The sequence below is a fragment of the Rhododendron vialii genome, chromosome 6a, assembly GCF_030253575.1.
Source record: "Rhododendron vialii isolate Sample 1 chromosome 6a, ASM3025357v1".
Lineage (NCBI taxonomy): Eukaryota > Viridiplantae > Streptophyta > Magnoliopsida > Ericales > Ericaceae > Rhododendron > Rhododendron vialii.
The window spans coordinates 24,904,131-24,976,219 of record NC_080562.1 but is presented as its reverse complement, the minus strand read 5'-3'; the positions used below and the strand labels follow the sequence as shown (position 1 = coordinate 24,976,219).

At 36.8% G+C, this 72,089-nt stretch overlaps 5 protein-coding genes across 5 annotated transcripts; 2 read left to right on the top strand and 3 right to left on the bottom strand.

The window, feature by feature from the left end:
• The first annotated feature begins 27,826 nt into the window (after positions 1-27,826).
• Positions 27,827-41,542, top strand: LOC131329901 (protein MEI2-like 5). Its single transcript, XM_058363318.1, has 13 exons — positions 27,827-28,314; positions 30,627-30,668; positions 30,782-30,922; positions 31,748-32,211; positions 32,919-33,077; positions 33,182-33,298; positions 34,206-34,357; positions 36,733-36,824; positions 37,177-38,098; positions 38,255-38,339; positions 38,453-38,521; positions 39,526-39,705; positions 40,898-41,542. The coding sequence occupies exons 2-13, from the start codon at positions 30,638-30,640 to the stop codon at positions 41,009-41,011; spliced, it is 2,526 nt and encodes an 841-aa protein (XP_058219301.1). The 5' UTR covers positions 27,827-28,314; positions 30,627-30,637; the 3' UTR covers positions 41,012-41,542.
• A 691-nt stretch (positions 41,543-42,233) lies between these two features.
• On the bottom strand, positions 42,234-49,302 carry LOC131329900 (ribose-phosphate pyrophosphokinase 4). Its single transcript, XM_058363317.1, has 7 exons — positions 49,048-49,302; positions 45,845-46,160; positions 44,320-44,419; positions 44,121-44,185; positions 43,486-43,614; positions 42,772-42,871; positions 42,234-42,689 (listed from the first exon to the last, which is right to left on the bottom strand). The coding sequence occupies exons 1-7, from the start codon at positions 49,161-49,163 to the stop codon at positions 42,556-42,558; spliced, it is 960 nt and encodes a 319-aa protein (XP_058219300.1). The 5' UTR covers positions 49,164-49,302; the 3' UTR covers positions 42,234-42,555.
• Positions 49,303-59,483: 10,181 nt separating this feature from the next.
• LOC131328514 (uncharacterized) lies at positions 59,484-60,423 on the top strand. The gene is made up of 4 exons (XM_058361454.1): positions 59,484-59,692; positions 59,774-60,062; positions 60,166-60,216; positions 60,316-60,423. The coding sequence occupies exons 1-4, from the start codon at positions 59,484-59,486 to the stop codon at positions 60,421-60,423; spliced, it is 657 nt and encodes a 218-aa protein (XP_058217437.1).
• An 877-nt stretch (positions 60,424-61,300) lies between these two features.
• LOC131329899 (uncharacterized) lies at positions 61,301-62,060 on the bottom strand. The gene is made up of 2 exons (XM_058363316.1): positions 61,931-62,060; positions 61,301-61,829 (listed from the first exon to the last, which is right to left on the bottom strand). Exon 2 carries the CDS (start codon positions 61,788-61,790, stop codon positions 61,404-61,406), a length of 387 nt encoding a protein of 128 aa, XP_058219299.1. The 5' UTR covers positions 61,791-61,829; positions 61,931-62,060; the 3' UTR covers positions 61,301-61,403.
• A 24-nt stretch (positions 62,061-62,084) lies between these two features.
• LOC131329898 (uncharacterized) lies at positions 62,085-64,335 on the bottom strand. The gene has a single exon (XM_058363315.1). The coding sequence runs from the start codon at positions 63,548-63,550 to the stop codon at positions 62,708-62,710; it is 843 nt and encodes a 280-aa protein (XP_058219298.1). The 5' UTR covers positions 63,551-64,335; the 3' UTR covers positions 62,085-62,707.
• Positions 64,336-72,089: the final 7,754 nt, after the last annotated feature.

Genomic DNA, 72,089 nt, shown 5'->3' with positions numbered 1-72,089 from the left:
GCCTTGAGCTCCATAAAATTAAGGGCCGGTCCTGGACCGTTGCATTAATTTTGGAGAATAAATTATGTGTGATTTTTGTTTCTAACCAATATATAAGCGCATGCTACAATTTTCCACAAAATTATACAGCTCGATTCGTATGGTTATTGGATTGATTTACTCCGTCGTGTTTACGTATTAAATTGCACGGAATTAATCGCGCCTTCACATTAGAAGCATGCATGAGAGAGATGGGAACAGGGTTAATTATCTAATAATCAACCAACTTGGGTTAGCTCACTTGGCCAGGAGGCCCAGGACTTTTGCATCTCACTAGAAGGTCTGCGTGTGTGTGCTCTTTTCTTTGTATTTGTTGAGATTATTTATCCCCGCAATAGGGCTTGTAATTGAGTTGGGTTTATTTATGTTGTTGGTTCAGTTGCTGGGTTTGATAATCTCGTGGACTCTCGCACAATAGATATAGTGTCTTGTGAATTGTACTTTGTACTTCATACATGAGTATATAACCTACCCTCTGAATTGTGAGAATTAATGAAGGGGAAAAAAAGGTTGAAATTTTTTGCTAATATAAATCTAATAAAAATAGTGAAACTTGGTTAGAAATAAAAGTAAGCCAACAAAAATTCAACTTTTTTTTTTTCTCTTCTTTTCTCATCGTTTCTTCTATATTTAACAGTTTGGACCAAATTAAATTTTTTGGGAAGATGAATTAATTGGATTTTAAAATAGTTTAACATTAATTTGTGACAAAAGACCTATAAGTTCGAGTATTCCAACCTTTTCGTACAATCCAATAGATGTTTTGGTAACATGTGACTTTCACCGCACAAGATCAAAACATTACGTACGTAAATAAATTTCTTTTTCAATGGGCTTTTTGGTGGGAACATCTAAATTAGTACTATTATTTTAGTTAAGAGGTAGGAACTAGGAAAGAGTATTTTTACTAACCGACAAGTTGTGGACAACAAATTTTTTGTTTTGTTTTTATTTAATTTTTTTTGTGTTTGTTAATTTTGTGCCAAACTTTCATGTATTATTGGTTCGTTTCGACGAGAGGAATCGAAAAAGTAAAAAATTATGACTTTTACACAAGTATTTTTGAAAATATATTAAGAAAAAGTAAAAAAAATAGATATTTTCAAAAATATTTGTGTAAAAATCGTAATTTTTTACTTTTTCGATTTCTCTTATCGAGGCAAACCAATAATGCAGATTGCTTTTCCCACTCCCTCCCCCCCTAACGACATTCTGTTTTGATTTAATTTATTAATTCTTTTATTTAATTAATTAATTAATAATTCTATTTTTTATATCTTTTTTCTCTTTTATTTATTGAATATTTTTTTATATTTTTTTTCTTTTTTATTTATCCGAAAAGGCCTTGCACAAATAGGAGGGATTTTTTCTTATAAATGATGACTTGCCCCCTCCCGTCCGGACGGAGCCTGCTATCCTGCAGTACCGCCGGCCATCGGAAAGCGGGAGGTCACACGGCTAATCCAAAAATGTTGATTCGTATGCCAAAAATGTTATTTCTGGAGGCTATAAAAGGGGGACTTTGTGTTTCAAAAGGATTTAAGAGTTTTGTGTACACAAATTCCACTAAGAAGTCATGTATCCTCTTTCCCTTAGGCTTTCGTCATAAACTGCTGTAATAAAAAAAAAGTTTGGTTTTAGTGCCACGGAGAATCCCAAATTTTCTAGGAATGCAGCAGCGGAAAATTCGGGACGGAACAATGGATGACTATAACTTTTTAATTTCAAATAGTTGGTCATTTGAGAATGATATTCCTAGTGGGAACCAGCAGAACATATTGATCATAGTTTTGTCCTTATGTGAATTATTTTCCCGTTTGTTAGTTTTGCGCCAAATTTTTGTGACTTATTGATCCGTCTCGACGACGAGACGAATCAAAAAAGTAATTTTCTTTTATTTTTATCCAAATATTTTGAATAAAGACCACTTTTTGACCACTTTTAAGTATAAAAAAAAGTGGTCATTATTCAAAATATTTGGGTAAAAATATTTTTTTTAGTTTTCGGACTTGTCTTGACGAAATGAATCGAAAAACCAAAAAAAATTAGGCACAAAACTAAGAAAACGCAAAAAAAAAAATTCAAATAAAGACAAGCAAAAAGTGAAAAAAGTTGTTAGTGGAACGGGGTCTTTAATTAAAATAATGTAAAATTCTTAAATATAAATGCAAATTTAAACATAAAAAATATAATTTAGTTGAAAACATAATTTGAGTTAATCAAATTAAAATTAAATAAGTATTTCAATAAAATAAAGAAAGGAATTAAATAAATAAGATAAAAGCAATTAAATAAAGAAAAGAATTAAATTAAGAAAGGAATTAAAGAGTGGAGTGCGGTATTTCGGTCAAATGGACAAAAAGGTGGGAAGGGGTGTGTGTCAGGAGGGTGTCGAAAAGCAGCTCTCACCAATAATACATATAAGTTTGGCGGAAAACTAACAAACGTGAATTTTTTTGAATAAAGACAAAATCAAAAAATTGTGATTCACAACTTGGTAATCAATGGAAATACCCGAACTTGAATTGCTTATCCAGATGATATAAGCTAAGATCATGTTCAGCTTAACTTTTAGCACTTTCAACATTTTTTTTCCTTATTTAAATTTTTATTGTTGCGCTAAACTTATATGGATTATCGATTCGTCTCGGAAAAATAAAAAAATTACTTTACTCAAATATTTTGGGAAATAACTATTTTTTAGCAAAAAAAATAAAAGAAAGTTGAGTTTTTTTTCCCTTAAAAGTGGTTATTTCCCAAAATATTCGGGTAAAAGTAAAAAATTTTACTTTTTTGATTCTTCTTGTCGAGACAAATCAATAATTCACAAAAGTTTGGCGTAAAACTAATAGATGCGAAAAAATTCAAATAAGAGCAAAACTAACTTATTTTGTTAAAAGTTAAGTGGAACACAACCTAAGACTCCACCCCACCCCACCCATGGTTAACTTATCTGGATACCATAGAATTACTGGCGTGCCCTCCAAAACCCTCCAAAACCCTCCAATTCTTTTTTCTATTTTCATTTCAAGGATTTTATAAGGACGACTAAGTAATTTTTTCAAATTATTTTTTTATCGCTCTACTCTTATCCACCCAGCAACTATCATACAAACTCGATCGTTGTTAGACAATCCTCTTCTTAACTAATCCCCATTATACTATATATGCATCTCTTACCCCCTCCTTTTCCTTATTCACCTGATAAACGGGTCATTAATCTTAAATCCTACAATAATATGTGGCGGTGCAGCAACCTAGAAAAACAAATAAATTTTCCATCGCAACACGGATTTCATGTCATTTTCTGTCCATCATTCACTTGTTTTTCATAGAAAATAGATAGAAAATTAATAAAATTGTAATGATAGCGAGATGCCGGCCTCTATCTATACCATAATTCTGATCATTAATTTTGATTAAGATGACGTGTGCTTACGATTCCACCAACAATTTTAAAAATGACAGCCTATCACACCAGATGAAAATAATTCAATGAATGTCTTGAGGGAGACAGGTGGAGAGATAGAAAGAAAAACGTAAGTGAATAAATTTATTGAGAATCGTGAGGAGAGAAAAAGAGGGGGGTTGAGTTTTGATACCCTAAACAAACATAGTCATGCTACATTCAATTTATTTTTTATTTGGGTGTGTATTATATACGTTTTTATTGAAATACATCAAAATGTTATAAATTTATTGCCAAAAAATTACTCCATCCGTCCCTAAATAAGTGTCTGGCGCGCAAAACTAGACTTTACAAAACATGCATATTTTTTATTAAAAAATTTAAATTTCTTCACAATCTAATAGAACTCATTGCTGTCTATTGAATTGTGAAAAAAAATTAATTTTTTTAACGAAACAAATGCATCTTTTTGAAGGCCTAATTTTGCGCGCTAAACACTTATTTAAGGACGGAGAGAGTACGAATCATATTGATGAAAACTTAGGAATTTTTAATATAAAAGTTATGGTACGAAATAAAATGTTACGAATGACCAATCCTACAAGTAATTTTTTATAAGGTGACACAATATTAATCACACAATAAGTACATATAATACACACCTTAAATGAGTGTATATTGAAAATTTTCCCCTATAGAAAGGATGAAATTTTTGTTTTCTTTGCAACTTGCTTACGAAGAAAGTTGTCGGAATCATCATAACTTCAGATTTTTTGATGGAAAACACTTTCTTGAAAAAATAGATTCTTCAGAAAAAGAAGAAATAATTATAGATCTCACATAGGAAAACAAATATTTTCTTTCTTTTACTTTAATTTTCTTTACTTTGCTAGAAAATACAATTTTCCATGCAACATTCCTCACAACTGACATAGCCTTATGCATTCAAGTCATATTTCAGTGTGACATAGATTTATTATTAAATAATCACCACATGATTTAAACCGAATTTTCCATTAACCCACACTTACATTTGTATCACGCAATGAAGTGTGACATAAATTTCAAAACCCTCAGAGATGTTTGGATCATGTACTTATCGAGGAAAATGGAATTGCAGAGAAAAATACTCATCTCTTAAACCTATCATATACAGCAAAAAATCAGATTCTTCTCGTTTTTTCTCCCTTTATTTTTCTTTTTTCCAATCCACAAGATCAATATTGAGACACAATAATATTATAAAGTGGTTGACCCAGGTTTCAGATGGAGTCTTTAATTTCAGTGCGAAATGCTGAATCCGCAACTGTTCTGGAAAAGCGAGTAATGATTTTAGGTCAAAACTTAAAGTCATTAAACAATTGCTAATTGATTGTTCTTTATTTTATGCTTTTTCGTAAAACAAATCTTTGACCATTTATTACTATAATAGGCGGTAAGCGATCAGTTGCGTTCCTTGTTGTGTGCCTCTCGTTGTGCACGTAGCATTGTTGGCCCGGGAATATTCCATTACAAATTCATCGGAGATCAGAACTTTGCAAATGTTTCCGGATTGGCAAGTGGAGCGCAGTAATTGGTGCTTCCCTTATACTCCTCATGCACATCGACAGAGTTCGATTCCCGTAAGTACCAATTCTCTCCCCAAAGCGCCTAGAATAGAGTAGATTAAGTTTAACGAATGAGAAAAAAAATATTTCCAGATTGTCTTCTTAAAAATTAAAAAGTAAGCTAGAAAACTATTTTTTCGAAGAAAGACTGACAGTAAAGAAAAAGCAAAAATATGGATTCACCATTTGCCCATCAAACAAATTATACTAAGCTAAATGCTTCTAAAAAAACGTTTTATATCCTTCATATTAATATCCAATACCCACCGATGATTTGGAAAAAAAAATTCATTTGGACATTTATTGTGGCTCATATATACTATATAGCATTAAAAGGACATAGGTATTCTGTCTTAACGGGAGGCCATACCTTCAGCCAAACCCAAAAATTGGTTCCCAGGCATTTTTCACTTCTCCAACGCTATGCCCACATCTTCGGCCCAAAAATAGCCTTGGCCAACTATGGCGAAATTTGGCCGGGAAAATGGCCCTAGCTACTTCTGCCAGATCAGCTTCCCCTCCCATTTTCAACTACCAAATCAAGAACCATAGTAGATACAACAACTCTTAATAACTTAAGATAATTGATTTCTAAAAAAAAGAAAAAAGAAAAAATATTCTTGGGAGAAAACCCAAGAATTTTTATAATCGGAGAAAACTAAAAAAATTGTAAATCTGCTCACTAAATTTCATGAAAATTCTTTAGCCCAGAAAACTTTGTCGGAGATTGTGAGCTATATCTTCGCTGGAAAATTAGGTAGGGAAATGTAGATAAAAAAATAAAATTAGGTAGAACCCTAAAATTCGTGGTTAGAAGGTGGTTAAAAAATAGTGAAAGTGTACATAAACATTAATTGATAATTCAAAAGTTAGTTAAGAAAATGATATTTGGAAGGTATTAGAAGGGAGCCAAAATTTTGCTTTGCCGCCACTGGAGCAGTTTTATCAAATTATGGCCAAAAAAATACTACTGGTGATGCTATTTTAGGAGTGATGATAAATAAAGGAATCCCATCCATGTATTGCATCATGCATTGAAGTGGTAGAACCATGTTGCAGTGAGTGTGGGATCCGGGGGTGCTTTTGTGCACCCCGTGTAGTGCATGTGTAGGGCAACACACAGCTGTCGATCTCATCAATCAATGGTTCAGATCAAAAATCAATTATGATCGATAAATCGGTCATAATTAAAAATCATATCTCAATCATTCATTGTCAAAATCGATAGCGCGTGTGCGCTTTATAAGGTGCCTTGCACTACAGAATTTCCCAATCCATGAGTGTCGAGTCCACCCTTTTGTGTTTAGCTGTTTATAACTTTCTTTCATAAAATTCATTCACAGAAAAAATAAAGTTGATCCATAACATTGTAGGAAATTTATAATATCCAATAAACAATACTTGTCTTGGGGCCACCGGAGGGTTTTTACGGTCGTTAACTTAAACTCCCCCGGAATTGAAAGGTGCGCGCAAACTAATTAACCCGAAGTCCGGTTATAAGAAGGGGGGAAAATTGAACAAGACCTGTGACAAGGATTCCAACACCGACTCATATTCCATACATTTATACTCTAGCACCAATGGTGGGTGGGGGGGAAAATGACTTGTTTCACCTGATTCTCAATGTTTGGATACCTTTCACTATAAATTGTCATTTTCTTGGGACTGATTTATTTTACCGAAAAGGAATAGGAACCAAGAATCGAATTAGGAATCATTAGGCCATTCTAAATCGTTTAGAAAATTTAATTATTGATTGACGAAAAGGGCCCACCACATTAACGGACCAGACCATCCAAGTTAAAAGAGAGCTATGGGTTTTGTTTTGTTTTTTTATATTAATGTTAGTACAACTTATAAGTTAGATTATTAGATTATAGTTATTTTCATTATTAACTTAGAAAACTTAAAATAAATTGAAGATTTGTGTTTGGTATAGCTTTTCATATGCTAAATTAAAATTTCAAACTGTTTGTTTAATACTATTGTATAATAGTACGTTTATTGTTAAGATTAACCTTAACTATTGTGTGGAGGCACTCTTGAATAAATGCTTTTCTGTAAAATATATTTTTACAGCTTCAAATGAGCTAAAAAAAATTTCTATAAATTGAAGTTTAAAATAATCTCACTTATTTGGGTCAACTAAGCTAGAAAAGCTAAATATGTTACCATTCATCTTTTTTTTTAAAAAGAAAATAAGCTAAATAAGTTAGATTGTAAGTGCTAACAAACGGGGCCACACACATATTTAGTATAGCACAATCTCTCCCTCCCCCGACCTTCTAAAATTTTAAAATAAAATTACAGAAGAAATAGAATTGAACTGAAAAGATTATCTAATTCTTGCTTTCATCTTTTATATTTTTGTCAATGCGATTTAGTAAGTAACTACCGGAAAGTTCTCTAATTTTGACTTTAATCATTTTTAATCATTGAATTTATATCAAAATGCTGGAGATCAAGAGTACTGACCGACGGGTGATACTGTAAGTTTATCCAAAGTCATTAATTTGTTGTCCTAAATTAGGCACAAAAATAGAAATTGTACTCAAATAATGAAGTGCTATTTTTGTTCCAAAAAAAGAAGCAGGAGCAGGAGCAGCATTGGCAAAAACTTGTCAAGCCAATGGCAATGGTCTATACATAAGTTATATATAACTTGTCATGTTTTTTCCCATTCATTAGGTTTGCTTCAAAGTTTTGTGAATTATTGATTCACCTCGACGGGAGGATAAGAGGAAACAGAAAAGTAAAAAAATTATGACTTTTACCCAATTTTTTTAAAAATATTCAAAATAAAAAAACCAAAAAAGTCCAATAACAAACATGAAAAAAAAATTGTGTAACGACATAACTAAAAACCAACTTGGCTTTTCTTTTGAGAAAATATATCTAATTCGAGAATTGAAAGTGCAATCGCAAATGACCCAAAATTGGGGACTGGGGGAGTATGTTGTGCGGCCGCTGGCGCCACCTTGCCGGCATCGGTCCGACGATCGGAAACGTCCACTACGTAGAGCTCATCGAGTACTACAAGTGTATCAAAAATCAACCCGATCAAATATCGTTAAGTATTTCATCGGAATACATATAACTTGGAAAAAAATGAATCCTAATGAATACGAAACACTGGATCAAAACCACTGAATCCATTCTTTTCGAATTATATGTGTTCCAATGAGGCACTTAACGATATTTGATCGGGTTGATTTTTGGTACACTTGTAGTACTCGACGAGTTCTACGCAGTGGACGTATCCGATCGTTGGACCAATGCCGGCTGTGCGACGCTAGCGGCCGCACAGCACGCTGCACGACGCTAGCGGCCGCACAGCACGCTGCACAGCACGTAGCTGTGCAGCACACTCCCCCGCTCCCAAAATTGGAACCCATCCTGCTTTCCCGGACTTAATGGAACCGGCATATCTATTTACTATTTTGGCCCTTACCCAGTTACCCCCTTACCAAACGACCCTATACAGACGAATATACGAATACTAATAAAGTGAATGTCAGGATACGTATTTTTTACGTACGTACGTACTTATGCATTCCTTGTTGTTTACAGTTTACACACGCACCGCACGTGCAAAAGGGGGCATCTTTGACGTCCAGCACAAAGTACTCCTACATCCAGTTGACGTCCAGCACAAAGTACTCCTACATCCAGTCGCTCTACTTCCCCGTGAGGAACAACTATCCGGTGCACTTGGAGCACCGTTATGTGATTCCTCATCACCTATATCCGCTATAAATCTATATGGAGCCAAGGACTATGTGCGTAAACTCCAAATAAGGTTGTGGTGGAGAACGGTATTTGGCATCACGTGGTGGTGTTGCGATACCCCGAATAATTACTCTTAAGGGGTAGTTTTTTAAAAGTATTAAAAGCGTTAATATACACCTTTAAAAATTCAAGTTGCTTTCCCAGCGTGTTAAAGAATTTTTAGAGAGATGAATTAGCTAAAAGTGCAAAAGAGTCGGCCTGTTCGGTTTGGATTTTAAAGGAGGTTTTTCAGAGTAATTGTCGGACCGGTTTTCCGCCATCTCTTCTAAAATCGATTGTTGGCAAAGTGGTCCGACAAGTGGTATAAGAGTCAAGAAGTCATGGGTTCGAGTCGAGGGAGCGTCATTGTGAGGAAGGGATTGTTGGGCCCGGAGTGCCTCCATGGATTTCGTTATACAATGCTACTCCCTACGACTGCTCTAAAAACAAACTTGCAGATGCGATGTCAAATGCTATAAAAGACTTAATTGAAACATTTGCTAACACCAATTGATTTTAGGAGAGCTGGTGGAAAAACAGTCCGACAAGTGATAGTTTAACCAAAATTCATGGGGGCACTCCAGACCCAACAGTAATGACTAATGAGTAAATAGAGAGAGATTGAGGAAATTTATGGGAAAATGACGGCCAATAACGTGTTTTGATAATTAATACTCGCCAAGGACATTTTCAGTATTAGCAAATGTTCTCAGCGTATCCTTAGCGGGTATTAATTATCAAAACGCGTCTTAAGTCGTTATTTCTCAAAATTTATTGAAAATCGTGTCCAGTAATTTTGAGGCCCCAAAACGAATAAAGTCCCAAAAGTCAAGTTGGAGCTTTTTGAGAGAAATTAGATTACTAGTCTTTTTACGTACAAGTAGGGGCCCATTTTAGCGGGGGCCCAAGAACTGTCGGTTGCGCTACTGAACAAAGATGTACACATCATTCACCTATGCGGCCCAACCGAACAAGACTGGGGGTTTGGTATCATGTCATCATGTCTGAGGTCCCTCCTCACTTCTTGGGAGGGTTGTAAATAAACTGAGCTATTCGTGAACTGTTTGAGATTCGGTTCGGTAAGAGCTCGTTCGAGTTCGATTCGTCTGCTAAACGAACTGAACCTGAACCTCAATTCTAGGCCCGTTCCGTAAATGAGCCGAACCTGAGCCCAACGGTATTCGGCTCGGTTAGGTTCGCGAACCTATACTTAAATTTAATTAATAATTCAATAGGGGTCTATTTGTAAATATAAAAAATTTTAAGGTTGTATATATAATTCAATACTTATTTTTCTCCCAAATTCTATACGATCAATGAGAGAGTTTGGTTCGCTTGAGTTTAATGAGCTGAGCCGAATCAAACCTGAGTCTTGACGAGCTCAATTCGAGCTTAGATTCGGCTCGGCTCGACGATTCATTTGAGTTTAATGAGCCAAACTCGAGCCAAGATGTTCAAGTTCGAATCGAACCCGAGCCGAATCCAAGCCGAACTCGAGCCAGACTAGTATCTTAACGAACCCAACCGACCCGAACCCGAGCCTTGAAAAATTTTAACGAGCCGAACTCGAGTCAAGTTATTCAGACTCGAATCGAACTCGAGTCGAACCCGAGCCGAACTTATACCTTAACGAATCCGAGCCGAACTTAACAGGATTCGGCTCGATTCGGTTCGTTTCCGGCCCTACTTCTTGGGCTACTTTGCCTACATGTGATTCAATACTTGATGATGAAGAAGTCCCTCTACGAACAAAATGGGGAAAAACACAAAAAAAACTCCACTTGAAAGTCTCTCTCACCTTTTTCTGCTTTTGAAAAGCCAATTCCAATTCCCTCACCTCAAGATAAATGAATACAAAAATCATATTAAAGATAGAATTTGAACGGTTTCGATAATTAACGTTGATCCAGGAATGATCCACAAACGGCATAGTTGGATGATCTAGTCCAAATTATGAACCTGAGAAGACCCAAAAAAAACTCCACTTCTTTCTGTCAAAGCCAAAAACTCAAAAGGCTCATTCTACACATTGCTTTTTTTTCTTGCAACTATCATTTTCAAATTAGGAAGTGGCTACCGATGGATTTCAACCCGACGATCTGAATCATTCATTTCAATCTGACGATCTGAATCGTTCATTTTGTAAGCATAGCGGATTTGATTATGATCTAATTAAGGCCCCGTTCTAAAAACCTTCTTAAAAAATAAGCAGCTTATTTCACATTTTCAAACTAAAAAATAATGTAAATGAAAAATAATTTTTTAAATTTTTTTGCATCGTATAAAAGATCTCATCAAAGATCTTTCAAACAATATCCATATTGCATATTTTTAGATTTCAATAAGCCTATAATTTTTGAGTTTGAAATTACCTTTTTAAAAAATAAGAATTTAAAATCCGTTCTGGAACGGGGCCTAAGCCAATTTAAAGTGTATCAAATTTTTTTATCAATTCCGTCCAAGCCCGAAATTCGGACTTTTTTTTTTGGGGGGGGGGGGGGGGGGGGGGGTTGGGAAGGTTTATTCGCAATTACGCGCTACGAATTCTTCATTTTTTCGAAAGCGCATAATTGTGAATGAAATTTCACGCGCTCGGAATCTGGGAACTCACTTTCTATTTCGGCCCGACTGGGAACCCACTTTAAATGGGCCGCTTTTATGCTACTTCCAAAAGCTATAAACTGGGCTTGGCTGCAAGGATGGGCTGAATTGTTCTCTGTCTATCTCTCTAGGAACACCTGTTAGGAAATTGGGTCAGAAGCCCATTCACACTGCCAGCCGCCCGGCCCATTTCGCAGTCCTCTAACAATTCCATTTTTTTTTTTTGGAAAATGACGGCCCATGATGTGTTTTGATAATTAATACTCATTGATGACATTTTCAGCATTAACAAATATTCTCAGTATGTCCTTGGTAAGTATTAATTTTCAAAACACTTCATTGGCCATCATTTTCCCTTTTTTTTAGGCCGAAACAGTCTTTGGAAGCTGCGTAAAAAGAAGGTGAGGGAATATAAAAAAATATTCAAGAAGAAAATTGTGAAAAAAGTGTAAGAAATTTTTTAATGGAGTACTTTATTTTGTTATCCTTTTATCTTTTTCTTCTCAAACCAAAAAATGGAAGAAAAAGCTTTTTAATTTTTTTTTTCTTTTCTCCTCTTGCTTTCCTCAAATACCAACAAACCCTAAATCTTATTCTACTGAACTTTCAAGAGATATTGTGAATCTTTTTCTTTTATAAGTAATTTCCATTTATGAAGCTAAAAATGCGTACAACCCCAGTAAAACGAGAAGGACAAGAAATCCTCTTTGTCAAGATTTTATACACGAGAAGGCTTCTAGGAAGGTATACGCATAGGCATTAGGGCTGTAAACGAGCCGAATCGAGCCGAATATTAGAATACTCAGATTCGTTCGTTAAGTTTTTTAGCGAATTCGAGCTCGAGCCGAACTCAATGAAAATTATGACGAGCCAAACTCGAACCGAGCTTGCCCAGGTTTGGGTCGAACTCGAGCTTGTTTACGAGCCTTAACGATTCAATAATATCATATTTTTATGTTCTTATATAGGTCTAAAACTGCAAATAAAATTTTCATTATGTACATAAATATGTTCATATACATATAAAAAGATAAAAACATATACATAAGTAAATTTTTAGTAATTGTAAACGTTTAGACTTGTACAAGTTTTAAAATTTTTACTATATAACTATATAAAATCCCCATGATACACATATACTTCAGGTTCGCGAGCCTAATCGAGCCGAATACTGCTGCGTTCATGTTTCGGCTCATTTATGAAACGAGCCTAATATTGAGGTTCAGGTTCGGTTCATTTAGTAGACGAATCGAACTCGAACGAGCTTTTACTGAGTCGAGCCTCGAACAGTTCACGAACGGGCTCAGTTCATTTACAGCCCTAGGTTCTAGCTAGCCCCGAACGGCCTGATTGGATGCAGCCAAAGGTGGGGGATGAAGTAATCCGCCTAGATGAGGAGCTTATGTGATGTTTTTGCCTTGGTTTGGCAAATTAAATCATCTCAAGTCACTATTACGACTATTTAATTCAGGCTAGGGGTATTCTTTATGGACACCTCAAAAGGTGGACATTTAATCCGGGCAGATGAGGCCCTCTTTATCCCCTCCCCTAAAAGCATTCTTATTGTAATAAACAAATGAGTATGGATAAACAAATTTAAGAACAATGCTAAAAAAAACACCACATATTGTAATAAACAAAGTTACAAGTCTTTTAGCAAATAACCAAATTCCATCCATTCCATAACCAAACTTAATAACTTTTACCGATAACCAAAACTCAATAACTAAAAAACACTCCACATTGGAATCTTCTCGTGTGATTGGAACTTGTTTACAATTGGACAAATGTATATTGTGGGGGTATTTTTGGTTAGAGAGGTGCTACTGGTACAGACAAAAAATCTGTATCAGTGCGTACAAACCTCTTTTTGGGCCCATTTTGGGTCTCAAAAAAATGATCGAAATCGCTCATTTTGTTTAAAATACTTTGCTTATGGTTCCTAAAAAAATAAGCTTAATCCGGTATCTATAAGAGTATTTACGAAATATCTAAATTTTGCTCTCCTGAATTCTAGAGCAAAGTTTGAATGTTTTGTAAATACTCTTACCGATACCGGATTAAGCTTATTTTTTTAGGGACCATAAGCAACGTATTTTAAACAAAATGAGCGACTCCAATCATTTTTTTGAGACCCAAAATGGGCCCAAAAAGAGGTTTGTACCCACTGGTACAGATTTTTTTCTATACTAGTAGACTTTTTGTTTTGGTTATGGATGTAAAAATAACGTGGAGATAAAAGTTGTTAAATTTGATTGTGGACTAAATGGATAATCAAATGATGACGTGATACATTTTTGTTATTGGTTTTAATTATTACCATTGCGGATGCTATAACATTTCAATTATAAAACAACCTTATCCATTTTATCCCACATCGAAATCAAGTACTATTTTATCCTTATTTTTTAATATCTTATCCAAACCAACTATTTTTTTATGCCCTCTATAAAAGTCACATTAATGTGGGTCCACCTTCATAAATAATACCCTCTACTATCTTATACCCCTCCATAAATAATACCCCAAAAACTCATCTCGCATCCAATCGGATCGCAAGGGCTTGGCTCGAAACTTAGAAGGTTGTTCTCTGTTATTAAAGTCTCAGGTTCAATTCTATTTTTTTTATCAGCAAAGAAAATTTAATAATCAACGAATTGAAGTTACTTAGAGATTCAATTCCACTTGTCAGCAACTTTGAATACGGCATCAGCGTGAAAAGGCTATGGAAGGGGCTGTAGAGGATAATCCAAGATGCACGCAAGCTGGCCCAGGACTAGGGGTGACAAATTGAACCCTGACCCATTAAGAAACCCAAACTCACATATTAAAAAATAGACCCAACCCAACCCATTTATTAGTTGGGTTAGAATGAGTCCAAACTCATCTAACCCATTTATTATTGGGTCTTGATTGGGTTTCAATTGAGTCAATTTAAATGTCCAATAGGTCATGAACATTACCCAATAAAAAAATAAAACTACCACAGAAATGAAAAAAAACAAAAGTAAACATGTTACGTAAAGCGAATCGTTTTCTTGGTCAAATCGGAAATTGGTGACTCGGTTTGAACGGTTTCATGTTACGAATTCCAGTTACAGTACAAGTTAAGTCGAGCCAAGTTTTGTAGTGACACTAAACGAACCAAAAATTCAAACTCAAACTTTGTTTGTTTGTAAAAGAGTCGAGTCCGGTTCGAGCCGAGCTTAAACAAAACGAGCCGAGGATTCAGAGTGTTGAGCTCGACTCATTTATTGTTCGAGCCTAATACTTGAGTTTGAACTCGACTCAATTACTAAACGAGCAGCGGGCTAAGCCGAGCCTTGAGTGATCATTTTGTTCGTCTCGTGATCTTGTCTACTACGTATTGCATAGTCCCTGACGTACAAAACTACAAATGCACATTGGACACGTGACTTGGCCACTAGGTGACCCATTCGCGACTGTGAGGCAATGGGGTGTCTCATATCTCACCTGGCTTCCAAACTCGCCTTCTTCCCGCCGTCTCCGCCCACCTACTCTGTAAAGAACTCTTCTGACGGCAAGCTCGCGGCCGTCGCGACTGCGTCGCCCACGCCGATCGCCGTCTACGGCTCCCTCGACGTGTTATTAATAGACACCAAGAGAGGGAACAAGATCGTAGCTTTCTATTTGAGAAACCCATGTGCGAGGCTCACTCTGCTTTACTCTCATGAAAATGCGGTTGATTTGGGCCAGTTGTTTGACCTATTCGACAAAACTAAACCCCATTGGGTTTGTGTTTTTCTTCTTTTTCCTATGTTTTTTATTCTCAATTAATTATATGTTAATCTGACAGAAGGTTTAAAGAAGCTAATAGAACATAAAAATCACCAACAATTTAGAAAAGAAAATCAAGTAAAAAAAAACCCTCAAAACTCTGAATTGCTAAGCCCAAAATTTTCTAAAATTTCAACAGAATCTCCATTCGGTTCAGTAATTTAGTATATAGAGGTAATTTGGTCATTTTAGTATATAGGGGTATTATGGTAACTTTAGTATGCAAGGGTAATTTGATCATTTAAATGTACAATGGTGATATGGTCATTTCAGTCTATATAGGTATTTAAGTCATTTTTAATTTTAATTGAATTAATGGGCGAGTTGGATTTGATTTTAAATAAACAAAAATGATTCGTGCACAGCAAGCTGTGCACAGCAGCCGTTTTCTCCCACCTCGGGTCGCACAAAGATGATCGGAGCCGCTCATTTTGTTCAAAATATATCGTTTAAGGTCTCTGTAAAAAATGAGCTTCGTTCGATATCCTTTGAGGCGTTAACAAAACACCCAAAATCACTTCAGAATTTAGGCTCATCTTTGTGCGACCCGAGGCGGGAGAAAACTGCTGCTGTGCACAGCAGTCTGTGCACATAGCACAGCTCTTAAATAAATGTGTTGAGTTGGGTATGGGTAATTGGATTTATAATTAATTGGGTCAATAGCCCATTAAAGACCTAATTCACTTATAACTTATCCAATTTGACCCAAACTTGCCTATTTTACACCACTACCTAGGACCCTCCATTAGGGAAAATAAAAAAACCTTGATTGAGGCAAGCAAGGCTGTTTCTGGAGGAGATTGTGCTTGAATTCCCTTTCCCCCTTTTCTCCCAATTTCAAGAATCTGGCCTTTAATTGGAAGTTCCACCGAGTGTGGGGGAATGCTCATAGCTTTACCAAGAGACAAGCGAGGGAGGAAGGATCGGCAACGATTAGGTGGCTTAATTATGGCTGCTGATTTTGCCACTTCTTTTTGTGTTAACGTCACTTTCCTGCAAGTGTATTTTTGGTGCAAAAATATACTTGCAAAAGAGTGACGTTAACAAAAAAAAAAAAAGTGATAAAATCATTCTTCTTAATTATTAGGTCTTTAGAATGATTTGGATGACTGTATTTAACAGGGAAACGTCCTTTTCCCCTAATTTCCATCAAACACGCAAAATAACCTTTTGGTCAAGTAAAAACGAGTTTTTATACTTTTTCGGGCACATTTGATTATGAGATTATTAAGAAGGGAGAAGGTTTAACTTTTCGGGCACGTTTTAGTGGGATTCTCAGAAGGGAGAAGATTTGGTTAGAGAATCTCCAATCAAATTTTGTATATTATTACGGATTATATGTCACTCCAATCATGATTTTTATCGAGTCTCTGTGTAGAGACCTCATACTAAATCTCCAAAACATAGAGAGACTCCTCCAAAAAAAATCGAAAATGATATTGGTACCGACGGGGTTGGTACTGAAATAGTAGGGACGGCCGCGTCAGGCCGTCTCCGGCTACCGGACGGCCGATTTGAGCCGTCCAAAAGTTATACTCCTAAAAAAAAAAAATGAGGGGCCTACATATATACAAGAAAAATGGGTGCTCGGATCAAGCACTCTACACACGTCGGATGCCGTTGATTCCCGCACGAGGTGCCCATCAATTTTTTTTTTAGAATTTTTGGACGGCTCGAATTGCCCGTCCGGTGGCTGGAGACGGCCCGGCGGCCGTCCCTACGATTTCGGTACCGACGGGATCGGTACCAATAGTGCTACTAAAACAAAATGCAGTGTAATATCTACAGTATATCTTATTTTCAACTTTTTCATATATTTAATGGAGTAAGATTTTGCAGGACAACTTCTAAAATGTTGATAGATATTATACGATTATTTTTTAAAAAAATAATGGTGATAGTGTTTGAAAAGTAGTGAGGGGTATTGGTATTTTGTGATAGTATATGATATGAATAGTTTTACATTCTGCAACAAATTTTCATATTAAAGTACAATTTGTCTATTCTCAACTGCCTAATTTAAGGGAATAATTTTGGGCACTCCACTTTTTGATAACCAAACTCTAGTGTTAAGAATACGTGTAATTTGAACAAAAAATATAAATGTTAGAGTGTGGTTATCAAAAAGTGAAGTGCCAAAATCAATTACTCCTACGATAATTTTTTATTTCCAAATTTTAGCGAAGTGCTTCCATGTATTCTGGACTTGTTAATATCACTTGGATAGTTGTAGTTCTATTAGGTGAATATTGTTTTAAGATACAATTCAAACATCTCACATAATGTCTAAATGTTGCATGATCGATCGATGAATGACGAGGGTTTCGAGTTTTTTTTCAAATTGCACGTAGAATAAATGAAATGGTGAAAAGATACTTCCAAACCGTGTAAAATTATTTCTTCTAAACAAGTAGGAGTACATATTTATGGAATTCTATGTGTCTTTTATAACAAAGAAAAAAACATGTTACTTCAGAAAACCTAGTTTGAACAACTAAAAATGAAAAGACATAACTATTTACTTATCAATAAGTGGAACTAGCAGTGCATCGCACATCTATTTAAACGATCATATATATATAGACAAAATATTCTTAATATTGCTACTTATCAAAAAATAAAATAAAAACTTAATCTTGCTATATATTATGGTGAAGAGTGTTTTAGCTTGTGAGAGCAACTATGATATGATTTCTAACTATTTTTCGGCCCATTCCATTTTGCACCCAGTCATAAGTATATATCAGTTGGAATCTAAGACACGCAAGGGACATCTAGAAGTTGAAAGCAGAGTGAAATGTGCGCATGTTCAAACCTATACTACTACTTCGATAGTGTTTTGATGAAGTAGCACTGAAGATGAAAATTTGAGTTGAATAAGAACAGATCATAAGAGTCCTGATTACACAAAGTTATGTTTATCTTATATTAACCATTTTGTAATTTCATTTCTTATCATATTTTTATGCAATTTTTATCAGCATTTCGTAACTTCTTTTCTTATCATATTTTTAAACTATCTTTTGCACATAAAAAAAAAAAAAAAAACTTTTTTTGTCAATTATTTTTTCTTTTCACAAATTGTTTTAGAAAAGCATAACCAATAGTGTGTTGCCACTTGTCATTATATCAAACCTTCTCACTAATCTACCATTTTACTTAACATATATAGTGTATATATATATGCCAAGCACAAAAAAAAAGAAAAAAAAAGGTGCATATATATAGATGTCCATAGACACCATATCTAAGAGTATTTGTTAGCAGAGATTCCCTCCCTCTCTTCAAAATAAATTTTTTTTAACAACAGTCCCCACATTTGTTGGTTGTCTTATTGTAATGCACTTCCAATCTTGTGTATTTTAATGTGAGAATTATTAGCCAAGAAATTCTCATGTAGACGATTTATTAATTAAAAATATAATTATTTATTCCGTGCTCTCGAAAAATTGAAGAGGAAATCTTACGAGATCCGTTCACTCCAACCTACTGTACATGACTTTTCCACGCAATATTTTCAAGTCAACCGGATAGCACACAAATACGGGACTGGAGGAGCGTGACGTGCAGCCCCATACTGCACAGCGTGCTGTGCATGGCAAATCGGTCTCGCTCCAATGATCGGAATCGTTCATTTCGTAGAGCTCGTCGTGTAGATTAAGTGTACCAAAAATCAATTCGATAAGAAATCATTAAGTGTCTCATCCTAACATTATTATCTTGAAATTATTAAGTGTACCAAAAAACAGTGAATTTTATCTAGTGTTTCGGATCCATCCGTTTCAAGATAATAATGTTCGGATGAAACACTCAATAATATCTGATCGAGCTGATTTTCGGTGCACTTATTCTACACGACGAGCTCTACGAAGTGAACGATTTCCATCATTGGAGCGAGACCGGAGCAACGACAATTTGCCCTGCACAGCATGCTCCTCCGGTCCACAAATACGAGAGACATATATTACGATTGTTTTTGCCATCATTGAGCGTGACCATAGGGGCTCCCGACCTGCTGTGGAATGTCCGGTTCGAGCCATAACTACTGTTAGTGAGGAAAGACCGTTACCACGGCACTACCTAGGTGGACAACTGGCACAGGGCCCTCCACGAGTCCCTCCAGCTCATATATATTTTTTGCAACTGGAAGGGCTCGAACTCCAGTGCACGCGGAGGGAGAGGCACTTAAGCGAGAAATTATTCATTGCCCTTGGGGCAACACGTCACTCTTGCCACCAACAGCCTACAACCAATCAAAATTTGCAAAGTAAATTTTTATTCCCCATCTGACACCCCACCCTCGACCTCACAACATTTTTTCCACACTTTTCCCGGATTACCCCCGGCTCTCCCCACAGTTGCGTTTTAGTTTTAAAAAAAAATTCAAAACCATCCTTTTGCAATCTTATGGAACAGAAACGTAATTATGAGAGCCTTAAAGCCAAAATTTAACTATGTCTCTTTAGAATAATATGATCAGAATAAAAATATCTACACACCCGTTTAAACGGATTAAAAATTGAAGCAATTAATTTTTTAATCATATTTTTTAATATATAAACGGTCTAAAAAAATTAAGTGTTTAAATTTTCACTCCGTTTAAATAGGTGGAAAGATCCCAGTAGTGTCCCCAAAGACCTAGAAATTATTTTAAAAAAATATGGAGGAAAAATTTGTACCGATTTGCACCGCTTAAATTTGCACCGATTATCTAACTTTTGGGTCAATCGCAAAAGATAAATCTCTTTTGTGAATTTCTTAGGCCCCATTTCACTAAACCTTTTTAAATTTTCACTCCGCTTAAATTTGCACCGATTTAGGAGTGAAAATTTAAGCTTTTAGACAGTTTATATATTAAAAAATATAATTAAAAAATTAAGTATTTCAATTTTTAATCCAATTGAACGGGTGTGTAGATATTTTTATTCTGATCATATTATTCTAAAAAGACATAGTTAAATTTTGGCTTTAAAGCTCTCATAATTATGTTTCTGTTCCATAGGATTGCAAACGGATGGTTTTGAATTTTTTTTTTTAAAACTAAAACGGCAACTGTGGGGAGAGCCGGGGGTAATCCGGGAAAAGTGTGGAAAAAATGCTGTGGGGTCGGGGGTGGGGTGTCAGAGGGGGAATAAAAATTTACTTTGCAAATTTTGTTTGGTTGTAAGCTGTTGGTGGCAAAAATGACGTGTTGCCCCAAGTGCAATGAATAATTTCTCCACTTAAGCCCATCACCTATGCCAAGTGGGCTACCACCCTGATGGTCGATTATTTTTGTTCGATAGTCAGGAAGTCGCTCATGGTGTGTGTTGCAGATCAGACTTGCTGCTATTTATTTGTCGAGGGTAACATGTCAACTCCATAAAATCACGCACAGAGAATCCCCTCTCATATACTGAAGTGATGTGCTTTGTGTGTGTGGGGTCTTCTTTGTGTTGGATGAGGTTTTGAAAACTTATAATAGGCCCCGTTCCGGAACGGGTTTAAAGTCCTTATTTTTTAAGAAGGCAATTTCAAGCTCAAAAATTATAGGTTTATTGAAATCTAAAAATATGTAATATGGATCTTGTTTGATAGATCTCATTGAGATCTTTAATACGATGCAAAAAAAATTAAAAAATTATTTTTCATTTACATTATTTTTTAATTTGAAAATGTGAAATAAGTACTTATTTTTTAAGAAGGTGTTCTGGAACGGGGCCTAATTATGATGCGATTATATATATCCTGCTTTGGACCCCTCTAATAGAGCATCTCCAATCCACCTCTATTTCTCCAAAATAGAGGATGGATATGACACATTGAATGGAGATTTTATAATTTATTCTCTTTTTTCTTCACTTTTTGTAATTTTTGGAAGAATTTTTGAGGGACCCACCGTCCTTTTTAGAGTTTGGTCTTCCAAAAGTAAATTTGGTCCTCTAAAAATGGAGTACCAAGAGTAAATTTGGAGTACAAAATTCTTCCAAACTCTAAAAAAGAAAATGGATCCCTCAAAAATTCTTCCAAAAAGTACAAAAAGTGAAAAAAAATAGAATAAATTATAAAAAATTTCCTGGACTCTTCTATCGTGTCTCATAAATTGGAAATAGATGCACCCTCACTTGTCTCTGTCCCAGAGTTTTTTCCCCTTTTGTCCAATCAGCAATCAAAATCTTTTCTCACGTCACGACAAATAGTAGTCTGCAATTTAACAACTCAAGTGCCGTTTCGCTTTCTTTTAAATTTTTTTTAAAAAAAAGGCAATTTTAAATTCAAATATAATAAAAATAAAAAATAAATTTTCAATTTTTTTTGCACCGTTTAAAAGATCTTAATGAAATCTATCAAATAAGATCTATATTAGTAAAAAAATTATTTGCATAAACACATAATTTTTGAGCTTGAAATTACATTTCCTTTCAAAAAATTCTTTTTCCAAGAAATTGGAACGGAGCCTCAATCTGTTTATTTAGTAAGTCTAATATTTCTTGACGATATGAAATACTTTTGATTTTTTTTGAACTGATGAAACATCAAACTCCGTTCCCGTTTCTTAAAAAAGAAACTTTTAGAAAATAAAGGTAATTTCAAGTTCAAAAATCATGTATTTACACAAATAATTTTTCTATCAATATAGATCTTAGTTGATAGATCTCATTGAGATCTTTTAAACGGTGCAAAAAAAATTAAAATGTTACTTTTTATTTTTATTATATTTAAATTTAAAATTACCTAAAAAAAAGGTTTAGACAAAAACGGAACGGACCCATTCGAAATACTCACCGTCCAGTTCTCCTGTTATATGAAAGGTTTATTTAGGTAGACGTCAATATCCGATCATCAATATTTCTTCCATTCAAGCTATCTAAAAATTTAGACCTATGAAATAAATGATTCAGATCGCCAAATAAAATTATTATAAATGTTTGAGAAATTGATTTTTACAGTCTAGTTTTGGCGTTTCAATTGTAAATTGGAAAGCTATCAGTAAAAAATGGAACGCGAATATCAATTTTCAAATGTTTAATACTAGTAATTTACTCCCTCCGGCTCAATTCATTAATCACTTTTGGGAGTGCGAGCCACTTTTCAATTGATTATGCGTAGTGATAATGCTAAAATCGTTTTTGTTAGTGCCAAAATTTCAGTGTATAGAAGTCTTTGTACATTGCAAATGGTACAAGTCTTTTGTACACTAGAGTTTTGATACTAACAAAAACAGTTTTGACACCAACAAAAACGGTTTTGACATTATCATTTCTCATGATTATATTTTGCAAGTTATAATTTGTTAGATGATTTCGAAAATATCGTTTAAAAGAGCTTATTAAATCTATCAAACAAGATCTATATTGTATATAAACAGTATTACTCCCTCTGTCCCAGTTTGCTTGTCCAATTTCGACATATGTGCCTTTTAAAAAATTGTCTATATCTCACGATCTATAATGTTTTACATAATTTCGAAAACATTATATTTAAAATCTAATTGAAATCTATCAAATAAGATGCATATTGCTGATAAAAAATATTATAAATTGAAACATATAAATAATTTTGTAAGAGATTCCAAATAATAAAAATAGACAAACAAATTGGGACAGAAAAAATATCAATTAAAGAATAATTATTTTTTTATACGATTAAAATAGGATGCGAGAATACGATTAAAATAGGATGCGAGACCAAAGAATGGAGAGGAGTACACTGTATGAAAGTCACATCCCCAGGACCCACAAGAACACTACTGCTCCAAAAGCAGGGTGAGTTTCACAATGAGGTCAGGCCCACGTTTGCTCCATACGTGTCCCATAATGATTGGAGTTCTAATCACCACCAGAGGTGAAAAGAAATTCTTTTTCTCTTTTTCTCTTTTTTGGTCGAGAGGTGCTTTTCCCCCCTCCTGACACACACCCCTCCCGACCCCACCCTCGCTCTTCCAAATATACCCCCAGCCTATTTTCTCCTTTATTTACTTAATAATATTTATATCTTTTTTCTCTTTTATTTATTAAATATTATTTAAATGTTCCGATTTATAATCCGGTTGAATCGGTGCAAAGATCTAATTTTTTTATCATTTTATCCTCAATGGTCATAATAATTCTTTGGCTCTAAGGCCTTTCAGCGAGCATCCTAAGAGAGTTCTAAAACTAAATAAAAAGTCTTAGGGTGCTCGTTGAAAGGCTTTAGAGTCAAAAATTTATTATGAACATGTAGGATAAAATGATCAAAAAAATAACATTTTCGCACCGATTCAAACGGATTAAAAATTGAAACACTTATTTTTTTTACATAGTTTATATATTAAAAATATAGTTAAGAAATTAAGTGTTTTAATTTTCAATAAGTTTAAACCGGTGCAAAGATCTTATTTTCTGGTCATTTTATCTTAAATAGTCATAATGGATTTTTGGCTCTTAGGCCCTTCAATGGGCACTTATTTTGATTCTACAACTTTTGACATATTATTTCCGTCTCATGAGCATTATGTTCAAAATTTCATTTTTTACCCTCCACCACATTTCGTTTGGATCCTTTCATATTAGAAGTGTTCGCTTAAATGAAAAAGTATTATTAGTTCGTCTTGCTAAGAGGAATTTAAAATTTTTTAAAATTATGATTGGAACTCAAAAATTTTTGAAAAAACACAAAATAAAGCAAAGAAGACAGTTTAACAAACACGAAAGATTTGCAAAAAAAAAAACATTTTCGCACCGATTCAAACGGATTAAAAATTGGAACGCTTATTTTTTTTACATAGTTTATATATTAAAAATATAGTTAAGAAATTAAGTGTTTTAATTTTCAATATGTTTAAACCGGTGCAAAGATCTTATTTTCTGGTCATTTTATTTTAAATGGTCATAACGGATTTTTGGCTCTTAGGCCTTTCAATGGGCACTTATTTTGATTCTACAACTTTCGACATATTATTTCCGTCTCATGAGCATTATGTTCAAAATTTCATTTTCTCCCTCCACCACATTTTGTTTGGATCCCTTCATATTAGAAGTGTTCGCTTAAATGAAAAAGTATTATTAGTTCGTCTTGCTAAGAGGAATTTAAAATTATGATTGGAACTCAAATTTTTTTTGAAAAAATACAAAATAAAGCAAAGAAGACAGTTTAACAAATACGAAAGATTTGCAAATAGGAAATTGATAATGCCAAAACAATTATAGACAAGCAAAACAAAGTATTTTCTCCCAAACTAAAAAAGATAAGTATGGAGTGATTTTCTCCCGAGCCATTCTACTAGCATTAAAATCAATTTTCTCTATCACACACACTTCGGGGTAGGTTTGAATTAAAAAGTAGGGAGTGATTTTTTTTCACCTTTATTCAATTTTTTTTGCATTTGTTAGTTTTGCGTCAAATTTTTGTGACTTATTGATTCGTCTCGACGAGAGTAACAAAAAAATTATAATTTTTTTATTGGAACCCAATTTTTTTTGAAAAAGAGAAAAAAATAAGTCAAAGAGATGTCTTTTTGACTTATTTTTGTCTTTTTAAAAAAAAAAATGAGTTTCAATCAAATTTTTTTACTTTTTTCGGTTCCTCTCATGGAGATGAACCAGTAAGTCAAAAGTGTGACGCAAAACTACCAAATGCAAAAAAAATAAAATTGAATTAAGATGAAAAAAAATCACTCCCTACTTTTTAATTCAAACCTACCCGAAGTGTGTGTAACGATCCGGATTTTTGACCCAATTTTTCTTTCCTAAATATAATATTATTTAGAATTATTTTCCTTAATGCAATTCTTTTTTTTAAAATACAATTATGCATGTAATATATACATGTATTCTTTTTAAAATTTTCCTACACACAAATTACATGCATTCACAAATACAAACTCTTTCCGTCTCTCTGTCTCCTACTCAGTCTCTACTTCCTCCCTAACCCTAAAACCAAGCCAAATTCGTCCATTCTAAATCCCATGAACCCAACCCCATTAAATTCACTCTTATTCTCTTCCACCAAAATTCATTCTCCTATAAATACCCCACCCCAATGACCCACGAAATTTACACCACAATATTCCCCACGGCTCACCAGTCCAAAAGAGAGAAAAACCAGAGAAAACCAAGTTTCAATCCATGGAGTTTTAGAGAGAGAAAGAGAGAGAGAGAAAAGTGGGTTTTGTACCAAGACCCGACCGAAATCTAATTCGATCGTTCCAAACTCTTCCCACAACTCCTAGCATCACCAAGCATCGTCCAATTTGATCCCAACGTCTCCCGATCAAAGAACCCGAAGTCTTCTTCCCCAAAATTCAAGATTCGTTTCTAAATCAATTCGATCCGATTAAAGGTATTATAATTCATTCCAATCTCCTCTCTAAGTATATTAATGTGCTAAGATGTTAGTTTTTATGACTAGAACAAAAAAAGAATCGAGATTGGAATTCAACGAACGAAACCCAAATTTTTTGGAAAAAAAAAAAAAAACACTGCGCACTGTTTGTAGCCGCGCTTGCTGATCATTTTTTTTTTCCTTTGGAACTGTTCACCGCTGGAAGTTTTAGAAAAATTGACACTATAATTACACTTATCCCCCTGCTCTTTTTAAATGTAACGTTTCAGCCCAGATCATTAATAAATGTAATTGGTTATCTTATTGCAGTTACACCCTTGAGGTTGTTTAGTATAGAAATTTGGCCCAATTGAGTTATAGACTTAAAACAATTAGGCCCTTAGGTTACTTAATTGTCCAGTTCGACCCCATCGTTATATTATCACTAATATGTTGATTTAAATTCATAAAAAAATAAGCCTAGAGTTACTAGTAATTGTACAAAATTATTATTTTTTTATTAATAAAGATTTCTGTTAATAATATTTACTTCTTGACCATACAAGATAAAGGGCAACGGCCCATCCATAAAAAGTTGCGTGATTTCATTAATTATTAATCGTTTTAATTATTATTGATTAATTGCATATTGTGCCGATACTTGATTTAAATGCTAGATTAGACCCTAGAGACATGGGGTGGTATGCGAATAGAGTTCACTTAGACGATGCTAGGTATGGATGAATTGGAAAGTTTTGTTTTCTTTAGAATGCCTGCAGGCGGGATTTTGAGATGTGATGAGTTGGATGTGATGGTTTGAAACTGGCAAAGTAAGCCCAGTGTTGATTGATGAATGATGATTGGCAAAGTAAGCCCAATGATGAATGATGTATTGATACTAGCAAAGTAAGCCCAGTGATGATTGTGAAGTGGTATATAAGATAAGTGAACCCTAATTATGATTCGGGCATGATAAGCTTTCTTTTGTTGTAATGAGAGGGATACACGCTAGGTACATAACTGAAGTGCAATCTGCGACAACAAAAGAAAGTGAGCTCATGGGACAGGGCATAGCTAGCGGTTGGGGAGGGAAGATCTCGCGGAGAGATCTTAGATTTCATATTAGGTTATGGATAGTAATGAATTGGCTTATGTGGAGAATATTTGTTTGGCTTTTTCGATTCAATATTATCTTATTACCTGCTAATTGTAAAATAAGAGGGGTGGTTGAGTTGGATTATTCTACTGGGTGATTTATCACTTACAGATACGTCTGTATCATGGCAAATCGTTTGCTTCGGCGATCAATTTGCCAGCTGGCGCAGGATTCAATGGAAAGGATTCAAAGATGTTGCAGTTCAACACGGAAAGAATATCAGGAACGAAAATTGAGTATGTTTTGGATTTATATCAAGCTTAGAGTCAGCTCTGAAATTAATGTATTTTGAATCAGTAAATTTATTTTGTGACTGTAATAGCTAAACTTTATTTTGAAAAATTATATTTATTTAGCAAATTTTCTTAAGATTTTATTTTATATTGCTTCCTGAAAGTCGGGGCGTTACAGTGTGTGTGTGATAGAGAGAATTGATTTTAATGCTAGTAGAACGGCTCGGGTGTGAGATGATTTGTGTTTTCACGAAAATGGAGAGAGAGATAATTTCTGGTTTAGCCAGGTTTTGTTTTTGGAGGAGTCACTGAAGATGAGTATATAGCTCATATTGAACCCACTCTCAACCCATATAAACCCATTACATAATATGGGCGAATTGGGTTGGATTATAAGTGGACGGGTTTGAGCGGGTTCAAAAATATGGGTTGAGATTGCAACTTCTAGTTATAATTAAAGATAAGAAGGTAAGAAGAAAAAAAATCTGAAAAAGTGGTTATAAATGAAGATAAGAAAATGAGAAGAAAATCTGAATGAGTAATTATAATTGAAAATAATAAAAATTATTATTCTAAACGTAAAAGATAAAATAATTTATAAATTAAATAAATAAAATACTAGTTTAAGGGGGGGGGGGGGGGGGGGAGTGGTGACTGGGGTAACAGGGGAAAGGGCAGGGGGAACCGAGGGTAATAAGGGAAATTGGGCTGTGGGGTCGGGGAGGGGGGGGGGGGGGGGATAGCAATTTGCTTTTTTGTCTTCTATCGACCCAAATCAGGTTCACAGGCTGATGGCATCCCCGTAATTCAACCCCATGCTCAGGTCCCTTTCCAAAAAGCAGTACCGTCAACGGATGCCAAATAGAATTCAAATGCAGCCAAATAATTCCAGAGAGAGAAAGCAGTGAGAGAGAGAGAAAAGAGAAGAAGCACTTTGTGAGAGAGAGAGAGAGAGAGAGAGAGAGAGAGAGAGAGTTTCGCTTTCAATAATTTTGCAGTTGTTTATCTATAATAAATAAATAAAATAAAACTGATCAATTCCCTCCAATCATGCACTAGAGAGTAGTGCATTTGTGTGTTCCAATTTGTTGTCTCTCTCTCTAGATAGTTTTATTATCGCTCTCTAGTCTCCCGGCGGGAGAGAAGGAAGTGGATGAGTAGAAGAAAGTTATTCCTCTGCTTCTACGGAACTGTTACTCTCTCTCTCTAGTGTATTTGGTGTGTGCGATTGATTGTGTGTTCCTCTAACCCTCTTTGAATCTTGCAAAAATATCCACTTTCATTCTACTCCTCTCTCTCTCTCTCTCTCTCTCTCTCTCTATTCCAACCCTTGAACTTAATAAATTCAGGCCTTGTCTTGTCTTCTCTTTATATGTCCTTTTCTCTCTCTACTTTCTTGGTTCCAAGCGATCATCATATCAGGTACTCTCCTCTCCCCTCCCCTCTCTTTCTATATCTGTCTGTCTATCTACGTATCTATCCATCTATCTATATAGACTACTACATGCAGTTAATTAGTTGGGTTTACTCGGATTTTTCTTTTGGGGTTTTGTGCTTGAGATTAGTATTGGAAACTTTAATTGTTGTGGAAGAAATTAGTGGTGTTGCGAATTGAGCGTGTTTACTGTTTTTCCACAATAATTTGTATTGTAGCTTGTCAAAATGAACTCTTTCTGCGGTTGAATTGGTGGCATAAATTTGAGTTGGGAATTTTTTTTTATATTTTGTTGCCATAAATTAGTTGGGTTTACTGGGATTGCTTCTGTTTTCGTTCTTGTGCTCGAGATTGGCTGTTTTCGTTTACGAAGTTGTATTTTTTTTAGGGACTCTTGGATTAAGAGTGAACGGTGATGAAGTTTACATTCATACCCCTGTTTGTCAGCTTAATGTGATATTTAGCTTGTATTTTTGTTTAGGGTTCTGTTTCAATTGAGCTCTTTGTGGTTGATTTGGAAACCTCAATTTCGGTTGGGAACATTGTTGATCATGAAACGAGTGTTCCGTATGAACTGCTCTTATGATGTCCTTTCACATTTTGAGGGAACTTGTACGTAATTTTGAACTTGGTGAATTGTTGACCACGTAACCGCTAATTTTCACTTGCTGGTTTTCAATTTTCGGGAGTTTATTTGAAATTTCACTTGGTGGGTTCATACTGTAGTCTTGAGGTTGTGTGGTTAATTCTGGAATGTGAGCTGACTCGTCATTTGGAAGCTTGAATAGCGTACATTTATCCTTTAAAAGAGAGCGTAGATTGTTTGTCTCCCCTTTGTTAGCTTCAATAAACTGATGACTGCGCCGGCTTTGTTTAGCTAGTTTGGGATGGCTGGCCGTGCTTTGAATATTTGGTTGTCGAATTGTTTCTTCCTAACTTGTTGATTATTGATTATGACTTATGAGAGCTCAACAAGAAACTGCTCTGTTTTATAGAGAAACCGATCTCAGGACCATATACCTTTGAAACTTCGCGACAAGGCAATCAATCAATGTGATTTTGTTCTAATGATTACTTTTGTATATGCAGACATCGTAAACGGCAAGTACATTTGCTGACATCTTAGGAGACACCTAGACCTTGTTCATTTGCGGGCCTCAAAACCCCTGGGCACGCTCTCCAATAAATTCCCTCTATCTCTCTCTACTCTCAAAAACCTCCCTTAAAAGCTCCAAATGAACAAGGCCCTAATGCCTTAGGTTGCATTCCCAAGACATGAAGACTCACATCGGAGTCATTTTAATTGTGTCCGTGTAATATTCAATAACGTAAAGCTTAGATCCAAAGTGTGGAAGTACCTGAAAGGATAAATCCTGGGTATAAGCTTTTTAGCTTTTGCAATAATAAAACAGGACACTGATGCACAACCTTTGGCAATAGAAGAGGCATCAAGGGGATGTCATCTTGCATATTTGATCCAAACCAACACACATGGACCATCGCACAAAGAATAATGAAGCAAGAAACAAAGAAAGCATGACACAACGATTCACATGGTTCCCCAATTGAGTAGGCGTATCCACGGCCCGCATTGGTTTATATTATATATCATTGAATAAGAGAGTACGGATAACATCGGTTGCTGTGTATAGTGAAATGTATATATTTCTAGGGGTTTACTTCACAAATTACTGTAATACCCCTGTTTAGTTTACATTCATAACCCACTCTAGTTTTTCACTATGTATCGAATAAAGAAGAGACTACAAATTACAATGGCTCCTGCACATAGAGAAATATATATCACAGGGTTTTGTATCACCAATTACCCAATACCCCATCTAGGTTTCGTCGATGCAACCCTGTCATAGTCAACAAAGTGGCAAATCAGACCAAATCAAGCTTCACAAACCCAACATGCCACCATGTACAAAAAAAAGGCCAAAAACAAAAAGGCCTAAACATCAAGAAACACTAAAAAGAAACATGTCAAGGAAATGGTCCTATACACCACTCCAAACACCAAAGCTATCTATCATGTTAAGGAATTGGTCAAGGGTTGGGTTGCACTCCCTCGACAACATGCTATTTGATGTTTCTAGACTTCCCCAACAGAATGGATCTTGATAATATTTTGCATATGGACACTGTCCTTTTGGCATTGTGTTCTCCTTTCTACATGTGCAAAACTAGACATATCTAGACATCTATATTATAATCATAGTATGTTAGTCTTTTTAGGGGCCTTTGACAGACTAAATGGAGTTTAATTGGTTTTCACAAATCTTTTGTATTGCAGATACTAACTAAATGGATCAGTATTTCAAGGATCCTACTTCAGGTAAGGCCCTCCCGCAATCACTCCTTTGGTCTCTTGTACTGGCTAATGTTTAGATTCAAACATCAGGCTTATGCTATACGCATTTTTGATCATATTTATGCTATGTCTTGTAGGTCCACCTAAAAGTCCATCGGTAGATGTCTATGGTCAAGTGGGAAATGCATGGAGGATTCCACGCGGAACTGATGCATATCACACATCGACTGATGCTAGCTTGTTTTCTAGCTCATTGCCTGTCTTTCCGCGAGAGAAGTGTATTTGACTCTTCTTTTCATCACTGAGGCTCTGATTTGTTTTGATGTAAAATACTTTTTACCCAAACAAAATTATTCCCTTCAAAATATTTTTCATGTAAAATAGTTTCCAGTTTTTGTTTGGAAAAACTATTTCCACAACAAAGGAAAACAAGTGAAATAGGATAACGGAAGAGAAGGGAGGAAGGGGAAGACAGTTAGTAATCTCTGCCCAGCCTAATCACTATTATGAGACAGTAAGAGATACACTTTAGAAATGTGTAGTTGATGAAAGGTTAAAAGCAAAAAGGGATAGTAAAAGAAAGTATGATTGATGAAGCCACAACCTGAAGTTGTAGCCTGTATGTGGCCACATTTTCCTCCTCCCCATTGGGTGTGTGCGCGCTCAGTAAGAGATACACTTTAGATATGCACAGTTGATGTAGGTAAAAGCAAAAGGGAAAATAAAAGAAGGGATGATTGCTGAAGAAACAACCTGTGGTTATAGTTGGTATGTGGCCACATTTTCATTTTCCCCTCTGGGTTTGCGTGTGTGCACTCATCTCTCTCTCTCATTGTGCGGCTTCTGACAATGTCAACGGTAATAATCTCGCCAGGGGTCGAGAATCCTGGGGTATGAAACTACCAACAATTACTTATGGGTGATATGAGACGTATATAGTTTTGGCCATATGATGTAAAACTTTTTGTTAGAAAACATATTAAACTCTTTTTACAGCAAAGTGACTAAAACGTTGTACAGGAAAATATTTTACTGCGGAACAAACGGAGCCTTAAATTACTCTAACGTGACTGGTTTCTGACATGTTTTTGGCACCATTGCAGTGAACTTCACTGACTGTGAGCACGGTGGTCAGTCTGTTGATGATGGCTTCCCTAGCGTAGATAAACTTCACCAAGAAGATGACAGTGAGGATCCACTTGGTGATATTGAAGCAAGTGCAAGTGCAATTGGAAGCTTGCTTCCAGATGATGAAGATGAGCTTTTAGCAGGTATAATGGATGACCTTGACCTGAGTGGATTGCCTACTCAACTGGAGGATTTTGAAGACGATTTCTTCAGTAGTGGAGGGGGTATGGAATTGGATTTTGAGAGTCTAAACATTGGCCTTCCAAATTTAAGCATGTCAGATGGGGTTTCTGTTAATGGGATTGGTCATTACAGTCTTACAAATGGTGTGGCTACAGTCGCTGGAGAACATCCATATGGGGAACATCCTTCAAGGACATTATTTGTCAGGAATATCAATAGTAATGTTGAAGATTCTGAGTTGAGAGCTCTCTTTGAGGTATTTTATATTTGCTAGATTAGGTATTTGATCCTTCTGGTTCTAGGCGTGTACCATTTTCACCTCACTTGTCTTTTTAGAGTATTTGCCAAGTATTTTACTTTCTCCCAAAGAAGAGTATTTTGGTTTCTTCATGTAGGTTTATTATAACAACAATCAGGCACTCATGTGAAGACCAATTTTATTGAAATACAAAACTAAGTCATTTTTTATATGAATGGAAGCTACTTCCTGAAACATGCCTGGTGATTTAATCCTGGACTGTGGTTATGTTCCTGATACCTACTGACAGTTTGTCTCAACAAAAATATTTGTTGTGCCGATAAAAAAACAATTTATTTGTAACCGAACAAGTTTTGAATTTAGCTCATGAACAATCAACCGTGCAAAATAAATGATGAAAAGATCTCCAGGTATGTAAATTTATTTGTAACTGAATGACTTTTTTGTTTCTGTTTTCTTCTATGGCTAAGATACTATTTTGAGTTACTGAACAATGGTTGACCAATGCAAAATATTGAAGCACAGTAAAATTCGCGAAGCCCGCAACCTTCACTTGTTTGAACTGAGCTTATGAAGATCTAGATCAGGGCTTTTTGCTTCTTGTTTCCTCACTTTTTCTGTTCTTCTATAGAAATTGTTTTGTATCTCAATTTGTACCATTAGATTAAGATCTAATTGACCATGAAACTTACCTTTTCTTGTAGCAATATGGGGATATCAGAACTCTATACACTGCATGCAAGCATCGGGGGTTCGTGATGATATCTTACTATGATATCCGATCAGCTCGAACTGCAATGCGTGCATTACAAAATAAGCCCTTAAGACGAAGAAAACTTGATATTCACTTTTCAATTCCGAAGGTTTGAACAAAGACTTCTGCTCTTATGAATTTATGATGTAGTTTGAGAATCTTGAATTCTTGATTAGCTAACTTCTATATCAACTTTTTTTGTTCCTCTTCCAGGATAACCCATCAGAGAAGGATGTTAACCAAGGAACTCTGGTTGTGTTCAATCTGGATGCGTCAGTGTCGAACGATGACCTTCGTCAAATATTTGGTGCTTATGGGGAGGTTAAAGAGGTATAGTCTTGATTTCAGGGGCGGACCCACGTAGAGGGCTGTGGGGGTGAGCCCCATACTGAACTTTTAGAATTACCATATCATCTTGTGTAGTTGTACCGTTCCGTGTAAAATTGTGTGTGTCCTCGTAAAGATACACTTGATCCTATGTGTGGTGATATTTATTAGTTTTTTTTCCTTAGCATGATTATTTTCACTCTCCTTTTGTCGAAATGCACGCCTAATGTTAAACATGACGTGAAGTGACATATATAGGAAATATTGCAATCAATTGTAAACATGAGTATCAGGGCGGTTCCGGGGACACCTATAAAAACATCTAAAAAAATATCTTATAGTTTATGATCAAATTTTGATGGTCCGAGCCACTCAATGTGATCAGAACGTGACTTTAAGGGTACCCACGAGAAATTAGAAAAAAAAAAAAGACTTGGAAGGGCTCGATTTGAGTAGTTTTCATTGAATGTTTCAATTAAAAATTGCTCAAAACAAGCACTTCTCGGTCATATTTTTTGCTAATTTCTTGCAAGCATTCTTAAAATCACATTCTGCACACATTGAACTGTTCGGATTATAAAAATTTGATTGGGAACAATGAGATTGAGATTTGGAGTGTTTTTTTAAAATGTTTTTGTGGTGTCCCTGGAACCACCCCGGATGAGTATTTTCATAGCTTTGCCTTACGAGGAGAAAACAAAGTATCTCCCGAAAGGGGATGTGTCAAAATTGATTACCCTTTTCATTATGAAAAAAAATAAAATTCACATTGATGCATATTTCTGTATCTGCCATTGCTTGCTTTTCTTTAGTTCTCCTCCCCTGTCCCCAAAAGTCAACTACCGTGTCCATATGTACCTCTCTTTCTGGTGACCAATGTGAGTTGTTGGCTGCCTGTTACAAAATGCAGATCAGGGAGACACCACACAAGCGTCACCATAAGTTCATTGAGTTTTACGATGTTAGAGCTGCTGAGGCAGCTCTCAAAGCTCTGAATAGGAGTGACATAGCTGGAAAACGCATAAAGCTGGAACCTAGCCGGCCCGGTGGAGCCCGTCGGAAGTATGTATTGATAAATTGTTCTCTTTGAATCATTACAGTTCAACTTGGCACTCTTGTTGTCATGCTATCTTCTTTTTCTATTTTTGTGGAACTTAGATGCTTGTACATCTGAATGCGTTCTCTCTGTTTGCATATTGTTAATTATTTACTCTTACAATTTCTGCAAGTGTTAAGTTTAATTTTTTTTTCCTCCTTTATACTGGTACTTTCAACTATATAACTGCAACGTCTCTTATGAGAACTCGATTGTAATAAATAGATGTATCTTATGGAAAGTGAATTCTTGATTAGAATTGGTCATTTCTCTGCCTGCTGGGATCCCAGATTGCAAATATCCAAATGCAACAACTTGTAGCACTCCATCCCAAGCTTAGTGAAAATTGACAGATATTTCTAGAACTGGACTTTCTTTTTGGTTTTGTGGCTTTCAGAATTTCAACATTTTGTTTGGTACCTTATATGCCCAACTCTTAGCCATCCTGTGAGAGCCCAAAAGGGGCAGGAAACGATCCCACATCGAGGGAACTTATTAAGTTAACGTAATTTATAAGGAAACGCGACGAGCTACTGTATAACTTGAGGTAACCTTTTGAGCCACGTGGTTAGGCTAAGAGTTAAGCAGGTTAACTGGCGTGGGTGGTTGTGATAGGTGGTATAAGAGCTTGAACCAACCGGAAGTGTAAGGTGGGTCCCGCGAGGAGACATGCTTGGGCGGGTCCCACATAGGATGAGCCCGAGGTGCTTGGTGTGCATGAGACGAGCTTGAGGTGCTTGTTGTGCTTAAGTGGAGACTTGTCTCACAATACTTGGTGGGTTGTGATGGACTTTGGGGCGCAACGGGGACGTTGCGGTCCAAGTGGGGGTGATTGTGAGAGCCCAGCTTGAGGTGCTTGTTGTGCTTAAGTGGGGACTTGTCTCACAATACTTGGTGGGTTGTGATGGACTTTGGGGCGCAACGGGGACGTTGCGGTCCAAGTGGGGGTGATTGTGAGAGCCCAAAAGGGGCAGGAAACGATCCCGCATCGGGGAAACTTATAAAGTTAACGTAATTTATAAGGACATGCGACGGGCTATTGTATAATTTGAGGTTAACCTTTTGAGCCACGTGGTTAGGCTAAGAGTTAAGCAGGTTAGGTTAGCTGGTGCGGGTCGTGACACATACCACCCCTCTTGTCGTACCGGAGACTACTATTGATGGGACTGCTGGCGATTTGTAAAGAATAAGACTCCAACAGGCAACAGCTGTAATTAACGCGTCATATGTGAATTTCCTTTTTTTTTTCAAGCTAAATAAATAGACTATAAGAAAATGTATAGCTAGGTTTACCAGTTGCATAGAAAATCTCTTCCATCATCTTTACAGTGTCTGCAAAGAGGGAGCCAGCTAGTGATAAAGAGGCTTGTTTTGTGATATGAACAGCCTGGATTTGCGAAAACCTGTCCACAAAATTACCATTTCTGAAGGTTCCATATGGACGGCTTTAGATTTAATGATCATCACCGTAATTTGCTTCTGTTAACTTTTGAAGGAGGTGTGGTAGCATGTTTTTCTTGATTGAAGTATGTTTATTTTGCGGCTTTCCTGTTCTTTTGGTCAATTTTGTTCCTTTGATACTGCAAGTTATGGCTTCATAAAGTAGGCAGAAGTGATCTTGTTTTCTAAGTTTAATGGATTTAATTTCAAGTAAATACATGGGATTAACAGAAATTGTCATTCACTTAACCTAATTTCTACTCTCCCCGGGAATTATTAGTAGTTCTCAAATACAGTTTCCAAGTAAAAAATGCACTTCCAGCAGTTTTTGAAAATGTTTTGGGAACAAAATGTGGAAACATGAACCTTTTAGGATTGATGTTTAGAGAAGGATGAAGTGAGACTGAAGTGCTTCCATAATTGCTTTCCATGACTTAACTACACACACCACACACACACACACACACACACACTGAAGTGCTTCCATAATTGCTTTCCATGACTTAACTACACACCACACACACACACACACACACACACACACATATATATATATATATATATTCTCTATTCTAAGCCTCCCCGAGAAGGTGCTTCTAGTAAGTGGTAAAACTGCAGCAGTTGTTCCTTTTAGGCCTGGTATGGTTCTGTTTCTCTGTTTATTGTTTTTGGCATGGGGTAAATAGTTTTTCCTTTCACCCGCTACAAGTCTAACGAACAGTAGTCATCCTTAATGTATTTGGTGTCTTCTACTCATGCTTAATGTCCCTTGCTTTTACTGGATGTTGTTTTTTTTTGTTCCATTTTATTTCATTCGTTAATTAATGGGTTTATGGGGTCTCTAAATTTATTAGTTCAACACAGACAAATAAAATGAATTGACGGTATCTTCTATGTCCAGTTTGATGCAGCAATTGAGCCAGGAGCTGGACCAGGATGAAGCTCGGACTTTTCGGAATCAAATAGGCTCACCAGTAGGAAACTCTCCTCCAGGTACACATCACAAGCCACTTTAAACAAAAAACCAGTTTTGTTTATTGTTTTGTGTTCTAAAGCACAAAAAATTTTGGTGACTAGTTTTGAAACTTATTTGCTGACCCATGTCTTGGTACAATTACAGTACCAAAAAGAAGTTTTCAAGGTCTAGAATATTGTTTCTGCTAAATAATGAATTGCTTCAAAAATAATAGGGGATTTTTGTTTCCAAAAATTGTTTTGGAAAGTAAGCAGCAAAACTGCATTTTAAAAAGGTAACCAGACAGGGCCTTTACATCTGTGCGAGCCCTGCTTGTCTCTTTGTTGTGAATGGGTTTTCTACAAAGCTAAAGTAGGGCAGTTATGACAGGTAACTGGCCGCATCTCAGTAGCCCAGTTGAACACAATCCTTTGCAAGGGTTTAGTCAATCACCAGGTTTGGGAAATTTCAGTCCGCTGAAGAGCAGCAATTTGCCTGGCTTAGCCTCCATACTACCACCACAGTTTGCAAACCATGCAAAGATTCCACCAATTGGTAAGGACCAGGGAACAATTAGCCATGGGAGCCAAGGAAATGGACCTATGTCTCGTACCTTTACAGAGCAAAAACTAACTGCAAGTTCTGCACCCATGTCTTCTTTTGGCGAATCAAATGCTAACTCATCTGGAATTGGAACGTTGTCTGGTCCACAGTTTCTTTGGGGTAGTCCCACTCCTTACTCTGATCATACCAGTCCTTCTGCATGGTCAACATCTTCGGTTGGCCATCCATTTGCATCCAGTTCACAGGGTCAAGGGTACCCATTCTCCAATCCACACGGCCCGTTTATCGGTTCCCCTAACCCCCATCACGTGGGATCGGCTCCATCTGGTGTTCTTCTTGACAGGCATTTTGGCTACTTCCCAGAGTCACCAGACACGTCCTTTATGAGCTCAGGTGGATTTGGGGGTACGAGCTTAGGTCGCAAAACTGCAAGTTATGTGATGAATGTGGGTCCACATCCGGTTATGAGTGCTGGCCTTTCTTTCCCTGGAAATATGCCCGAAAATGGTTCACCTAGTTCAAGGATGATGTCATTGTCGAGGAATGGTCCTATGTATATTGCTAATGGTTCTTTTCAAGGAATTGGACTGACTAGCAATGACGGATTGCTTGAACGCAGTCGAAGTCGGAGGGTGGAGTATAATGCCAACCAGATAGATAACAAGAAACAGTATCAGCTTGATTTGGATAAGATCAAGAGTGGCGAAGATACTAAGACTACTTTAATGATCAAAAACATCCCCAATAAGTAAGCTAAATCTAGTACTGTTTCTGTCATTCTTTTGACTGTTATATTACCTTGTATGCATTTTACTTGGTTTTATAACTGCGAAGCATGTAAATTTCCTCAATCTAGAATCTAGATTTGCTAATTGTCTTGATGGTTTGTGCTTCTTTTTTCTAGGTACACTTCAAAGATGTTGCTGGCAGCTATTGATGAAAATCATAGGGGTTCTTATGACTTTCTCTACTTGCCAATTGATTTTAAGGTAATTCTTCTGTGGAACTTGAATGCATTATTTCGTAATTCACATGTTGTTGATTATAAAAAATGTAATTCCCATGTTGAATTAAAACTGAATTAATTTACCTTTCTGTGCAGAATAAATGCAATGTGGGTTATGCTTTCATCAATATGGTGTCTCCATCACACATAATCCCTTTCTATGAGGTTCATTTCTATAATGCTTTGTAATTATCATAGATCTTAAATCGATTTATGAATACATACCCATTATCGTATCACCATATGATCATGGAATCTTTGTGGTCAAGGACAATTTTAGGAAGAGTTCAAAAAAGCATGCAGGCATGTTGATTTCAAAAACAAATGCGGAAGGCAAGAATTGTCCCTTTACTCAGGGAGAAAACATTGCGATCAGTCTCATAGGCAAGTCAGTCACCTAGACTGAAAACATGCAAAATACTATTCGTGTTAACTACCAGTTCCCTCTATGTATCATGTAGCAACTCAGTAACACACTGTCACAGCAGTTTGAGTTTACCTGTACGGATCATATCTTCCCATTGGGCTCTAATTAAGGGCTAAAGTATCAATAAAGCTAAATCTTCTTCTAATATCTTTATCCTTTTGTAGCATTACCATCCCGTATTGTTGCATGGCATCAATGGGAATACCTAGGTCAAGGCAAAAACAAACGTATGAGTGTACGATGAAAACTTTGCATGTTGGGCAAGTGTGAGAAAGGCAATTTTGTTTGAAGTTGTGTTATAAAGAGCAATTGATGAGAGAGCATAAGTTTCCCATAGAAGAATTAATACGAGCATTACACTTCAAGCTTAAAGGCCTTGGAAAATGTTGGTGGAAATGAAAGACTGCCAAAGCGCATGATGGTATCCGAATCAGGAATAGTAATATTCATGCACGATTCAGGTACTAAGTGAATTTGAAGGGTCAAATTCACAAATCATTTGACTCAACTAGGATTCTAACACCTAGGGAAAGTCTCCATGATTCGTACCTAATTATCTAAATAACCGAGATAAAAAAGAGAGTTTTCTTTTCTTTGCTAAGCTAAATGAAAAGGACGAGTACGCCAATGGTTGCAGGCGTTCAGTGTTGTGTTGTTTCCTGTTCTCTGGGAGGAAGTTATTCTGAGCAATCTTTTTTTCCATACTAAAGTGCTGAAGTACTTGTCTACACAATTTGTGCAGGCATTCAACGGAAAGAAGTGGGAAAAGTTTAATAGTGAAAAAGTTGCCTCCTTGGCATATGCCCGAATTCAAGGCAAGGTAGCCCTTGTTACACACTTCCAGAATTCTAGCCTAATGAATGAAGACAAGCGGTGCCGGCCAATTTTATTCCAGTCAGAAGGCCAGGAGTTTGTTGATCAGGTAATTAAGTTTGTTTGCTTGCCCTTGTTATTGTTGTCTTGAACTTCCGTGTTTGGAAGCCAAAACTTGCCGGTCTAAACAAAATTAAAAATTCTCAATTGTGTTTCTGTATTCATACACCCATTCTAAGACTTCAAACAGGCGGACATTGGAGGTAATTTCGAAATGTGAATTTTTTTTTTGGCAATAAGAAATTTGTCAGCGGCCAAAAATTGTCAATAGTTTTGACGTAGAAATCTGGTGGCACTTCGCTTGAGTTTCCTCTATCACCACTAAAAATATGATATTGAACATGATGTTTAACCGAGTTAAAGGATTTTTCCTCCCCTGATTTGGGCTCGTTTGGGGAAAGGTAGGAATTCACTGGGCCATTATGCATGTTTCATCCAAGAGATTTGAGACTTTAGAATATCAGAAACTCGGAATAAATATGGAACAGCATAACAGTAAGATGCCAATGGCTTTTGATGTTGAAAACAATACCACTTACCTTTCTAACGTTTGCTTTCGTTTTGTCCGCTTCGTTTTCTCTGTTTTTCTCGTTTATTACTTTTTTATTTGTTGGGTTAGGTGACACTAACCTCATGATCCTTTTGTTCCTATTACTTGGATTAGGGCACATAGATCCATTTTCTCCAGCTGATACTGTTAAAGGTCATATGCGTATCTAAGGTAGGGTCGTACCCATTTTCTCTACTTGATATTATTTGAGAGAATTTCTTCAAATAGGTTTAAGGTAAGCATTTGTTTCCAACTCAACCTGTCAATTCGTTTATCGCCATCAACAAAGCACATCTTCTACTCTTTACCATCTCGTAAAATTATCCCTCATTTCATCTCCATCGTGTAGTGTAGTCATTTCTTATTTATCGACATTCTGAATCTCATCTTAGCACAGATTTTCTGATCATGTTTTTTCTTCACCGTCCAACATTCTGTACGATATATCAAAGTAGGATTTATAGCAGTCCTATAATCTTTTGTCTTCAAGTTAATAGGAACCTACAAATACACATTAGTGCTCATGCAATCCTATCCTGCTTGGTTGTAACTTGGATTTTCAAGCCTGATTAGAACCTTACCCAGAGGCTTGATGATATATATAAAACTTGTTGTCGTGGATTGCTAGGATCTCAGAACTTTTAAGAAGAGAATACATCAAATCATTTTCTGACGTATATGGATTGTCCAGGAACCACTACTCTCCAGCAATTTGAACATCTGTATTCGCCAGCCAGATGGGTCTTACTCCGGGGATTCACTAGATAGCCCAAAGAGTAATCCGGATGAGAAGCAAGAGATCTGAGAGCTGTGCACGGCCTTTAATTGGTGGTTGAGTTCTGACTTGTGCATCGGTATAAAGTGTATAATTGCTTGTATTATAAGCAGTGTCCGCTTTTTGGGTGTGGATATATTACCTATAAATATTCACAAGGAAACTGCGGAAGACCGAGAAAGAGGGAGCATTTTGTTTGTAAGTAGAGCAACAGGAAGTTGATATCTAAGTAGCTGGGAGGAATAAGGTGGAGCATACAGCTGAGAAGTGAAGTACCCGCGTTTGCCACTTGGACTTTGACTATGAGCTCTCCTTGTTCTGTTGTGTTTTTTTTTTCCTTTTTTGGTGACGAGGCTTTTGTGTTAATCTGCAAATATTACATGTTTATTGGGGTAAATATGGAAAGGGAGTTGAGAGTATAGTCTGGGGCTGTTTTCAGAAGTGTACAGAATGACAGACAAACAGACCCCTGGTTGTGTCCAGTGTCGTGTCATGTACCTAATGAACTGAACTAAAGAAATTGTGTATTTAATGTGTCATTGTACAGTTATTTAACTTTAACCAGTAGGTACATGACATCTCTCTCTCTCTCCTCTGTGTGTGGTTATACATCTGCATCTATCTATCCCTATAAGCCGCTTTTCTTTTTCTTTTTTATTTTTTTTCCAACAAAAGTCGAGAAAATTAGGAAATAAAATCTACCTCACCAATAACCAACCTATTACTCCCTGACTCACTTGTCTCATTTATCCTTTCAAATTCCTCATTTACCCACAACGAATCGGAACCAACAACATAAGGTATAATTAAAGGGTAACTTATTTATTTTCTATTTTTACTGATTCTGTGACCATTTAATGAAATGGTATTGTAGTATAATAAATGGTACTATTTATTTTACGATCAACTTCTCATGTGCCTAAAATTATACTTTTACTCTCTCGTTGTCTCTTGTGTCTATCTTACTTGGCAGTATTAAACAAAATTTTAAAAATCATAAAAGATGTTAGTATAATTTATGAAATAAGATAGTAGTTTTTTGAAGTATAGAGATGCAATTGTTTTTTTTTCTTTTTCTAAACATTAGTTGTCTGAAGTTTGTTCTCCACCTCCTATTCCATGCCTCTTTCAAATTGAAGATTTCTTGAATCAAAGCACAGCTTAAAAAGTAAATGGTACAGTAAATGCAAGTGTCCAAAGAGAGAATTAGCAGACTACAACTAAATGTGGCCTCTGCTTGGATGCCAAGATGTGCTGCTTAACAAATTTGGAATCTCATACAACTTTAGTCAGTCTTGTCTCAAGTTTGAGCGGAATATGATTTCCATTTTCTTCAACGCCGGAATCACGTAACGTTGCCTGCAAATAGCTAACTAGAAACACGACTAGAGATGTACAACGTTTGGAAACCATAATAAAACACACGGCAAGCCTATGCGTTAGTTCAATCGAATGTCAGGATAAATATGACAGCAACAAAAGCTGTCTCAAAATACAATGGAGCATTCCTTTGGACCTTATTGAAGGCTGCGGCAGCCATTCTTTTGTCTGATTCAATCCCCTTCAAAAGCATTTTAGATTTGAAGAGCATCTGCAATCGATCCGGCAAGGCTCAAAACTTCAAAAGGTGCCTTATTTGCTATGGCTTTCACAGTTTGAGGGCATGAGTCCGTGATCCAAAAGTAGGCGAAGGCCTTCTCTGATTCAGCTGAATATAAACATCAACGGCCATCAGAATCCAAAGAAAATGCAAACGAAAGAAAAATAATTGTCAATATTCAGATAATTACCCTCGTTCTTGTGAACAAACCGCTCCCATGATCGCTTAGGAAATACACCATGGGTTACATAAGCACTCACCTTTGATGCACCATGGGCTGCCAAAACTTTCTGGTACAGCCAAAGAGGTGGTAATATGAAGGGAAAATCAAATACAAGAAAATATTAAAATGAAATTCTAAGTAGCATAATCAGCGAAGGATAAATTTTAGAGCAAACTCCATTTTCCAGTTTCACACAGCGAGGTTGTGATCTACAAAAGTAAATAATGATGTACAACCCACAATATGAAAAGGAGATAACTCTGTCTCAGATAAACGTAGGCAAATACCCTTTCAAACTACACCAGCAAATGAAAAGCAAACAAACTAGCTCGTTTTAGAAGATGGGGATGATCTCAACATTTTTAATTTGTGAATCCAAATCCAATATTGTAATTCATGAATCTAATCTTTCTTGTAGCTACTTGGATATGCTCTGACTTCATATATCTTGTTTCCCTCTCACTCTCAACCAACTTGATGGAATATCTTTCCATTAAATAGCTTGATTTTCCTAGACAGCTAATAATGGGTCGTTTGAACCTCACTGACTTCTCTTCGCTGTCACAAATCCAATGACAGTTGCGATTTATTACCAACTTTCTTTCAAAAAACGTGTTCCTTGACCAAAATGATTCAAATTAGATAGAAGAGAACAAGGGGGTGTCTTATCAACAGAAGTACCTGGCACTCGATTAGTGTACCTCCAGATTGCACCAAATCGTCAACAATGACAACATGAAAACCAGCAGGATTACCCTCTTTGAGCCGAACTATTCGTTTATCGCCTTCCCGAACTTTTGCACAAACCACCTGCCATAATTAGATAGACACGAAGTGGGTACAAACACAAAGTAGGTTAGGATCAAAGAGAGTAAATACAAGACACATGATATATTAGGAAAGCACTGACTTACTTGAACTGACTTTAACTGGCCTGATTTTTACACTGGGGAGAACCCTCCTTTTATAGGCACAAGGAGGGTTGATTACATCATCACTTACATCACTTACATAATTACATATGACTATGACTAGTCCATGGATCAGACATAAGTCACACCTGACTACATACTATTATTTCAACACCTATTCCTACTAGGTACAGCTTTCACAACCTACAACGTAATAACAGTACACATCAACAATAAACACCAATTATACTTCCTACAACAGTACACAACAGTAAACACCAATTATACTTTCTACAACAGTACACAACAATAAACACCAATAATTTCACCAATGCCAAACACCGAAGACAATATAAGAGAGGAAAGGAATAAGACTTCAATGTGGTGGGGAGAAACAATACCCACCATGGGAAAGTGATCCAGTTGCTTGTGGAAGCGCTTCCAAGCTCCATCGTCTGGAAAAGCAACTACTATCTGAACGGAAGCAGCTATTAGATGAGAGGTAATGAATGTGCAGAGAATTTGACAGGAAAAAAAAAACCAACAGGAGGCAGGGGAGAAACCCTCGAAGAAAGAACAAAATTATGTGGAAATGCTAAAATACTTGCTTTATCAGAATCAGGAAGCTGTTGAAGGCGTTGTTTCAATAAGGGAATACCAGTTTCAAAACAAGGCAGAACATGGTCACTGAAATAGAATCTTTCCTGCAAAAGGTGCCAAAAGAATAAGAGCATAAGGACAACGTGGCCGCAAAGGGGAGGGAAAGAGAGAAAGCAAAACACTATTTGCAATTGCGTTCAAAATTCTTGCCTCCTGATACATCCGGAACATTTGAAATTGCGAAAAACTAGATCATTCTTCACAATACGGGAAATCATTCAAAATTCCTGCCTTCTGATTTATCCAGAACATTTAGAATATATGAAGGCAACCATACCTTATCTCTTTTCTAATTTTTATGCTGCGTCTATGAAGATAACTTACTATCAAACAACTGAAGAAGAAAACATGCAGATGAAGCCAGGGAACAATACACCATATCCAGAAAAGAGCAGATGTAATAGGTAAACCTAATTGCCTCAGGTGCTTGCCTCTCAGTCGTTCAATTGGTTAATTAGACAATTCTTTGAGAGTAGTCATGCCCATAGAGTTGGTAGTGGGATCAAAGTTTCAGCTCACCTATTTACTTATTTTGTAGTACATCGTTAACTGTTGATATTTGATTATGGAAATGGACTCGAACAAACCAAGAGAAGTCAATCAAAAGAAACTGAAACAGAATGAACGGCATATCATGTATTTTTCACTCCTTATATTAAACAGGAAAATAGACATCTAATTTAGCATTATATTAGTCTCCATGCATTACGCCTGGTGGTTTTCCAAGACACAGCCAAATGTATACAAACCAACTCCAAAATTCTATCACGTACAAAAACAGATAAGATACACATCTGCCAGTATTTAGTGATGAAAATAAAGTAGACATTTGTGGTGTGACAAGAAGGACCTTCCTGTCAAAAGAAATTCTACCTATATCTTAGTAACACAAACACACACACACATACACATACATACATACATACATATTTTCCTTGGTTGTGGCAGCTTCTGCAAGAAGCTAAAAGGTAAATTGACAGCAAGTTCATAAGAAGGTTTCTTTAACAGCATCAGCACTTCTACAAGCTGCTAAAAGAGAAGCTTGTCCCTTAAACATTCAGTATTTTTTTCCCTGATGGGGTCACATGAATTGTTTTTTTTCCCCTAGTTTATTTCAAATTCCCTAATTAGGGAGAAATGGTTGCTAAATTCAATTATAATGTGATATCTCCGAGACTGATGACAAATTAATAAACAAAATGATTGGTTTCAACTCAACTATTGCATTAACTTTCTACATTGACCCCAATATCCTATGTTGACCTACCTTTTTTAGTTAGCTGATTTAGTTTGTACTTTATAGGGGTCTGAATACTGAATAGCATACAAAATTTAAAAATCTAATATCATCGTAACAAGTATATAAAAATTGATGGGGTCAGTGGATCCCATCACCCTACTTGTAGTGTCCCCATTGCAAGCACCAAATCATATACAGCATGATTGAAACAACTTAACAGAAGTCAAACCTGCAATGCATGTATGTCATAGATAACTAAACTTGTTGGACCACCCCTTGAAATGGGAATATTTGATAAAATCCTTGCCATGGTAAATGCAGTCGCCACGTCACCTTCCTCTTCCATACGCTCGAATGAACCAGTTGGAAAGAATGGTAATACCAATGTAAAAGAAGCAACAAACAAGCGGGGCAGTGCAAATATGACAGAAAGCTGTTCAAAGATGACTCCCGGGGAGCTAAAAGATGCTAGAAAGGCAACATGGTGCCCTCGAATGTCTTGAGCATTGTTTATGAAGAGATTTGGAAATCCATCATCAAAACTCCTGTCACATGCATGAAGTCGCACAGTTATCCCATTCAACCAGATCAAATCACTCACGAATCAGAACAACAAATTTTAAAGAGGAACAGTTATTCAACTTGTAATAAATTTTCTGAAAATGAGAAACACAACCACGAAATAAAGTTTCAAAAAAAAACCCATTCCAAATCAGAAAGAGGACTAGTACATAAGAATAAAATTTTCATTATAATCAATCGACAACAATTGCTTTATCAGGTGGTCATCAAATAGATCCATTAATTCGTAGAGCTATTTACCCAATCGCAGACATTTCTGGAACACCTCTAACAGAGGAACAAATAGTCAATTTTGAAAGAAGTCATTGTTAACCTCTATTAGATATCAACCTCATGATTCAGAAGTGAACAACTGGCATCGGTATCTCAATTCCAATTCAGATCCTCTTATTTTTGTTTCTTGAACCGAGAGATCCATGAATCAGGATCGTGATGCATCATTTAGTAATTTAGCAATACGATTGTAGTATTAATTTCAACATTTGGTGTCACCCCATTTCTCCCAAAGAAAATTAATGATCTTGAAAACATTTAATAAAGGGGAATATCACAAACATGTTTCTGTTATGAGTCCAATTCTCAAACAGAAAACAGATGAAGGGGAAAAGGAATTGAAAATCAGGAGATATGGAAGCAGCGCAGAAGAAAGCATTAAAATACCACCCACTGAGTTTTCTCTTGTCAAGGAGGCGGGCAGTCACTATGTCAATGCATCTTAGCTAACAGGATATGTCTACCTCCAGGCTCCAACGTGAGGTTACTCATACTAGAATATTGAAACCTATACCCCGACCCTATGTTTACTTTTTATGGCCAGTGGGATCTCTCCCTCAGGTTTATTTGTATTCCATACCTTATACCTGACCTTTTCTTTTCGATAAGTAAGAAGGGTTATATAAAACAATTGGCACATAAATCAATAGGCTTGAAATGGGTGTCCCTATGCATCAAGCCATGCCAAGGAGAACAAAATACGCATCAATCTATTCATGAAAGTTGATAAAATTGCAAAACTGATTCAATAAATCAAAGCAGGCTCAACTTCTCCTCAGAACCAACTACATGAAAATGCTCACAATTCTACTTTTTAGAGCAAAAAAGTGGAGTCTCCACGCCTTCAAAAAGTCCATCTATTGCCTCCATCCATAGAGTCCACAACGAGGCAGTGGTCCTAAACATCAAGAGAGAGCCCAAAGTATTCTACCCAACGCACCATAGATGAGGAACTCCATTTACCAATCAATTTTTCACTCACTCCAAAGATAATCACTAACCACAGAGCCTTTATCATGACGACCCTTGCAAGGACTGGAAAGTTCACCTCCAGTCTTGCGAGTCACCAACAAAGATGACACCAAAAGCAAACTCTCACACCATTTCCAACCACAAACCTCATGTGGGACTAGAACTCTTGCCAACCGCTCCTTTACAAAGACAATAAGACTCACTAACCGCCAAATAGATCCAGTCTCCCCACTAACTCCCATACTTCACCGTCACCACCTATAAAGCATCGACACTGGTAGAGATCACCATATCCGGCGTCGGTCACTCCGGGTACATGCGACACGTTGGGGTCACACGGGAACACGTATGGGACACTCCACGTGGCGTGTGTATTAAATTATATTGTTTTTCATGCTGGGAGTCTGGGACAAGTTGGGGACACACTGGGGACACAATAGGGTGGTTTTTATAAATTTGAAAAGCTTTTTCGGGGTAAAATATTTGAAACTTCAAATTATTGGACCAAAAAGTGTAATATAAAACATGTGCGTATGTGAATAGGCATTCACAATCAGGCAATAACGCATTCGAAGGACCCTATCCTAATTTCCATGGGGTGTTGCGAACAACAGAACGCATGAAACAATGAGTACATCTACATTTTAATAAGAATAAAAGCGGCTTGGGAGATAGATGATGAAAATAGGACATCAAATAATTTGCACAAATAACCAGCTTAATACCCCACCAGAAGATACACAAATATGGAGTGTTATGTTTCACAGAGATGGTGGCACTAGAGGGTGTGGCAGAATGTCGTAGGAAGAAGAAAAGAATCATGATAATTAGAATGAATGCAATAACTTGGTCATCCCTTAACAGTTCAGCAATTAAATCTTCTTTTTTTCTCTGGGCAAGTTAAGTTTTCATTGAGAAAAAAACATCCAGCAAAGACCAAGGGTATACCCTTGCAGTACAGTACAAAGCTACTAGTTACTAACTAGCTAGAATCAATACAAGGATGAAAAGGAAAACAAGCTAAGCAAAGGCATAAGGGGGAATTTGCCATGTAAGGCAACCTAAACAATTAACATCAGTCTTTTTAATGCCTCTCCAAGAGGTTAGGCAATTAGCTTTCTCTTTTTGTTTTTTGAACAAGCAATTAACTTTCGCAATCACCCCTTAACTAGGACCCTTCTTAGCATTTGTGTTCCTTGATTTCGTTTCTTGCCCGCTTCATCTCTACATACTTTGTTTTGTATATTTGTCCTATCATTAGTCCATAAGGAGCATAACCTAATTGCACAATGTACTTCAGTCCTTCAACATTTTCACCCTGAAACTCAAACATTCTACCTAAACACATTAACGCAAACATGCTGGTTCATATGAAACCAAAGATCCTTCAAGACTGAGCTTTGAGTTCATAAGTATAGATTTAGAACTAAGCAGTGAAAAATAGTAATGCCCACTTCCAATTTCATGAGAAAAATTACACTCACCCAAAATAAGAGTTAATCTAACTCATCCGAACCATGATAATACTCTAGAGAAGAAGAAAATAACAAATGAAATATGAGAGAGAGAGAGAGAGAGAGAGAGAGAGAGAGAGAGAGAGAGGACCTCCAGTTGATGGATTGAAGCTGAATAAGGTCGGATTGAGCGGCTACTTTGCCAGCAAGATCTTCAGACTCCACGCAGTGGAACAAAAGCACTTGCTTCTTGTTGGGCTTCTCCATGTGGGTTTCTTGATCTTAATCAGCTGCTCAAAACCCTCTGATGGCTATTTCAGAAAGGGTTTAATTTGCCGCCAATAAAGTAGTATCGACATAGTACGTACGCAGGTGAAAGAGAGGAAATTTCCGTTTGACCAAAAAAAGAAGGGCGCCGCTGTTCGCAGCCCTCTATTTACTCCCGTAGCTCACTAAATTTCGGTAAATGATTGTTGAAAATCATAAATAACATTTCGGTAAATTGCTGTTGAAAACAAGATTATATTTCGGTAACTACATGTCGAAAATATGTTCAATTTTCGGTAAACAACTACCGAACATGCGTTTTCGGTAAACATCTGTTGAAAAAAATATTATATTTCGGTAATTGGACGCTGAAAATATATCTCAATTTCGGTAATTAACTGTCGAGTATAATTGAAAATTTTTAACGGATTATGGGAGTAAATAGAGGGCTGCGAATAGCAGCGCCCAAAAAAAAAGAGAGAGGATCGGACAGGGACCTGGGGTGCGAAGTGCAAATAACTATTCCCCGGAGCTTCTGAAGTCTAAACGCACACTTTGTTCGGTACCGTACACCCCAAAAGATTCCAAAATCTTCTGTTATTAGAATTTCCTCACGGTCCTGTTTCTAACATCTGCCCACTGTATTATACGAAAGATAATATGTCAATAATTCAAATACGTTCGGATGCGGCTCAAATATTAGCACTCATAAAATCACCATGACTCGAAATTCACTTTTTAGCAAGCTTCAATTATCTATATTCAAAGGCACGATGCAATATAATCAAGATCAATTTAAAATCAATTATTCATTGTTACTATTGATGTTGTTAGGAGGAGCCAAATTAGGCACAACTGTTAGGTGAATGACAGAAAGAAGAATAAACAAAAGGTCGATGTATATTTCTTTATTCCATCTAGGCATTCTTACAAACTCCCTGAATACAATATAAAATTTATAATGTTCCGAATGCCTAAAAAAAATTTCAAACCAATAAAATGAAACAATTACTAATGTGTAATAAAAAAACTAAGGGGGCAATCGACAGATGAATGCTGTCTGTTGTTAACTCCCTTCAATGTCAATTGGTAAAGCTTTCAGCGTCGTGCGGTTGAAATAGGCGAGATCCGAGGAGAGTTAGGCTCCGTTCCAGAAATTTTCTTAAAAAATAAGCAGCTTATTTCACATTTTCAAACTCAAAAATAAAGTAAATGAAAAATAATTTTTCAATTTTTTTTGCATCGTATAAGAGATCTCATTGAGATCTTCCAAACAAGATCCATATTGTATATTTTTAGATTTTAATAAACTCATAATTTTTGAGCTTGAAATTGCCTTTTTAAAAAATAAGGACTTATTTTTGGTTCCGGAACGCAGCCTTATTGAGAGGAGAGGCAGTGGATGAGTCTGATGAGAGTAGTGACGGAGCCAAAATTTTAGCCCAAAGGGGGCCAACATAAAAAAAGTATTTTCATGAAAAAATGTACTCAATATACGGTGTAGTTTTGTGGTATATTAATATATCGGGTATAATATCTTTTGCATTATTGTCAACAATTGCATTGCACATGTGTGATTTTTTTTTGAATTTGAAAGAATTTGAGAAAATTTTACCTGACAATGTAAAATAACCTTAATTTTCGACTAGATCAAATCAAAATTATTTATAATTTTAGAGATTGCTATACTTATTATATAAATAATAACCATATTACATGTAATATTAGTTAAAATATTTTAAATGTCGGGAGGGGTCCAAACGCGCAAAGACAGAGAGAGAGAGAGGGAGAGAGATATTTGATTTAATGGTTGAGCACGTCTATTCTCTCTAACCCATGAGATACTGTTAGATTAGTTTGGAAAGATAAGAACCCTTGAATTTATGTAGTATATAATATTCAAATACTAGCTTATTATATAGATATTGAACCAGAAATTCCATTCCCTAGTAAGAATCTAATTCTTCTCCCCCCGTGAGAATCCTAGATTATTATCTCAATCCATACAAAAAAATGTTTAACTTAAAAAAAAATCAAAATAAATATATAGTTCCTGAAGAAGATACTGAATTAGTCCAAACGTCGCCTAATCAAGTTCCTATTCTGATCAAAGATTACAAATTACAGGCATCCAAATTAGCTGAGGTGCACTCAGAAAAACCATGTTCTGAGACTAAAGTTTGTGTGCTAGACAAAAGTTTTGGTAGAGGTGGCAATTTGTGTCAAGTAATATGGTTTCACCCAAACCCATCCATTTATAATTAGCCCAAATCCACCCATATTTTATACTCCCTCCGTCCCTAAATAAGTGTCCAACGTGCAAATCTAGGTCTTCAAAAAGATGCATTTGTTTCGTTAAAAAAATCAAATTTTTTTCACAAATCAATAGATAGCAATGAGTTCTATTAGATTGTGAAAAAAAATTTAATTTTTCAATGAAAAACATGCATATTTTGTAAGGCCTAGTTTTGCGCGCCGGACACTTATTTAGGGATGGAAGGAGTAATGGATTTATATGGGTTGAACCCATATAAACCCACATTTACATGGATTTAATAAGTGGGTTAAAAATGGGTTCTATATGGGTTAGAATTAAAATACCCACCTTGTCCTTTAATTACCTTCATTACTCCACTTCTGTTTGCTGTTTCTGAGTGAGGGACGAGATGCAAATTCCCGGAAAACAAAAATAAAAATGGACGAGATGTCAGGAGTTTGCATCACCAGACTCATCGATCAGCCGGATGTTTGGTTGCTAATATCTACATTCTAAATTCATGATTATAATCAAATCAATGCGCCTTGTTTTTTCCCGAAATTTTTTAGATAGCCTCAATAATCTTTAGCTTAATCATTAATTCATCTTGATCGGAGCAATAAAAATAAATAAAAAACTGCTACAAGAGATGTTTAAAATTATCTTTTTAATTGGAAAATCACAACAAAGAATTGCTATTGGAGATGTTTGTAAAAAAGTAGAGGTGGCTTTGGCGGACGCAATGAAGACCGAAATAATACAATTGGTACAATCATCGCCTTCCAAACGATTCTCTGACGCGTCCTTTGACTCTTTGTCAAAGTTACGTTACTGTTTGAAAATGGAAAAAAAGTAAAAACCTGATACTTGAGACGAACTAAAAGGGATAAAAAGTTTATTGCAAAATAAACAAATACAAAAAAATTTGAATAGAGACAAAAAAAAAGTCTCTTAACTTTTTAATTAATTCAAACCTAAGCAGTGGCTTCGGCGAATGCAACGAAGACCGAAGCTGTACAATCGATGCAATCATTGCCTTCCAGACAATTCTTTGATGCGGCCTCTGATTCCTCGTCGAAATTACGTTACTGTTTGGAAATGGAAAAAAGAAGAAATAAAAACCTGATTTTTAAAAAAAATTGAGTTTTAATCATAAAATTTTACTTTTCTGAATCCCCTTATTGAGACAAATAAGAGAGGGGGAGGGGAAGAAAAGAAAACAGGTCAGGTCGGGCGGGTTTGGGTTTCGCTTGACCCATATTCGACCTGACCCTTTTCAACCCATTTACTTTTTTGATCCATATTCGACCCGCTCATATTTAACTCACGACCCGTTTCAACCCGCCCAGACCCGCCTCTAAGTTTTGGTGACTTTTTTGTTATTTTCTCTTTACTTTTACTAGATTTGGATATAAGTTTTATGTCACATCATTTATCTCGACGAGAAAAATCAGAAAGGTATAAAAGTATAGACAAAAGTTGAAAAAAAAATTCATGTAAGATGAAAAAAAAGACACTAAAAGATAGTCAGAAAGACAATCGATTAGCGACTTCATCGTTGTTTTTATTCAATTTTTTCAACTAAGTCTAATTTTTATTTTTATTAACTTTCTTGATTTTCCTTGTTCGAGTCGAACAAATCCAGTATAATTGAAGGGAAAACAACAAAAAGACGAGTCAAAACAATACCAAAAAGTTTGTTCAAAGGAAGCCTAGCTTACAATTGCTCCAAATATACACATGGATGAATATTCCAATGCTCTTGGTGCCCTCCACTACTCTGTGGAACTTTGGACCCAAAATGCTAACCAGTAACCAATAGCTCTGAAACCACACACAACTACACGAAATACTTACACACTCTCATTCACAAGTGAAGTCATATAATTTGTATACGTGTGTGAGAGATCGAGCATGAAAGCTTTTTTGAAATAATATCGTAAACTACTAAATTCGTGAGAACGATGATTGAAAGTGTAAAAATAAAGTGAGAATCGAGAGCAGAAATAGATTGGATTCTAAAGAATTACTGACTAAGGCCTCACACATACTGCAGTGCTAGCAAAATTGCACTGACTACTTTTGGAATAACGGGAAGATTAGTTTATATATATGCTCATTTAAACCCTTTTAATTTTTAAAAATTCTTCTGTACAATATTTAAAAAAAATCGGAACCATGAACTCATATTATATAAAGTAGATGTATGACAAAAAATGAGATATCATTTTATAACGAATACTCTAAAATTAAGCTTATATTAACTATCCATATTCATCGAAAATATGAATTCGAAAATGCAGTCATCACGCTTAAAGTATAAATCTTGGGTAAATTTCACCGACCTTGCTGAGGTTTTTAACAAATGTAGAGACCTCCATTGAGGTTTCTGAAATTATGCTCTCCTCCTTTACTTTTGAAACTATTATACAGATTCCCCCTTCCATTAACTAACTCACTAACGGTGTTAAATTTAGCTCTTAAATGACACAAATAACCTTAAAAAATAAGTTGATATATTTATTTATATATGTATTATTATTTTTTTCAGCATTTCATTTTTAATTGGGTTTGTTGACTAATATTGATTACTAGTATTTTGTTAATTGAATTATTGGTTCTTGTTTTTTCATTAATTTTCTAGGGCGTTTATGTTCTCATACTATTTTTTAATTTGATTAGATATTTTATGGTATTTATTTTACAATACTATTAGAATTTATTTTCATGGACTTATTTTTCAAATTGTTCCTTCTCCATTTCTCATGTTTCTTTACACAGTGATCTTTTAGAAAAATGTGATATATATATTTTTATTTTTCATTAGTTTTTGAGTCATTAATCATAAAAACATATTGAAATGGTTTATTAATGGATAAGGTTTTTTTTTTTTGTTGTTGTTGATAGGCAACATATAAGTTTTTTTTTTATAGTGGTTTTGGCAAAAAAAAAGGAGAAGAATGGAATTGATATTTTGGTAAAAAAAAATATTTTTTATTTCTTTGTATCATTAAAGAATGTTTAATACTGAATTTATTTTGTCAAATCATATTATAAATATGTCAAGATAAATGTTTAATATGGTGAATTATGTATTTAGGAGTGCTTTTATTTTTAATTAAAAATACAAGTAAGAGAGAAAAACAATAGACCATGATTATCAAAATATAAAATGCATAAGTAATTTCAAAAGTTCGAGCATAGTATGTATAACTTAAGTCTAATCTTGTTTATACTATAAATGTTTAAACGTTAAACAAGTGTTGCAGAAAAAATGGTGAGAGAGAGTGAGAGAGGCAAAAGGAAAGTTGATGGCCGAGATGGCGGTGGTTGGATTCCTGTGATTAAGAATCACAGAAATCAGGTTGTAAGGTTGTCAGGCGTCAAGGAGGTATTTACTCTTGTAGACACTCCAATCTGGGCTTCCAGATTAGTTTACTTACGGTATTTGATTCTCCAATGATGAAACAGATTAAGAACACCTCGAGAATGTCGAGTGTTTGACACCCTTTTGAACCTAACCAAATATGAGCCCCTTCAAAAGAGCCAAAAATCCTACTGGCACGCGTTGGTTGAGAACCCGTGCGCACAGATCAACTTGACAGGTGTTGGTCAATGGTTAAAGCTTGACCGTTGACCAACGCGTGAGTAGGTGGTACATGCGCGCGCTGTTCCACGACCATCGCGCGCTGGTCAAATTGTCAGGTGGTGGTCAACAGTCAAAGTTTGACCATTGACCATTACGCCAGGGCGCAACTCTCGCGCGCTGGAGTGACTCCATCGGGCGTCGAACTGACTTCCTCGCGCGCCTGAGCGCAATGTCAGTCCCTACCAACTTTTCTTAAGGTAGAAACTTTGCCACCAATGCAACCTCAGCCAGCCTCGTGGACTGGCTGAACTCCCCTCTTTGCAGCTCATACCAACTTCCATCTCCTCCTATATATTGCCCCCATTGTTGCTCTTTCTTAGGGTTACAAAAATTCAAAAAAAGAGTAAGCACATAAGCTCTTGTGTTTTTCATCCAAATTCACATTTCTCAAAATACTCAACACAAGCACCCCAATCAACTTCAAACTTCAAAACTCAACCTCTTTCAAACTCAATCTACGTATAACATACCTATTGTTTTTTGTTTTGATCCCTGAAGGGGGCTGACAGGGCCAAGGCTGGTAATCAATACCAATTCTGGACCTAAAGCTGGCAGGGTTTCAAAAGCCGTTGTGGTAGGAACCAGCGCGCGACGGTCCCAGTCTCGCGCGCGACACTCCGTGGCCGCGCGCACAGGACCGCGTGGGGATTGGTTTCCTACTATTTTTTGTCTTTTTGTTTATATAGATCAATTTGCAAGCATGCTAACAACCAGTTTACTGCTTTCCTTAGTATAAACTACTAGTCTTAGTTCAATATGAGTTTCTGCTGTTATGGAGTACCCCTGGGGTCATTCTGGACCTGTCCTAGAACCCAGAAACATGCAAACCAAGTATTGGTCTGGTTGCGCCAGGGCGCGACCATCGCGCGCCAGAGTGCCACATTCGCGCTCCAGAGCGCCTCTGACTAGTGGCTGGCCTTGCGCGGGTAGCTTGGCTTTAGGCCATTATTTTGTCCCCACACTCTTTACGGGGTGATCTGTTAATTTGTAGGGCTTTTCAGCCTTTTAACTGTATATTAGAACTGCTTAGAACTGCTTGATTTGTCCTGGGTGTGCATTGGTCCTTCTAGAGCCTAGAAGGAGATAAAACTTACCCTGTTGGGAGGATATCAATCTCGCGCGATGGTGTGGGTCTGATGCGCGACGGTGGACTTGCATGTTGGCAGATCCATGCATACTAGTTGGTCACTGTTTGTGTCAAATTCATACTAACGCACTGTTTTGATATCCAGTCACAGTGTTGAATTTTATCTAATTTATTTTCTAATATATCATCTCATATCGCATCTTGCAAAGTGTTACAGTCTTAATCCCCAATTAACTGTTTCCCCACCCTAATTGGCTAAAGAATTAATTAATCAAACAGAATCGCAAATGTTTTTGCAAATGCTTAAGTAGAGACCGATCTTCGGATTGGGCGAGAGGGGTGCCTTAAAACCCTTCCTCTCTCGTAACCTGGCTCCCGAACCCAGATATGGTTATGACGGACTGGTGCCTTCACCTTTTTCAAAATAAACAGCGCAGTGAGCTTTTCAAGTTTGGTTCTTTGGGTGTCGGACCTTCAAACCCAAGTGGTGACTCTGAATTGAGCGCTCGTCTGCCAAAAAAGCGCGCTCATCGATTCGCCCTTTTTTCCGAGCACGCTGCCCACAACTCTATTTGTGGACAACATACCAGAGGAAAAAGACCAGGTCTGGCTACGGAGAACTTTCAACAAGTTTGGGGTGGTTAAGGATGCATTTATACCAAGCAAAAGGAGTAAACAGACGGGTAATAAATTCGGGTTTGTGAGGTTTGATTGTCATGTGTCTTCAGGAATGGCAATGACTAGAATGAATGGGGTTTAGGTGGACAACAATCGTCTGTTTGTAAAGGAAGCTTGCTTTGGCCACAATGAAGCAAAACTCCATCAGAAGTTGCCCAAATTTCCCACTGAGCAGGTCCTCAAGCAGTTGATTTCTGGGCCTAATGAGATAAATGTCCTCGACTGTGACAAATCGACAAGGGGCATGTTTGGTCCAGCTAAATCCTACGTTCATGCTCTGTAAAGGGAATCTTCCAAAAAACCTTCTACAGAACAGAGTATTACTCTCCAGGTTAACTCTGTTGGGAATGAAGGGTTATTTAGAAGTGCGGTGGTTGTTATGCACATGGTTGTTTCTATGTCGACCTTGAAAAGCAATTTCAGTTTGGAGAGTGATATTGAGACCCAGTTCAGGACTATGGGAGGGAGATCAGTCTTTATCATATTTCAAAGCCAAGAAGCTAGGGACTCACTTATTAAGGACCCATGGATGAATCTCTAGTTTGAAGTGGTAAAACCGTGGAATGGTGAGACTGCTAGCTTTGAAAGATTTGTCTGGTTGAAATGCCAAGGAATTCCTCTAAATGCCTGGAACACCCAAACTTTCAAGCTGATTGGAGAGGTTTGGGGTTACTTTATTGCGATGGATGAGGCTACTTTGAAAGATTTTTCTTTTGCTAAGGGGATGGTGCTGATAGCTTTAGAGGAGAGGCAAAAAATAGACAGATGGATCAAGTTGGAGGTTTAGGGCGTGGTCTATGAGGTTAAAGTTACAGAGGAATCCTCATTTGTTAGTTTAGAGGAGGTTGAACTTTGCTCTTCGGTGGTTGCTATTGCTCATGGTACTGTTAGGAAGCTAAAAAAACTTCCAATGGGAAGCAGGCCGAAAATTCAAATCAGGGAAGGGAAGGGAAGGGAAGGAGGGTGATGGTGACGTGGAAGCCTATTCAAACCCAGCAGCCAATAGAATAGGGGGTCTTGGTGGTAGTATAGCTGGTATAATAGGTGTGCTTGGGGTAGACAAGGTTCATGATGGGACTATAGGGTCTCAACTCAAGATTGCAGTTAAGCATTTAATGCCTGAGCTGTCCAATACGCAAGCCCCATCAGGGGATTTTGAATCGGTGGTCGAGGACTCTGTGGAGGCCTTGAAGAGAGGTGATGTTGAGTTGGGTGTAGTGGGCCAGAATGTGGTTACCTCTTTGGCCCACGAGGAAGCCCATTTGGCAGCTAGCACTATTCTAACTGTTGGTGGGCCTGTGGTGCCTTTTAATGTGGAAGGGTCTTTAGGCCTTAAAGCTTTAGGGTCCATTGAAGTTGTAGTTGATTCTGCTAGACCTCGTTTTGAGATTGAGCTCCATCTAGATGTATCTCTTGTGGCAAGTGGTGGCTACCCTGAGTAATCAGCTCATCTGGTGAGGAGTTCTCAAATTTCGAGTATCAATCTGTTGGTGGACCTAAATGATGCTGAGTGCAGGAGAAGGAGAAGGCGACAACTCTCGAAGCTAGTTATCATTCATGAGGTGGTGGATGGGGATCGCACTCAGGTAGAAAACTCTGTCTCCTCCTCTGTTGTTTCTCCTCAGAGCAGTTCAAGGGTAATTCGTGTGGTCAGAGCTACGATGGAAATTGGAGGTGAGTTGGGTATAAATTTTCACCTTAATGATGATTTGGTTTTACGCTCAATGATTGAAATCGAATCTCTGGAGTACTCTCAAATGCTTGAGAGAGAAGTGGAGTGTTAGATTTCTTAACCTCTTTTGGAGTTTGCGTGTGGGTGTTCCAATTTTTATGTAGATGTTATCTTGGAATATTAGAGGATTATGGAGTTTGACCAAGAAAAGATTTTTGTTTAAACTCATTAAAAAACAGAAACCTGATATGGTTCTGGTTCAAGAAACAAAGTTAGAAAACTTGGAGAGGATAGCAATCTAGCGTCTATAGGATAGTTCTGAGTTCGAGTTTGCTTGCTCCGATGCTGTTGGGGCTTTGGGGGGTTTATTGTGTTTCTAGAATAAAGATTTTTTCAAAGTAGACAACATGATTGTGTAAAGATCTTTTATTTTGCTTCAAGGGCTGATCAATAATGTCTTTCCGTGTGTGGTTGTGAATGTGTATGCCCCTAATGACGTGGTGAACTGTAGGTTGCTGTGGGAGGAGCTGCTGAACTGTAAAGCAAATTCCAATGTTCCGTGGTGTGTGGGAGGTGATTTTAATGAGATCTTAGACGTGAATGAGAGAGTGGGATGTGTGAGGATTGAAAGGGGCATGAGGGATTTTGTAGAGTTTTGTAACAACATGGAAATCATTGATCTTCCAATGTTGGGCAGAAAATTTACTTGGACTAATTTTCAGGGCCATGCCATCCTCAGCCGCTTAGACAGATTTCTAGTCTCTATCCAGTGGCTGGAAAATTTCAAAGTGCTTCAATGGGGTTTGCCGAGACCAATCTTTGATCATTGTCCTATTATGCTCCTCGATGATGGCAAGGATTGGGGTCCTAGGCCTTTCAAATTTATGGATATTTGGTTGTCAAATCCAAGTTGTACGAAGTTAGCTAAGGATACATAGAATGAGGTTCAGGTGGATGGTTGAGCTGGATTTATGATTATGCAAAAGTTGAAAGCTGTTAAGGATAAGCTCAGAGTGTGGAATAAGGAAGTCTTTGGTGATGTTAAACTTGCTCTACAGCAAACTGAAACTGAGCTTCACCATTTTGAGTTATTAGCCGAAGAGAGACAACTTAGCGAGGTTGAAAAGACTTCAAGATGCAAAACCAAATCTGAATTTTGGAGACTCTTTCGCTTGATTGAATCCAAGTGGAGGCAAAAATCTTAAACTACCTGGTTGAAATTGGGGGACAAAAACACTAGATTTTTTCAAATGTTGGCCAATAGCAGGTTTAGGAGGAATATGATGGGTTCAATTAAGGCTAATGGAAGATTAGAGGAAAATCCCAAGGAAATTAAAGATGCAGCTGTTGAATATTTTTGCACCAACTTCAAAGAGGAACAAAGAACTAGAACTACTTTAGGAGGGGTGTTTATCAGAAAACTTAGTCCCCTAGTATCTTCTGATTTGGAAAAGCAGTTTGATGAGGGAGAGATAGTCTCAGCTCTAAAAGGATGCAGTAGCCTTAAGGCACCATGCTTTGATGGCTTTAACTTCTCCTTTATCAGGAAAGGATGGGTTTTCATCAAGCCTCTACTATTTCAGTTTTTTTTCTGAATTTCATGCCAATGGAAAGCTTACAAAATGTATCAATTCTACTTTTGTTTTTTTGATCCCAAAGGTTGATTGCCCTACTAGGTTTAAGGAGTTTAGACCAATTAGTATGGTGGGGGTCTATAAAGTACTCTCAAAAGTTTTGGCAAATAGACTTAAATTCCACTTTCCCTCTATAATTGGTGAGTCTTAAGCTGCTTTTATTGGGGGAAAACAGATCTTGGATGGTGTTCTAATAGCTAATGAAGTAATACATAGCTGGAAAAATAGGTCACAGGAGGCCTCATTCTCAAAATTGATTTTGAGAGAGCATATGATTATGTGAATTAGGGCTTTCTACTGGATTTGCATGTGAAAATGGACTTTGGTGAAAAATGGTGTGGATGGATCAAAGAATGCATGTCTACTATAGCAATGTCTGTTCTTATAAATGGGTCTGCTACTAGGGAGTCTCAGAAAGATCTTAGGCAAGGGGATCCCTTATTCCCTTTTCTTTTCAATATTGTGGTTGAAGCCTTGAATATTTTGTTGGAAAGAGCCAGAGCACTAAATATAATCAAAGGAACTCAGATCGGGGCTAATGGAGTTATCTTATCTCATCTTCAATTTGCGGATGATATGATTCTCTTTTGCAATAACGATGGAGTGGAGTTGGCTAATATAAAAAGGGTTCTTAGATATTTCCAGCTCATGTCAGGCTTGAAAATTAATTTTTCCAAAAGCTCTGTGTGTGGTGTTAAGATTTGTGATCAGGATGTGAAAGATTTTGCTCTCGTGATGGAGTGTAAAATTGAGACATTGCCAATCAAATACTTGGGGTTGCCTTTGGGTGCTAATCTGAAAAGAATTAAAACTTGGGAACCAATCTTGGACAGGATGGGTAAGAAGTTGAGTGCATGGAGTAGGAGATTTAATTCTTCGGGTGGTCGTCTTACTCTGTTAAATTCAAATTTTGGTCACCTCCCTATCTACTTCATGTCTATTTTCAAGATGCTTGTGGCTGTAGCACAGTCAATTGAGATATTACAATGTTCTAAATGGCGCTTAGCGCTAGCAGGGCGGAGACCCACCTCCAAGCGCCAAGTCGCCTAGGCGGCGCCAAGCAATTCGGCGTTTTTTTTTAACAAACCATTATCCAATCAAACTATATTCTATGTATCCATAATGCAAGTTCAAAGTTCTACATAACCATAATACAAAGTTTAATGTACAAACCCAAATGAAATTAAGTAGTAGCAACTAGTAAATAAGTTGAATAAGACAATAAGTAGAAATAAACGAGATCGAAGATCCCTAATGCCAAGTTCAAAGTTCATCTCCTTCCTCTATCTCTTCTCCTCCATACCCCTCCAAAACTTGATCTCCATCAGACTCAAAGTCAATCTCCTCATTTTCCTCCTCTTCGGAGACATCTTCTGATACAAAATCTTCTTCATGTAGCTCTCGCGGCTCACGTACTCCAACATTTCTACCACTTCTTCTTGGCATAAAGACTTCATCCACTCCCATAGTGGTGGCAAGCAACTCATATGTAAGTCCTGAACCCGGCTCAACTTCATCATCATCACCACCTTCAACAATCCATCCTTGTGCATACGTTGCTTCGCTAGCAAGTAGGACATCTTTCTCCTTCTTCTTTGCTTTCTTGTTGATGAGTTTGACATTGAATTGGACGTACACTAGATTGCTCATCCTTGTTGCATCTAGTCTATTCCTTTTCTTTGTATGTATCTATACATAAAAAAATCCATGCCATTTCTCCTTTAATAATAATTTCAAGCTACTAAATTACTATAAGAGCGAGAGATGAAGAGAAAAGTATATGGACTTACCCCCTCAAAGGTGCTCCAATTTCTCTACACCCGGATGAACTTGAAGTCAAAGCGAGAATTCTCATAGCCATTCTTTGCAATTTGGGTGTAGAGTTGCCATAATTAGCCCACTAACCAACTAGTCATGTAAAAAAAAAAACACAACTTAAAATTCTATTTGCACGAAGTTGCTAACTTACTACTAACATTACTAGTAATTAGTAAATTAAATGAAGAACTAAGAAGCGTAAAAAATGCCATAATTTACCCAGATCATAATTGTCATTGTTTGCTTCACATCTGCGAAGGGCCACATTTTTTCCAAACATACCTACTTTGTTCTTGTACATCAACAACTCTTTATTGACGACATAATCTTGGGCATCCACATCTTCTGGATAGAATCCTTCAACACATTCAACAACTGCCTCCATGATGCTTGAATCATTTTGAATGGTTTGATCCTTATAGAAGAAAAAAGGATTCAACAAATAAGCCGTCAAATGTAATGGACTATCTAGCCGACCTTGAGATTTTGTATCAATGATATCTAATATCGACTTGAATTGGGCCTCTTTAGATTTGCATGCCTCTATGATCTCTTGTTTCGCCTTTTGTAGTTCTCCATACACAAAGCCCATTGAGGGACGGTCCCCATCAACAAGTCGAAGCACTTTCACTAGGAGAGCAAACACTTTCAAGCATAGACTTACACCATTCCAAAATGATATACTAAGCACGGTAGCATATGGTGTTTTCCCTTTTGTGCTACTAGGACCCCATTTACTCTTTCCCCGGTCATTCATTGCTAGTAACCATTACCTTCAAGGCTTCTTTCTTCTCCGCCAAACTTTTCAAAGTCAAGAAAGATGTTGCAAATCTAGTCACACCCAGCCTCACTATATCTCTCTTTTTGGTAGCTTTTCTCATCAATGCCAAAGTCGTATGGTAAGCATAAATAAATATAGTAAAGGCCTTTGCCTTATCTATAACTCCTTTGAATTTTGGTAGCTTACCAATTCCTTCAAGCATAAGGTGTATGGTGTGCGTGGCACATGAGCTCCAAAAGATGTTAGGCCTCTTGACCTTCAACAACTCCGCCGCAGCCATGTTATTTGATGCATTGTCCATCACCACTTGAACTACATTTTTTGGCCCAACCTCTTCAATACACTTGTCAACATAGTTGAAGATGTATTCCCCCGTGTGCGACTCATCCAAAGTTTCCTTAGAAGAAAGAAAAGTAGTCCCTTCCTTGCAATTGACACACAAATTCATGATGCTTCTCCTCTTTCGATCGCTCCAAGCATCAGTAATAATAGAACAACCCGTTGAAGCCCACTCTTCCTCTTGCTTCTTGAGACATTTTTTGGTTCTCTCCACTTCCGCCTTCAACAATGGCTCCCTTAATTTGTATTGGCTTGGAGGTTGGTAGACCACGCCAAAATGACCAACCACTTCACAAAATTGAGCGAAGCTATTATTGTCAATGGCATGAAATGGGATACCGGCTTCATACACCCATCGAGCCAAGAAACTTTTCACTTTCTCACTTCTAGCCTTCAAAAGTGTAGCACTTATGGTTTGTTGTCCCGACGTCATCTTCTTCCCAGGATTGATATCCGATACATATTTATCCATGGGACCTAGAGTATAGGGCCTCTTTCTTGTCCCTATGAAATCAACTTCCTCATCACCATCTTCTTCTTCTATGATAGTCACTTTCTTTCTAATCTCCTAGGCCGCTTGAAGCTTGTCTTTTTTCTTCTTACTTCCCTCTTCAACTGCCGCTTTACACTTGGCTATATCTTCCTTGCTTGCATTAGGACAAGAGGAAACAGACCCCTTAATTTGAGCTATGTGTTTTTTTAGCCTACTAATCCCTGAACTCATAATCTTACCACACAATTTGCATTGTATTTTATCCAAAATTCGTAGGATCCACTAGTATTCCATACTCCCATCCCATATCATTTGATGCTCTTTTAAGGGCTGTTGAATTATCGGTGGCGGCATTAGAGGCCGCTGAAGATATATTTTGAGATTGAGACATTGGTTGAGACATTTACAATAGGCCTACACATTAAATTTAACTATACAAGTTATACAATGCACTGATGCAGTCAAAGTTCATCATAGAATCACAATTAAGCAGCCACGTACACAAGGGAATAAGAAGGAAACAAAAAGAAGGCAAGTAAAGAAAGCAGCCAGCTTCGAATATGCATCATACAGCTAACTTTCTGAGCATGTTGAGGAAAATTCTGGGTACATAGCCTTTCTGAAATTTCACAGAACTTGGCTCATATCTAAATTCTCACTCTTGTCAGGAACTGCTACTATGATGAAAAACAGAAGCCACAAGTCAAAGTAACAAAACAAAATAAAACAGGCCCTCATCGTCAGTCTAAATACTAATACAACACTTCTGAGTTCTGAAAGCTCAATCAGAAATACTCATATACAATGTGTTTTTTTTTTTTTACAATCTGTCATAATCTGTTTTTTTTTTTACAATCTATTTGTCGTTATACAATCTGTTTTTTTTTAAATACCAAAAAAAAAACTCAATCAGAAATACAGAAATTTCAGAAAAACTCAATCAGGTATGTACACTTCTGAAAGCTCTATAAATCAGGCAAATCACTATGAGAGAGAGAGAGTGAGAGAGAGAGAGCAACTCTTCTGAGGCCGAGAGAGAGAGAGAGAGAGAGAGAGAGAGAGAGAGAGAGAGAGGCACAGCGAGGGAGAGAGACATATCGGCGGGAGAGAGAGACGATGGCGTTGACTGGAGCTCTGGTCGACTGGAGTTCTTCACTTTCCGCCTCTGAAGCTCTAGAGTGTGGAGTGACAGGAGTATTGAATGGGGATGTAAATGAAATTCTAATATATATAGATATGATTTTGTAAAATTACATAATAAGCCCTTTTAGTTTTTGCACTTTTGATCCTAGCCCTTTTAAGTTAATAGTATACAATTTTGGCCTCCAAAGACGCCGCCAAGGTCCGCCAAGGCCGTCTAGGCGGCTGCCAAATAGCTGCCAAACACCGCCAAATTTCCCTGGGCACCAAATCAAACGCCGAAGGGTATTGGCGTGGCGGTGGGGTACCTCCAAGCTCCTCGGCGGCCGCCGAGGTTGCCATTTAGAACACTGGATATTATAGAGACAATTTTTCTGGGGTGATTCGGTTGATAAGAGGAAACTTGTCATGCCCTCAATTTTCAACATAAATAAATAATCCATTTTGATAAAAGACCCTCGCATAACTATAATAATACCCAAAAGAGTTTCCAAGTTTAAAGAGTTTACAACATTGGCACTCCAGCCCAAATTAAGCCTAAGTACAAGTACGAAAAAGTTATCAGAAAGAAAATGTTTAGTCAAAAGAAATTCTTGAATGAATAGTTACAAATCCATCTTTATCAAAAGAAAGTCAATTACAAAGATGATTAAGTAACTAATAAAGTTAGCTTCCAAAGAAAGTCTTCACATCCAAGCACAAGATGTATGCAATCTATTGTCCAGCGTTTGAACCTGAAAAGAAAGATTGGGTTGAGCTACACTAGCCCAATAGGAATATCTTTACCAATTCTATATGAAAACATGATGATAAGTGCAAAGGATGAAGACATGAATGTATGGTTCAATCTGTAGATGGCAATTAACTCAAAGAGATGCCAATCACTCACAACAATTGTTCTAACACATGCCGGTATCACCAATTAGCCACATTGTTCATAATACTCACGCGACTTTAGTAGTTCTGACATGACTCTTTTTCACCAATCTCCACCCCTTGTGATACCGTACGACACTACTAGGGTTACCGTATTACCACCCCTTGCGTTACAGAGAACCTTAACAACTTGGATCACCATATTACCACCCCTTACGTTACGAGATCCATTTGAGTCTCTGTATTACCACCCCATGTGTTACAAGACTCCCTAAACCAACTTCCGACCTAAACAACTACTTTCTCATACAATATGCGAGTTAGGATTCCCCCATGATCACAATCATAGATGAGACATCATACATTATGCCAACGTTATCACAAATGCGCCATAGACATTCACAAGTACCAACAATCAATAGAATGCATTCAAATGAAGTTTTAACCAAGTAATTCCCTACTCGTTCGGAAGGCCAATGGGTCAAGAATAACATCCACTAATCATAGAAAGTCATAACGACAGAACGAAAATCTTAGGGGTAGCTAGCAAATGATGGTAGACTGACATACTCCCACTCAAATGGTCATAACTTTCTGTGTACTAAGAGTCTTAAGACGATTTTAATGGAAATGGAAAGCTGACTTCAAGACCTTCGAATTGATATAAAGTTTGCATGAATCGGACATCGGACGAGAAAGTTATGGCTGTTTGAAGTTGGGCTGAAACCCAGAAGGCGAGCAGAATTTCCAGTGAGGGGAGGGCTCGATCCCTCCTCTCACGGTGATTGATCCCCTAGGTTAAAAATCCAGTTTTGAGTTGAGGGATTGATCCCTCTTGCTTGGGGGATCGATCCTTGGGCGATTTTGGGCAATTTCTGCACTTTTTTGATAGCTTTCTAGAGAATGAAGAGGGACGATCAATGTTTGATGTTCACATCAAATCAACATATAAACACATAAAAAAGGTAAAGAAGTCCCTACCTCGCGACGAAAACCAAGATTTATGAGATTTGAGCAAGCCCTAGCCTACTTGAACTTCAAAGCTTCGCTCCAAGCTTGACCCGAGGATTTTCAAGCTCAAGAACGCGATAGGAAGGTCGAGAGAAGGTTGATTCTTGAGGTTCTTGAGGTCTTGGAAGGGTTTTGAGAGAGAGAGAGAGATAGAGAGAGAATCAACCAAGAGAGAGAGGGAGAACGGATGAGAGAGAGAGAGAGAGAGAGAGAGAGAGAGAGAGAGAGAGAGAGAGAGAGAGAGAGAGAGAGAGAGAGATTAGGTGATGCAATGATTCTCTACACACACACCCATCCCTTATATATCCCTATATCTTTATATCACACTCACACTCACACTCCCTCAAAATTCTATTCTCTCACTTCACTCCTCAATTCAAATAATCACCCAATAAACCATATTTTTCCAATTAGGCATTTAATAAGCATTTTCAATAATTAGATTTTTCGGATCTCTACAAAACTGCACCTGGTGAAATGGCATGTAATTGCCAAGAGGAATGAGTATGGAGGGTTGGGAGTGAAGAATCTGAAGACTCAAAATCTAGCGTTGCTTGCAAAGTGGTGGTGGAGGTTTAGTAACAACAAGGATTCACTGTGGGTGAAGGTTATTCGAGGGAAGTACAATCTGGACTAGGGATGTTGGCTTCCCCATCTCCCCGCTTCTAGACAGATTTCGAGTCTATGGAGAGATATTTGCTCCATTGGGACTGCCTCTTTGCCTATTGGTCCTATAATTCAAGAGGGATTTAAAGTGCAAGTGGGCTCCGGTTAGGAAACTTTGTTTTGGGACGTTGTTTGGTTAGGAGATGTAGCACTCAAGGAAGTTTACCCCTGACTTTATTTGATTTCTACTAAAAAAGGGCAAGCGATTAGCAATACGAAGGAAGAGGGTGGTTTTGGCACATAGAATTTAACTTTTGGGAGACGGTTGTATGATTGGGAAAAATGCCAAGAGGAGAAGTTGCAACATAGGCTGCATGGTATAGTGTTGGACTCATCCAAAAAGGACTCGCTGCAGTGGAAATGGACAGCAGATAAATGTTTCTCAGTGAAATCTTTGTATGGACAGTGGGAGCAAGAAGTCCACGTTGGAGATGAGGTGTTGGGGTCATTATGGAAGAACCTAAGTCCACCAAAAGTAGAAATTTTATCTTGGCTGGCTTTACAAGGTAGGCTGGCTACTCGATCAATTCTTGCACACAGAAATATGATCCAAGAGGGACAACTGCCTCTTTGCCCTCTTTGTTCTCTCCTTGAGGAAACCCCTGTGCATCTATTTTTGCACTGTTTGTCTTCCTGGCACATTTGGTCGATTATCAAGCAATGGTGGCAGTTGGTTTGGGTCTGTCCTCCATCTTTGGCAGACCTAGCAAGTTGGTGGTTTGGCAATAGTTTTCGGAATTTGGAAAGGCTCATTTGGAAGGTGACATTCTTTGCTACTTTGTGGTCTATGTGGCTTGCGAGAAATGACCTCATTTTCAACAATGTTAGAAGGTCTGCTAGTGAGGTTGGGGAGCTAGTCAAGACAAGGGTGGCTATGTGGATGAAAGCAAAGTTTGACATCAAGGTTTATTCGGTGGAGGATTTTAGGAGCTTTCTAGGTGGAATCCGTAAGTTGAAGCTCTAAGTTTGTCTTTGAGGTGTTGTTGCTTCTAACTTTTGGTTGGATGCTCTTTCTTTGTTGTGTAGGTGAGTAAGTGTTGACTCACTCTTGTTTTTTCCCTTGATGTTCCCCTTTTGAGTTAATAAAATCGTTTCGTTTGCCGAGGAAAAAAAAAAAAAGTCTAATCTTGTTTGAACATAAAATCGCAAAATTCAATAACAAAAAAAATTAATAAAAGAGTTGAATGACAAATTACATTGGTTTCTTTCACGAAAAAAATAAGTAAAAACCGAGACACATATTTTTTTTTTTCTGACTTCGATGAAATATAGATAGTTAATTTTAATCAAACATTAAAAATTTTAATTTGAAGAAAAATAGAACAAGAAGACTTGGTTCTTTAGTGTATCTAATTTTTGGGGGGTATTTAAATCATTTAGTAGCCAAAATCTAACAGCGTTAGTCTCTAGTTAACGAAATGGGGAATCTAGAAAATAGGTTATAAAGTAAAGGAGGACAGTATAATTTCAAAAATCTCGGGGTAGTCTCTGCATATGTCAGAAATCGAGGTCAGTGAAATTTACTACTCATAGAACTATTTACATTGTGAGCTAGGTGAAGTAACAAATTGAGCACATGAAATAACGTTGCGCTACTTTCTGTTACACCTATGGCATCATTGTGCTACTTTTAGTGATAAATTTGACATCATATATTATCTCTCTCACACTATTCAATCTGGTTGCAACAAATTGCATTAAAATGCACTTTACATAAAGTAGTACAAAAATGCTGACATCATTGATTGGAGATACTGTTTTGTTTTTATAACTAGATGTGCGGGCCATTTTGCGGGCACCTCTGCTAATTTTGGGGCCTTATAGTTAAACAAACCCTCTAGTGGCCCCAAAGTTTGTAATGTGTTGGTGTCTGTGCATGAGATTCGGACATGCGACTTCACGAAGGACAAACGCTTAATTGTTTCCTTTCTCGTACCCCCTCAGGGTTTTGATTGGTATATTGTTACTCCATCTGTCTCATTTTAAATGTCTCCTACGAAAATTCATACATTTTCAAACAAAAAACATATTTTTACGTATTATTATTTTTATTTTCGTACACCAAATTAAAGTACTCAATGAACACTTCAATTTAGTATATGAAAATAAAAATAAAAATATGTAAAACTATACTATTTTTTGGGGATTTGAAATTGCATAAATTTTTGTAGGAAACATTTAAAGTGAGGCAGAGGAAGTACTACCTAAGAAGGTTTTTCTATATTTGTCATATGAATTTTGGCTACGTACATTACCGTCTAAATTAAGAATGTACGAGTTTGGGAATCCCAATAGGTTTGTGAAACGGGATTACAAGGGGATAACTAATGATAGAATAATCCCAAGAGGTTCGCTAAATGGTTTTAATTTAAGATTTAGGTGTTTGCTTCATTTTAAGATCGTAGGTTTGATTTTCATTGCCAATAATTTTGGGGGCGCCACCTTCCCTTCACGCGTAAACGTGTGAAACGGCTGTGGGAGATATTATAAAAATTAATTCGAAATGCACGCAAGTTGGCTCAAGACATTTTGCATTTAAAAAAATAAAAAAACTAATGCTAGAATAGACATCCCACGGTACTAAATTGAAGGTACATGATTTCTTGTAGTGAGAAATGAATGAACTATGGTAAGATAAGTGAGGCCAGTCGTATCTAACTATTGGATTGCGTGCCAAATTTTATCTCACCTCTCTCCTCTAGTCCTGAGATGACTAATAATGCTACACATGGATAAAGTTTTATTCCACCTTTGGTGCCCTTAAATTTGTTTTAATCCAACCACACCAGAGGCATGAAGTTGTTGAGTTGAGATCTTGGATAGGGATTTTATCCCATGATATTATGTACAAGCAAACACAGACTGAAACTGAAATATTGAAGGATGTGGGGCCCCCTGGCTGATCATACCAAGACCCATTGTCACCTGTGTTGTGCATGTTTTGCAACTGGCTTTCAAATGAGGTTTTGACTTTGTGCGTAGGGTTTCTTTTGTCCTTTTTTTCATAGTCAAGCCAGCTACCACTCGGGCTTAAGCATATTTTTGATCATGTGGTGTGGCTTGTAAATTAAAATTAAGGTATTGTGCCAGTGATTTGCTTAGGGCGTTACAGGTAATGTCACAAAAATACTGAGGAAATCAAGAAGAAATAGGTACGCCATCCGTTCTTTTTTTGTTGGTCCTAAACTACATTTTCGAATAAAGAAATACACTTTCGTGGCTAAGTTTTCAAAGTTTTGTTTTTTTTTTTGGCTCCAATCAACATGTATAAACTCAATTAGATCTTTTGATTAGTGCAAAAAAAAATAAAAATTACATCAATTTTATTCCTCGAGAAAATGCACATTTTTTGAAAAAGGAATAGAGAAAGGTGAGCAGATGGAGTATTATTTATACCGAGGCTTTAATTTCCTTGTGTAGGGATTAACAGAAATTCCTTATAGTTCCCTCTAAAGGTGATATATTTCCTTGTATTATTTATACATTTTTTTAGTATTTTTTTGACACTCCCTTTTTTTTGTTAATGACTCTCCTCTGCAAATATATTTTTAGTGCAAAAAATACACTTGCAGGGGAGTGCCGTTAACAAAAAAAGGAAATGCCAAAATCAGCAGCCTAATTTAATTCGAGTACCAATTTACTAGCTAGTTGTTAAAATCCGAACAAAATTTACAAGGCCTTTTCAAGTTAAGTTGCCATGAACTTTGTGTGGTTATTGGAAACTAATTGGATACGTAAGTCGTTCTTTAGCGTGCTATAGTAAACTCGGGAAGGAAAAAGACACAAAAGGTGCGTGTTCAAACACTTTATGCCGCATGCGAATCCTATGCATGATAATCAAACATCCACATACATGAAATGATTTGCGGGTTCACCAACTTGTTAACAAGAAATGCATGAATCTTGACTGCCTCATGAGAACCAAAAAACATAATAGAGTAGTAGTAAAAAAAAAAAAAAAAACAGAAAGATTTTGCAGATCAATTTGAATTTATGATCAAAAGATTCCATTCGGATATTGAATTAAATCTGCCATTTTCACATGGTGCATGGGTCTAGCTTGCCTTCTTCTGTTGGTCTATATGGTTGTCTTGGTAAATGGAGATGGGGAAGTGGTCTTAAATTTGTTGGTGAAATACTGTTGAGATCCCAACAAAACCATTGTGTGCTTGAAATGGGAGTAATTTACGAGGGAATAATTTATGGGAGAGTATTATCGTTTCCATCAGTTAAGGTCTCGTTCCGCGTTAAGATTTTTATTTTTTAAGTATTTATTTTTTTGATTTTTGGTACATGTCAGTCTATCATAATACATCACTTTTAATTTAAAAAAATAATTGAGGTGTATTCTTCTGAAACAAGTTATGGGATCAGTATCCATTTATTAAAGCAATCAAGCATGAGGTGTATTCTTCTGAAACAAGTTATGGGATAACGTACCTCTTCAAAGGTTTCATATTTAATGCATCAAGGATTTTTATTGGAAGGGTAAGAACTTTATTTATTTTTTAATCTGCGTAAGAACTTCATTGATAATATATAGATTATAACAATCCACCGGGTGCATCTAATACAATTGGAAAAAAAAAAACTATTGCACACAAACGAGTCAAATAACATGCGCATGCAAGTTCTCGATGAATAGTTGTAATTATGGTAGTTGCACTATTAACGAGATTTCTTATGAAAACTGTCCTTTACCAACTACGTACGCACTTTGGTGAGGTGTAGTGATAGGTGAGGAGTAACCTTCTTGCATGATGCACTGATACTCCTTGGTGTATCACTACAAGATTTCTGTTTGTATTATTTTTATTAACGGTCT

Bases quoted from the DNA above. Each gene is read 5' to 3' on its own strand.
- LOC131328514 (XM_058361454.1), top strand. From the start codon at position 59,484: ATGCAAAAGTTGAAAGCTGTTAAGGATAAGCTCAGAGTGTGGAATAAG. The intron at 59,693-59,773 runs GTGGAGGCAAAA...GGCCAATAGCAG, and splicing joins TTTCGCTTGATTGAATCCAA to GTTTAGGAGGAATATGATGG. The intron at 60,217-60,315 runs GTCTATAAAGTA...GGGGGAAAACAG, and splicing joins GACCAATTAGTATGGTGGGG to ATCTTGGATGGTGTTCTAAT.
- LOC131329898 (XM_058363315.1), bottom strand. From the start codon at position 63,550: ATGGATAAATATGTATCGGATATCAATCCTGGGAAGAAGATGACGTCG.
- LOC131329901 (XM_058363318.1), top strand. From the start codon at position 30,638: ATGGATCAGTATTTCAAGGATCCTACTTCAG. The intron at 30,669-30,781 runs GTAAGGCCCTCC...TATGTCTTGTAG, and splicing joins TTTCAAGGATCCTACTTCAG to GTCCACCTAAAAGTCCATCG. The intron at 38,340-38,452 runs GTAATTCTTCTG...CTTTCTGTGCAG, and splicing joins ACTTGCCAATTGATTTTAAG to AATAAATGCAATGTGGGTTA.
- LOC131329900 (XM_058363317.1), bottom strand. From the start codon at position 49,163: ATGGAGAAGCCCAACAAGAAGCAAGTGCTTTTGTTCCACTGCGTGGAG. The intron at 43,615-44,120 runs GTGGGTATTGTT...TAATTATGGCAG, and splicing joins AACTGGATCACTTTCCCATG to GTGGTTTGTGCAAAAGTTCG. The intron at 42,690-42,771 runs GTAATTATCTGA...GTTTATATTCAG, and splicing joins GTTTGTTCACAAGAACGAGG to CTGAATCAGAGAAGGCCTTC.
- LOC131329899 (XM_058363316.1), bottom strand. From the start codon at position 61,790: ATGAGCAATCTAGTGTACGTCCAATTCAATGTCAAACTCATCAACAAG.